The sequence below is a fragment of the Corvus cornix genome, chromosome 2 (genome assembly GCF_000738735.6).
Source record: "Corvus cornix cornix isolate S_Up_H32 chromosome 2, ASM73873v5, whole genome shotgun sequence".
Lineage (NCBI taxonomy): Eukaryota > Metazoa > Chordata > Aves > Passeriformes > Corvidae > Corvus > Corvus cornix.
In genome coordinates, this window is record NC_046333.1 from 122,577,982 (window position 1) to 122,638,929 (window position 60,948).

The window sequence follows — 60,948 nt, forward strand, 5'->3', positions numbered from 1 at the left end:
TTATCTCTTGCACTTTAACTGAATTGTTAATCAAAGCTAACAGAATCTTGTAATTGTTTTCAGAAGCATCTCTGTTCTGTATTTTCATATTTCTATGAAGGAAAACAAATTTTAAAAATTATTCCTTATACTACTTTTGATTTCCACATGTATTTGCTTTGCAAATGGTACCTTCAGTACATAACAATCTGTTCTTTTCTTTAGTGATAGTTTTGTTTCCACTTCTATGTGTAGATTCAATGGATTTTTAAAAATCTATCTGGAGATATGGATCCCTTCTGGATGGCAAACAACTCAGGATATTAGTGTAAAGTATTAAGATTTTAATTCTTTGCTTGATAATATTTGACTTGCTTGCTCTGAAATGACAGTAATTATTTAAAACATCTAGTATTTCACCATAATTGCAACATATAGTTGACCACCAGACTGATGAATTGACTTCCAATTCTACCTGAATTTTGTTCTATTTAAGTGAGCCAAAAGTAAGACACAACCATTTTTTTGGGGACAAAAGACCCACAGTATCTAAGAGATTAACTATCAGCATATTTCTGGGTTAATTAAAAACTTAACAAACCCTTCACATTTCCTGAACGAGAAACTTTGGAGTTAAATCTGACAGAAATAAAAATTTTCAGTTTGAGAGTTCATAAACTTTTGTAATTTACAACCATGAAAATGGACAGGGAGCATGAGGTAAGTGGTTACATCTGGATGGCAAAACTATTTGTGAATTCTGCACATTTCTTTGCTTCTAACAGTGCCATTCCAGTACCTTTTCAAGTCATACAGAGGGTAGCCAAACCAAAAGTTACTAGCGAGTTTTATTAGAAAATGTTTTCTCTTTATGTGCTGTTAAAAAGTTCATAACACTCTCAGTATTCTTGAAGAGCAGCTTTTTTTTATTTTTAGATTTTGTACCTCTTACTGATTACAAGACCAACTGCCTGCACTTGAGAATGTAATACTGACTTAATACCTTGTCTCTGATTTAGAATTCATTGCTATTAAAGATCAGAAAAGAACTTTCGTTGTCTACCTTTTTCTTTTTCTATTGTGCTCTTAGGTTTCTCATGGAATACCTGATAGGAGATCCATTGTGGAACTCCTATCCTTTCCCAGACCACCATGAAATATGAGTATGCAAAAAATTTTACTGGTAGGAACATTATAATTTCTGGGTAAGAAAAAACTCAACCCTCTACACTGAATTAATTTTATGAAGAAATCTATTTTGGAGAAGAACCTCCTTCTACACATGCCTGTTTTTGTCATTTTTTATAACAATTAAACATAAAAGGAATACTTACTGTTCAAAAGTAACAGGACTCAAGTAATACTAAATAAAAATCACTTAACTATTTATGTTAAACCCTAAGCTCTTTTTTTTCTATCCTGATCTTACCGTTTATATCTGGGAACAGTCATGTTAGGTAAGTCATGTTTTTTTTGTTGGTTTTATTTTACTTTAACTTTCTATGATTCCAGTTCTCTGGCTGGTCAGATCAAAGCATATTTTCTTGATTGATTATGGGAATTTAATGCCGCTCTAAGAACTCATATTTAATTAAAGAACAAGATCAAAGGCTTCCTTTTGATCAATGCAAATTTGGCATATGTATGAACTCTGGATACACAAGACTAAGCCTGGAAGAGGGACTGAGATCACCATAGTACTGGCAGTCTGTCTGACATCAAATGCTTTCTTTGAGGAAAGTCAAATTATAGACTCACAGAATTGCAGAGATGCTGGCTAAAGGTGATCTAGTCCAACCCTCTGCTTGAAACAGGGCTATTATCAAGAGCAGACCAGAGCCACCAGGGCATTCTTGCTTCAAAAATCTCCAAGTCCATAACCTTCCTGGGCAACTTGTTCCAGTGCTGCATTTGCCCCAGTGAATGTTTTTCACTTGATGTCTAATCTGACCACCTCATGCCACAGTTAGAGGGAAGTTTTGTTTCTTCATCTCTGTCACAGCATTTCACATAGTTGTAAAGAGTTGTATCACCCTGCAGCCTCCTTTTTAATAGGTTAAACAAGGTCAGCTCTCAGTCTTTCCTCATATGTCCTGTGTTCCAGGTTGCCAATGAATACCCCAGTGATATGGGTCCATGTATCAACTGTTGCAGTACTGTGCCTGCTGGCCAGTTGAATGTTGAGGCATCATCCACCTGGTAATTTTTCAGTCCATGTAAAAAATGTGCTCTTTCAGGCCACACATCCTTGGTTTCTAGACATGATGACAAATCATGTCAAAAGCCTTACTAGAGGCAAGTTTTTTACTACCCTACCTTTCCAGCTGATTAATAATCTACTCATTTTCCTATTAGAAGGACAATTAAAAGCCAAAGGTACATTTGGTCTTGAGGAACCAAAAAAATTTTTATTTTATTCCTTAGGTGGTGATGACAATGAGTATCTTTAAAATCTTTATACTATCTGCTTTCAATCCTGCAGTCCTTTTCTTTCAAATTGACACTCCCTTCAGCTTTATGCATGTTTTGTCAGAGAGAACCATATGCTAATATCTGATAATGGTTATGAAATAATAATATATTTTCAGTGCTGAATAGAAGCTTTCACATGAATTACAATTAAAAAGGCAAACAATTGAGTAGCAACTTCAACACTGTGAAAACTAAAAAACAATAAAGTGCCCAGCTTTATGCAGAACTATATTGGCACATAGCCCATTTATTTGCCAGAATTTTCTAGGTTGGAAAAAAAAAAGATTATCTGTGCCACTCCTTCATGCCATTCATGTGTCAAAACAGTCAAATCCTTTTATCAAGACACATCTGTTCTTTTGATCACTAATAGCTCCACCATTTAGATCCAGTAAGACATTTTGATAGTTTTTATAAACTACTTGTTGTTCCCCAGTTCCTTCAATAAATTATTGATCTCACCATTTCTCTTCTAGCCTTGAAATGCAGAAGTTTAAATACCACAGGTTGAATTAGAGGATAAAATCCTGCATTCACAGTTACTCTGAATGCTTTTATTTTGCCTTCTGAGAACTGCTTTCATAACTTTAAGCTGTATTTCTGTAATCTTCTGGAGTTAGTAAAAAGGATCTGGGAAAATGATAGTTTAGACTTTCCATGTGCATAGTCCATGTGGAGTAAGCAGTCAAGAGGCCGCTCTATAGCAGACAATAAATTGAGCTAAGGTGTATTTTCTGACCAAACAACAAAAAATCTCAAACTAAACCCAACTGAAAGCAAGAACAAGAAAAAAGCATCAAACCACAGAAACAAACAAGATTTTCGCTTTCTGGTCATAAAAGATGCAAAAATGCAAGTGTTTGGGTTATAGCTGTTCCCTGAAACAGTCAAGAACAGAACCACAATGTGATTAATTTAAGTTGAACATCATCATATCTTATGTTGCATTGTTCCAGTTTATTGTGATTTCTATCCTATTTTAATAAAATGCCATATAATCAACTCAGTCACACATAACCCCTCTCCCTCCACAGAAAACACACCCACATATTTAGAAGGTGTTTTATTAAAAAAAGTTGAGTATAATCAGCACTCTCTTTCCAATTCTACTGAACTTCTACATAGGATTTCCAGCAAGATTAACAGTAAAATGTAAGACATTTAAAGATTTCACTGAAGTAGTTTTCAGAGATGCATTACAGCTTTTTGAAAACACTTCCCTGAACAGAACAGCAGGATGCTTGATCCATAAAAATTCATTGTTGATGGATCATTGAGAGTTCATGATCAATAGTACACAGAATTTACTGCAGTGTGGTGGAAAACCTTGTTAACTGCAGTCAGTGGATGGAAGTCCAAAGTGGAATGAGAGCAAAAATGTGAAGCAATTATTAACAATCTTGTCTCTTAAAATTTATGACTGTGGGAGGTAAACTCATTTGCTTCCCCAAGAGAGACTGGAAGGGAATTATTCTAAGTGTGGACGTGGGGAGGAGCAAAAAGAGGATGGAAGGGAAAGAAAAATGGAAGAGCACTGGGCAATTTAACTTGCCTCTCTCTTTCATGGAATCACAAAGAGTAACTCCAAAATGGATCCTTTGATTATATAATGTCACCTTCTGTAAATTACAAATCACAGTCAACTATAGTCATCCTGTATTTTCCTGTAATCTGCATTTCTTTAAAACTTATATTTTAAACCAATATTTGAATATATCAAAGGCTGCACAATTATCCATATTCTTTGCTTGTTCATTGTAATTTTTTAAGAAAGGGCTTTATTGTTGATTCAATATCTCTTACAAAAGCTCTTTAATTACCTTATGCTGATAGAGCTATCCTGTCAGATTGCCAGGTAAAAGGTGGCTAAGAACCACTGCAACATTACAACTCATTTTACTTTTTCCTACGATCTTGGTGTTTTAAATGTATAAACAGAAAACTTTGTTCTGTCTCCTTCTACCCTAGAAAAGATTCAGCTCCAGATTCCCTCTACTACAGCCTTGGGGTGAAAGTCCAAGTAATTTGTTTTTTGTCTGAGTATGACTGACTGTCTCTAGTTAGCTGTCACAGAAGCTGCCAGCAAATTCTGCGTAGTGTAGGAAGCAAGAAAGAAAAAAATCTGTAAAACAAGTATGGAAGAATTTGAGAAGAACAAGTATCATTTATGATATAAAATAGATCCGAAGAAAAGCAGCCAGCTAAATCAGAAATCTTAATTTGAGGTCAGCCAGAAATGCTGGGGAAATGGAAAAAAAACCTGAAGTCTAATCAAGGTCCCCAACTTGGTACTGCTGCTCTCGATGCAAAGGATAATCACAGAAGACCTTGTGCAAAGAGGGCACCATTTTTATTTGTAAACTACATGATTACTAAAATTCTGGTCACAAGTAATTTGAATAGCATAGCACTTATAAATAATAGTGCTTTGTAATAGTTACTGGCAACATCCTTACACAAATGCAGTTACACTTGCTGTTATGCAGGAATAGGAGATTAAAGGAAATGCAGATGAGGCTTCAGAGAGTTTGTTTCTATTGCAGTTACATTGAGTTTCTCTTAGCAGCACCCATTTAGCTATGATAAACTCCTAATTCTACTGGTTATTAGCATGAATTTAAGGCATGATAGTGCAAGAGAAATCTCATCTTGCACCACTGTACTTTTTCAGAATTTTGTAGAAAGTAGTCATTAAGAAATAACAGAACTTGGGTCTTAGGTTTAAGACCCACTGAAATACAGATTTATAGTTTGATCCTTTGAGAGGTGGCTAAAAGTATTATAGTAATAACTAGATCTGGCCTGATTCCTTTACATATTTTTTCTGTCTTCTCACTGGAATAATTATCAGAAAAAACAACAAAAGTCTGTATATCTTATGTCAGAAAGGACAGATTGGAAGGGAATTCTCATCCTCTCATTTGCACATTCTTCATTGTTTCTGGCTTATGGTTATATGGTTTGTGTACTTCTTGCTACTCAGAGGACAGGTTGTACACATCTTTAACACCATGCTTATTTATAGAAAGCTTCTTTTGCTACCAGATGATTATCAGCACTTTGCAGACTCTATTTCTTCATTTTAACTTCTTTTAAGCTTTTTTTTTCAACACGTGGTCAAAATTACTGAGGCATAAGCATAAATTTCTATAAAATTCTTGTTAGAAGTCTTCAGAAAAGCTACAGACTCTACTGAAAAGCTTTTTTCCCCCTGCTTTATTTGGCTAGAAAGGAAGCTATGTGTAGTTTAGTGTCAGTCATTTTCACTCAACAGCTCAACACTTTAGGGTCAGAAGTTTGCAGATTTTGTGTATGGTGCCCTGAAAATGGTTTTTAATACCTGCTTATTTATTAAAAAAATTCAAACAAAAATCCCCCCAAAACAAAACAGAGAGGGTTATGGAATTTTGGAACCTGTAAATTGTGTTTGCAGCAAATGGTTTATCCAGAAACTTCTGTGAATAAATAGGGAGAGTTACAAAAGTATCCTGCATGTTGAATGCATCTAGTAGGGATTCTGCAAGTAGTTAGCATGTCTACTACTGTAAACATTAAAAAGACCAATGAAAGCTTTAATGTAAAGTTAATGTAAATGTACTGATTAAGAAAAAAAATGGATCTGCTTCATAATTATTTCTCTCTCTATCTCTTTTTTTTTTTTTTTTTTTGGTAAAGAAATTTCTTACAAAAACACAGCTTCTAAAAAAAATCCCCTGTGCCATATGATTTACAAGCAATCCATACTAATCCCATCTAGTTTTGGAAAGAGTGCATCTTCCCTACACTGTATTTGTATTGCTACAAAATATACCACAGTATTTATAGTACAAAACTTGATGCTGAAATGAGCAGTCCTTAGACAATGCCGGGAATTCTATTTCTGCCTAAGATTTTGGCTTTCCATGACAACAGCCACTCTCAAAAGGGATGAACCTTCAAACACAATAGTGAAATTAGACATTATAATAACAATGATCAGATTTCCAGAAGCATCACTTAAGAGCGAAATCTGATGGCTCAGTTACATTCCCATTTAGAAAATCCTACCCTAAAGCAAAAAGTAATGATACTTTAGAAAAAAGTGCCTTTTCTATGTGTTCAAATACAAGAGTGGGAGAGGCGAGAGAAAAGTAATCAGGTATTTCCTCTAATAAGTGTGCATGAGAATCAGATGACAGCCTGAAATACACTTCAAGTTATTGTATGCTTCCAGAACTCTGATCTTCTCTACATGAAGTCTCTGCCACCGATTTTGGTAAATGTAAACAGGTCAAATGATATCTTCACTCAGTATAGGTTTTCTCATCCATCAGCTTTTGCATGTCTTCTGATTTTAATTTTTGTGGATGCAGACAACTAGATTTTTTTTCAGCATTTCATAGAAGAGGATGATACGTAAAATTATTTCCCTGCTGTCTGTTGACTACTTTATTTCTTACACCTTTTTCATGGCCATGTCTGAAAGCACTTTGTCCTTGGCATTGTTTTCAGTAATTGTTACTGGACGATCTTCAATTTTCCTTGGCCTATTTAATTTTTTTTCTTTTCAATTTCTCCTACTCTCATAATCATCCAATTTTTCATCAGCAACAACATGGCATTAGCACACACTTCTTTTTTCCTGTCAAGAGCATAAATGAGTAAGTCTTGTACCAACAGTAAGCTTTGGGAAAGTCTATACTCAGTCTGAATTATCTGTTATCCATATTTTCAGTACTTGTAGATATTTTCACTATTTATTTTCTATGTTTGATCTTCCTTTTAGTCAAAAATTCTTGCCTTCTCCAGTTATTCAGCAAATTCATTTCTTCTCATAATTTCCAATAAGATATTATATCATATTCTTTACGCAAGCATAGTTATGCTTGAACTACAGTATGTGTTTCATTAAGAATACTTTCTATACCAGCAAAGAAGTTCCTAAACTACATGCTAATTATCTGAAAATGTCGAAATGGGTGATCATGCAATTATCTAATCTTGACTACATTAAGATGTCTGATTTCTAAGTCAAGTTCCATTCTGATTAATTTTTTGTCTTGATTTCTGTTATTCAGTTTGCCTCTTCCATTTCATACTGAAATAATTAATCTTATTGAAAGCTAAGGCAAGCTATTCATTTAGTATGGGGCCCATATCTAGATTATCTTAAATGTCAACCTTGGCCTTCTTGTTTCTTCTTTATTTCTTCTGTTTTTATTTATATTCCCAAAGTGCCTTTCTTTCCTATTTATTTTAATATCCTTTAAAGGTCTAACTCAGCTTGACTTTTTGCTATTCTCATTTTATCCTGACACTTCTTGACCTCAAAAGATGATTTCTTGGCTGCTCATTCCTTTTTTCCATTCCTTATATCTCTCTGCTTACTTCTAATATTTTTTTTGTTTATTCATTTAGCTAGGTCCGATGCTCTTCCTTGCACGTTTTTCTTTTCAAATGAAAGCATGTTCTAGATAGTTTATGAAACTTTGCCTAAAGCTTTCCTCTATATAAAAGTCTTGTGTTTAGGCCAGATGACTTAATTAACTAGAATTTCCCTTTTTATAGTAGAGGAATAGAGGTAGTGGGATTTTTCTGTTTTAAACTGAACCTGTCAATGAACACACCTTGTTAAGGTTATTTTCCGATTCCAAAGTATCTAAAATGTCTTCAGACTAGGTGTGTAATGTGATTCTTAGTTGACTCTGTAATTCTGTGGAAACTTTCACATTTTTAAGGCCTCATTATGAGTAATAGAATTTGTTTTCCAATCTATAACTATGAAAGCAAAGCCTCCCACACTGTCAGAGTTTAAAGAGCCATTGCTCTGAAATAATATTATAATGATTCATCTTCATAGCCTCCCTCAGTGTTGGCGTCTAAAATTCTATGAGCTTGAGATCGGCAAAATTCCTTTTTCTTTCTCTCTCTCTGTCTCTTTTTTTTTTTTTCTTCTTCAATCAGTAAATCCTAGTGATGGTTCACCTCTTTTGGTTTTATTCTTATCTTTTCTGGGTGACTTTGATATAATCCGTGTATGACTCTGTGTTTCTGTAAGTCTTTTTCCAATCCCATTCCATAACTCTGCTTCCTTCATTTTGTTTCCCAAATTGTTTGAATGTGTATGTAAAATGTTCATTTCTTTTTGTTCCTCCATACCACTAACCTGATCAAGTTTCCTACACAGACAACACACAGTCATTTCTTTACAAATTAGACAATTTCAACTATTGTTAGTGTTGATATCTTCTTTCTTTGGTTTGTCTATCTTAGAACCAGTGAAATTCTTTTTCTCTTTTGCTGTGTCTTTTAAAAAAATTGATTTTATTATCTCTCTTTAATAAAACAATATATAGGTTTCATAAATTTCTCAATACATCTCTCCTCATCATAAAGATCTTTTGGTTTCACCAACTTCAGTTTGAAAAAGTCTTTATCCATACAACCTCAGAAAAGGCCTTTTCCTGTCTACTATATATCCCTACTTACTGGTTTTCTGACCCGTATTTCTTACCCTGCAAATCCTTCACTCCCTTTCTCAGACATATGGGAATGATTATGTTTTGCAGTAGACTCATTCCAAGTTCACCCACCTAAAATTCCCAAGCTTTCCTTACTGTCTCTCTGAATAAAACTCGGGTTCTTTGGCTGAAGTGTGGCAGATAATGTCTTTTGGCAGAAACCCTGACTTTTCTTATGCTAATGTCCTTGTTGTAGGTCCTGGCATTAGTAACACAGATCTGGGCTTAGGACATCCTCCAAGGTGTTTAAGCAGGCAGATGTAATATAAAATTCATAGGCCAAATATAGTACACTTAGCTACTTATTTGGCTTTCCAGGGCTAAAAGGCAGGATGAACAGCTTTTTCCTAATGACTTTTTCCTTCCAAGGCAATGACTGAATAACCATAGAATAATAGAGGAGAGTTAGAAGAGGTGCTCAAGCCCTCTGATCATCTTTGTGGCCTCCTCTGGACTTGCTCCAATAGCCCCATGTCTTTCTTGTGCTGAGGATCCCAGAACTGGATGCAGTACTCCAGGTGGAGTCTCATGAGACACTTCTGAGGCAGTCAAAATGTTCAAACCTCTTGAGTAATCATGATCTACCAGAAGACATATGCTGACAGGTCAGAAAGTACTGGGTCCCTGTGCTACCTCACTGCAATGTTTTACCAAAAGATAAAAGGAAAAGCAATGAGGTAGGTAAAGTGTGCATATATGGTATTTATAGACACTGTCCACCTTCAGCTAAACAAGGATTAAAAGTTGCAGCACCTAGTAGCCTCACCAGCAGTCTGTGCAGTACCAGTAAAATCTCTCAAGTCACGTTTTGTGCCTTTGGCCTGACTTTGCAGGTGTTTTTCTAAAGAACCCATTTAACTCCCCATCACAAAAATTGGCATGTAGAATATACCCTGAGTTGCAGGAACTGTCTCATATAACCCTTGTTTGTTTAGGGAGGATTCCTTCTCAAAAAACATTTCTTCCACAAAGGGGGGTGATGTGTATTTTTCTAAACTTTAACCAAAAGATATGTTCTGAAAATACATTTTCAATAAAAATAGTTTATTTTGGACTGATACGGCAGTCATGTTTTTTAGCACATTAACAAAATGATCTAGTATTTATGAGTCCTTGAGCATCCATCTGTTGTTATGTTTTTTCCATTGCAGAGAACATACTCAGTCAAGACCACTGAAAAAGCATCTAAGTGACCTGAATGTGAGAAGAATTCAGCTTTGTGCCCTTATTCTCACTCCCAACTCCTATTTCTTTCTCCTCTCCAAAAGAGACAGGACTCTGACTCTATGTGATGGCCAATCCACTGGGCATCTGCATCTTGTTCCCTTACTCACCCCCCGGTGGTCCTCTTCAGTTCTCTTCGCTAGTCCTAAGCCAAAAGTCTAGGTCTGGCAATGGCCATCCTTCTTCAGGACCTGGAGAAAAGGAAGAGCTATTTCCACATACAGCACCAAATATAGAATCATAGAATGTTTTGGGTTGGCAAGGACCTTTAAAGATCATCTAGTGCAACCCCCCTGCAATGATCAGGGCCATCTTCAATCAGATCAAGTTGCTCAGAATCCCATCCAACCTGGCCACAAAAGTTTCCAGGGACGGGGCATCTACCACTTCCTTGGGAAACCAGTTCCACTGCTTTACCACTCTCACTTAACAAACATCTTTCTTACATCTAATCCATATTAACCCTCCTTCAATTACCCCTAGTTCTGTTGGAAAAGGTTCTGCTAAAATGTTTGTCCCTATTTTTCTTATAGGCCCCTTCAAGTACCTGAAAGGCTGCTATAAGGTCCTTCCAGAGCCTCTTCTTCTCCAGACTGAATAACCTCAGCTCTCTGAGCTTTTCCTCATAGGAGAGGTGCTTCATCCCTCTAATAATCTCCATGGTCCTCTTCCGGATCTGCTCTAACAGGTCAATGTCCTTCCTGTGCTGTATCAGCAATGTAGCACATTTGAGACCTTACCCAGCAATAAAGATGTTAGCAGCTGCTGCTCCAATGTACAGCCAGGGCTTGTAAATGTGTGGTCCTCTTGAGGCAAGTGTACCATAGCTAGAGAACCTCTGGTCTGGAACCTCAGCTACACTAAATGCTCTGGACACAGGAATACCAATTGAACTGTAAGGAAGTAAGAATGTGATTGGAATAGCAAATAAATATATACAGTAACCATGATTATTTAATGTTATATTTTAATGGAATTTATTTTCTTCCAAAGCATTTCCTGAAAATAAAATTAAGCTCTGTTGCAACCAGCATATTTCTATAATCTATTTTTATCGCTGTAGACGCTGGGGAAACAGTAAAACTGTTTAACATTCCCTGCTCTATTGATTTAGCCTGAGCCTTTTGGAACCACTTTATAGACTCATGCAATGGGTGATACTTGTTGCTGAACAGCAGGCCAGGTTGTTTTCTGTGTAACTGAGACATGAACAGTCTTTATGTGGAGGACATCACATATTTGGCATGTAGGTAGGAACTTACCTATAGTTTAGTCCCCCTTCCTGCAAGGTAAAAAGTGATTTGCTTGATTAATTCTTGGGACTGCTGTATGGCTTAATAAAAGCATTTCAAAATTGCCACATAAGAAGATTCATGCATATGCTATTTTTTTTTTTTTAAAGAGCAGCAACAATTAGTTACAAAATGGTATGCGTAACATTTCAGCACTGATTACTCCTGCAACTTTTTAGTTTTTCAACTGTGGATGTATCAGCAATAAACACTGAAGCCAATGTTTTTTAACATATATCCTATGTAGAATTTTGGCATACACAACCAGCACCTTCATCATATAAAAGTAGTTGTAAAGTATAAAAGTAGCTCATTAGAGTGTTTATTTTGCCACACATTTTTCCTGGGCTTTTTAATTTTGAGAAATAGCATATTAGATTCTCTTTCATTTGTTTTGCTTTCAAAAAGCACATGAACAAAATGGCAGAGCTGATTCAGCCAGGCTTTGTTTCATCAAACTAAGTCATACATGTGAACTCAAAGAAAGAAGGTGGCTTCTCCCTTTCCCAGTATTGTTGTATGCTTTCACAAGCAAAACTTTGGGAGATGTAATAAAATAAACAGATTGTTTTTAAACAGATGTTCTTGTGCTGGTCTGCATGGGAACAGTTGATATATGAGGGAATAGTCTAAGACCCATTACAAAAATAATATTTAAATTGGAACAAGTGCTCTTGTGATTTACACCTAATGTTGTTCTCACTCTGACGGACAGCCAAATGTTACAGACAAAACATCCAATGCCTGTTCTCATTTTGAAGCAGCATGGAAGATTTCTAGAGAGAAATGTATGAAGGGTGCATGAAACCTTCCAGAGCAAGTTTTAAGATGAAGTTCAGTGTTGCATTGTATGTAATGGACTTGATTACAGCTACTCTCAAACTTTTAAAAACCATATATATTTTTAGTAACTAGCTTGGCTTTAAGACTAAGTATTTCAGGGGTGTCTAGGAGAGCTAAATATTAAATTCCTTTTGAGTTTGACTCCTGAGCTACCATTCAAAAAACGTGATGCAACAGTGCCCCTGGGAGCTCAGAGCACAGAGCATATTGCTGTATCAAATTCTATGTCAGCTTCAAAACGTCTCCCATACTATGCTAACTGCTAAAGCTGCACTCCAATGAGAGATCACCCATCTATTGAAAGCACTCTTTGAGTGCTCAAGGAGGAAAATAAGAATGTACCAGACGGAAAATCAATGTGGGGAATATCCCATACAGTGGTGAACCTCTGATACGGAACACCACGAGCATGAGAAAAGCTTGTCTCACAGAGGATAGAAGTGCAGGTGAGTGCAGGATGTGTATGGACTTTTACAAGGAAATTAGGATAGCTGTTCCTGTGGATCTTCTGCTAAACTGGAGGAATAAAATGTGTCAGGGCTATGCTAAATGGAGGGACACACCAGTTCCCCACTGGCTCCAGTTCGTAGGGATGTGGGGCTGTTGGTCAGCATGCAGAAAACCTTATTCCTGGCAGAAAGTGTGACGCTCAGATTTAGGGTAGGCTATTTAGACTGATCCACAGTGCAGGGGAGTAGTAGAGAAGAGCTAAATTCCCCCAAAGAGTGTTTCAGTAAGGGGCAATTTATAAAATCCCACCTCACAGTTCATCATTAGAGTACTAGTAAATAAAGGTGTAAGCATATAAGTATCCGTAACTTTTTATTACATTTCAAAAAATCCATGCCATGTGGTACACATGCTCTGCTCATATATGGGCTCATAGTTTGATGGGATAGGTGATAGTATAAGAGCCTAGAATAAAAAATGTTGAATAAACTAGAAATGGCCTCCATTGAAAAAGCATTTCTCAGATTTATTTTATGAACTCAGACATTTCTTAGAGCTCTGCAAGGAGCTTTTGTAGAGGTTGACTTAGAGATCAGGTCTGGTGGCAGGTCCTAGATGCTGCCAAATACCTCAGTGGGTCATGTCATACAGTGATGGCTAACCTGGACTTTAATGAAGATTTTTGATAATGTGTCTGGGTGGCTAGGGCAGAGCACGAAGAAAATGCTTGTGCCTGTTCGAGTATGGAGCCAAACCAAACATACATAAGCCTGGGATAGCCTAACGTTGATCTTATGACCAAATTTCTAAATAAAACTCAAAATATAACAACTTCCTTTTCACTTACTTTTTAAAAAAACTCAACAGAACTTTTTAGAAAAGAGATAGGAAAATTGTTAAATGGAAAGAAAATGTTGCATGATCCCTTAGCTAGATGTCTGGAAATCAGTCAGCCCTTGAGCCAGTCCTGGGCTAGAGATCTGATTCCTTTATCTTCTTTATCCACAAGCTATATCTAGTTCATATAAATACAAATCAAAACTCAAACTCTACATTTGAAGACACAGAAGTATATTCCAAATATTTTCAATTGCCTTTCTTGTTTGGCAAGAGATGACAACCTTGGAGGAAATTATCTTTCCAGTCTGGGCCAGTCTGAAGTTTGCAACAAAACTGTTTTTTTCTGTTTCATTTTTATTTTTAAAGCAGGGATTTTTCAGGAACATAGGTGATTTAAATGGCAAAACACTTGGGCCCCTTTTGCTTCCTGCTTTTGCCTCCTAAACATATAATTCCATAAGATTGCCACCAGATGGCTCATGCAGGTGCTCTCCAGACACAGTTCTCCAAAGCCCAAAGCCCAACTCCCCCTCAAGAAAACAAGAAGGTAGAATTTGCCATTTGATCTCTGTGTCATTGGCTTTCTCATAACCTAGGATATGATACAGGACGTTTTTCATACTTTTAGCACTCTGGATTTAAATAATTATTCCATCTATGAACAGTGAGGGCAAAAATATTAATAAAGAACTCTATGTCTTTCACGTGTACATAATTTTTCCACATTATCCAGAGGACAAAAAGGTGCTACCAAATTCTTATACTTGTTCACAATTCTTTCTCTGGCCTAACCCAAGTGTTGATTGTCATCTCATGTCAATAAATTTTATGTTATTTAACAAGCTAGGTGCCAAAGAGATATTAAATAACAGCAATACTTTAATGTAAAAATACTTTTGCCTACATTCTCTAAAAAAAATTCAAGGTCCTTTTGATGTTTTTGTACATGCAAATACCTCATCTTTTAGTGCTGGCTAAAATAGACCCTTCAGTGAGAATACAGTAAGAACCTTTCTTTTAAAAGGCTCTTTTGGATTAACCTATAATAAAAAAAAGTAGAAGAAATATGCCAATGAAAGAGGTCTTGGCAGAAATCAGCTCTGCTGATATTCTGATTGTCTTCATTTGGTGCTGTGACCAGACAGAGTGTGAGTACATGACACAACTCACCGTGGGGTCCAGCTCCTGAATCACCCCCACTGGGGACTTGGACTCAAGTCACTTGCCTGGCGGTCTTGTGGAAACAGAAAAGCAAAGGATAGGGCTAGGGAGGGCTTCTGAGTGTCATCCTCCCCAGGGATCAGCAGAACAGAACAATATGACTGCTGGGTCACCTGTACTACCACTGGGAGAAAAGCCCATTACGTGAAGTTTGAAACATCTACGGTTCTCTATTGAAATCCCTGGGAGACTCAGAACACTGAGAAGAAGGTGAATTTTACATAGGTTCCCTGTCATTTCTCATAGGTTCCCTTTCCCTTTCTGAAAGGCTACTGTCCCTTCATTGACTAGGAAGGGAAGACAAGGCAAAGACCCTCACCTTATGTGAATCCTCTTCTAAGCTCCTACATAAAATAAACACTGAAATTGGGTCATGTAACCAGTCCATGTGGACATACTGATACGTTGATATATGATATCCTTTCCCATTCATCCCTCCCTCATGGTAAAATTATATCTAGACCTCTATGTTTTTAAGGTCAAAGAGATGTGTCTTGTTCTCCAGGCAGAATTTAGTGGGATGAGTAAAAGACAGCGATGATAAGGTTAGTTAGTTAGTTAGTTAATTAGTTCTCAGGGGTTTTCACGCCCATGGTTTTTTATTCGCCACAGAAATGCTGCATCTGGTGCAGACGAAAATAGCAATGAAGTTTCAATTGTAATAATATCTTTCTTTGAATTTAAAAATGGTACCTTAGTCATAGGTTTGATTCCTGTGTTTGCATCCTGAATCATTTCTACTTGGATTATTGACAACAATAACATTTTGTTACATTTTATTTTCTCAGAAAAATATGAAAGGTAGAACTGCATATTCAGTTCTATCTTTTCCTTTCCAAATTTGAGATTGTGAGGAATCTATCTTGTGTCATTACAGTAAGCAGCAGTAGTTTTGGCATTATTTAAAGAAAATAGAAGATTTTCCCTTGCTTTCCTAAAACAGCTACCAAATTTACCTGAGATGCAGACTTTGACAGTAACAGTATTATCCAGTAGTTTCTTCTGTATGAAGCTAACATTACTTTATGATAGGATGTGCAAATTTTGGGATGAACTCATGATAGTAAATGAAAAACCAAAAAAATGGACCAGTTAAATATACTCAGATATGGATAAGAGATGTTCTTCCACAATTCCCCAGGGTTCAGTAGCTAATTTTAAATAAGGAACTTCAGACTTCTTTTACCACTCAGTTTCTCAGTGGGCATGGAGTGTGAACAAATCAAATGTCCTTCTAGTTTTCACTTGGCAATGTTAGTATAGTACCATCATTTTCAAATGGTTTACTCTTCTTAATGCTGGTTTAGTTTACATCTGAATATGGCCCTTGGTATTAGTTTGGGATAATTGAGGTTTTTTTCATATTTTAACACATACATCTGCTAACTTCATTACAGAGTGTGTTTAAACTATCTTTTCAAATAATTTTCAGCTTTTGAAGCAGCGAAGTTGCAATTAAGTACAAAAACAAGAGCAAAAAGACCTCTTTTTTACTAATGCTACCACAGGTGTGAGAGCAACAGCACTGTTCTTCAAAATGGTAAACTGATGAGTTTAGTGAAAGACTCAGGTTTCCTCCAGTTCAAAGAGAGATGAAAGCATGAAAGAACAGAAGAAATAATACTGAGTGCGAAACTTGGTGTAACATAAATTACATTTTTTTTAATCTTGCTTATATCCTTTTATTATTTTAAATTATCTATTTAGAAACATTTTAGAATGAAATGACAGGGGTATTTCCAGTTATCTTAGTAAGAGGGTGTTTGTCCTTAAGACAATTCATGCGTCACACTGTTTTCATTTGTCCAACTGCTAATATAAATGATGATCTGTTGAAGTGATCTCTCTTGGCAAGATATAAAACTGGCAAGGATTTCTGGACAGTTGAGTACATTTACTTTATGAACAAGTACACTGTTCCGTGTACCAGCACTCACTGCATTGCATTAAATAGTCCTGTGAATGTAATGTGACTTTCTGAGAGTTTTAACTAACAAATCTTTTGCTGAAAGGATATAAGATTTACAGTGATTGGGGCTTCTGTTTTGTAAGGGTTGATAAGTTTCTTTAAAAATTCTGAGAGAGAGAAATCAAGCTAATTTGATCATGAAGAAGGGAATGAATATCCTCCATCTTCTTTGCTCTGTACCATATCTAAACTTACCATAATCATCTGGAATGAAATTATGGTTGCATTTAAAGAACAGACCTGTTTCAGCTTCAGTGTATCCCAGATGGCATCATTAACATATGGTCTCTGTTCTCAGGGAAAAATTCTGCTAGCTCTGGTTATGTTGAGTTCATAACTACTTTCAGTTTAATGTCTTGTAAATATGGGTGGGTGACAACAATAATATATTTTTGTGGGAAATCTTTTGGCATTGCTAATTTACCCAGGCTGATAATTTGCCCCACAAGGTAGAGGGGGGTGCAAGATCAGATCCTGACTGACAAGGACTGAGGCCTGTGTTAGGAAGAGACTATTTGTCTGTGGGTTGGTGTACCTTGTTTTAACACTGTCTTTTTAATCTTTGTGTTGATTGAAGACTATTCTGAGAAAATTGGACCTTTTTTATGTCTTGGAAAGTAAAACATTACAACATATAAGCAAGAAAATGCAAAAACTGACTATCTTTTTCTGCACCTGTATTATAGCATTTTTATTTTTATAGCTCTAAAAAATCATACTGAAAATCTAGGAATGCTTTTCTGAATCTGTACATAATTTCAAATGATGTTTTGGAATGGAAAAGCTTGTAAGAAAAATACTCACAAAATCTCATTTTGTATGTCACTATATTTATGACACCACCATTCACTGATGGCAGAGTGCAGTGATTATAAACACAACAGTCAGAGTTTAATCATTCCCATCAGCAGTGATTTCACTCATCCTCAGATGTCCTTAAATGTACCATCTTTAAGCTGACACAGCACAATCTACCAGTATTGTGCCTATTTGAGAAATGAGGCCTTGGACTCTAAATTGGGCTCCTCAGCAACTTGCAACCCTAAATTAAAAATAACGAAAAGAACCTGCATGGTCGCCATATAACTTCCAGTATAATGCTTTTCACTGCTAGACAAATGCAGAGGCATGAGAAAAGGCCCAAAGTAAGATTAAACGGAACATGAAACGGTGGTTTAATCAGTTGCATTTGCTCTTGCAAGTCATTAAGTATCACTGACCCAGCAGCATTTTGGAGGGTCAGATTTTCCTATAGAATTTGTAACTGAGTACCTGACTAAGTATAGTCAGTAAAGATCACACTGGACTCTGCAGGGGAGTGGAGTTATTTTCTTGAATGTTTTAGCTGTATCCTAACTTGGATGGTTGTATTCAGCCTTCTTACATTTCCACTGATAATTGACAGGAAATGCTCTAGTTTTTAATCTATTGGTTTAGGATTTTTCTGTTTTGTTTTGGTGTGTTTTAGGATTTTTGTGGTGCTACTTTACTTTTTTTCCTGCTGTGATCTGCTAGAAGTAGTTTGTACTGCTGGTACAGCTGGATTTGGCACATATTGATGAAAAATCAGTTCAAGATAATTGTGTTGGATTGTCAGATTTACATTTGAGTTTAGTAGACCTGAAAACTAGATGCTCATCTTCCTATTTGTATCTGGAATTTGCACCTGCAAGTAACTGTTGGCCAGTAGTTGACTTTCTGGCAGATCTGGTTGCTGTCATTTACTCCTGGGATCTGACTTAGGAATTTTAGTTTCCCTAATTTTTAGTGTGACTCAGGTGATGCGGACATCTGTGGTGGTCAGTTAACTGAAACTGCAAACAAAATTGCTGGTGAAATAACTTGCCTGAAGAGTTAAAACCTTTGGAACACATCCTTTGAGATGACTCTTAAAGACTGAGCAAGATCTCAGTGCTGAGAGATACAATTTGTGTATAAGGCTCATAAACCACTTGATAATCTTCCTAGTTTAGGGTCATTATGCAGTATAAAATAGTTATTAGCAAATTAATAAAGAGAAAACACACAGCAACAATGCAAGCACAGAGTCCAAATGAAACCCCAGTGTAATCAGTGAACCTTAATTGATTTCATATGAGCTGTTTCTACCTCCACTTAGTAATTTATGTGAGTGCTTAAAATAATTTCGTGAAATCACTCTGATTAGCACTATACCAAAATGTCTGATAAAACAATGACTTTGTTTTACTAAATTAAAAGGATTTTAACATCAGAATTGATTATATTTTATGAACTTGGACTTTGATGAAGAAAGGAATGTACTTTTCTTACCAAAATATCAGAATTGTTGTATACAGCTGGAAAAAAAACATTCATAAGGGCATTAAAGAATAATATTGTGCTCTGTCTTTTGTTAATACAGAATGTGGAATTCCAATTTGCATTTGCATCACTTGGCAAACCTGCTGTAAAAACAAACTCAACACCACCATTCCTCTTTTTTAAAATATTTTGTCTAGTTGTATTACCAGAGATCTTTGTCAGAGATCTTTGCTTGAGGTCAAAGGGGCCATTGTATTGCCTGTATTCATAAAAGTGTAAATAATCTAACAGGACACAGAAGATTGACATGAGTTGAAGGTGTCTCCTTCAGTCTTTGCCAGTTCTTCCCAAATTGAACGCAGATGTATTTAGGGGAAAACTACTGATGACTCTCAAAATGAAGGAGTACAAGAGTAGCCCTTCCAGTGACAGTAACTTTAATCCAGGTGATATAAATAATTGAAATGCATCTCTCTTAAACTCTTTCAGCCCCAAGGAGTAAGTGCCACAAAATGAGTTGAAACAAATTAACAATAAAACATTTTTGCCCAAGTCCAAGGTTTTAACTCAGCATCGAGATTGCTAAAACCATTGCCACCATTCTATTCAGCAGTAAGAAATGCCTTTTATCCATCCTGTTTGCCTCGTAAGATATGGTTTCCCCAGAATTCTTCCAGTCAGTGCTTCACTGAAAATAAAAAGTGCCATTTATCCTTCTTCCCTAATAAATGTTCACATTAAGATGTTACAAAGTTTTTAAAAGGCAGTGACTCTCACACACTTTGCCTAAAATGGAGGTAGTTCATTGGAGTTTTTAAAGTAGATCACAGGACTGAGCTACATTTCTTTTATCAATTTTAAAAAGAAACATAGAAACAGATATGAAAGTTCTTTAATATGAAAGAACTCTTACTTCAAGTGCAGCACTATGTGTTGTTTGATCTGGTCTATATTGTGTACTTTCCACCTCTGTGTTGAAAGTAAGGCTTTTCTATACTGTTTAAGAAACCATTTGTGAACCACATTTGGTCCAGGGGCTGCATATTTCAGTTTATATAGAAAATGCAAAACAAATGGAAAAAGTTGATCTACCCAAGATCCAATGTGATTGGGGGTATCTGCACCTAAACTGCCAACACTCAAGAACAAACTCATGTGAGGCAAAAATTCCAGAGGTAATCGATGTAAAAAATTTGTCTGATGCTAGTGGCTGTCTTTTTGTCTCCATGTCATTAGGGTTAGGCTTGCTAGAAATTTTTATAACAGCACTTCCCAACAGTAGACAATATTTAACCATAACCAGCAAAAGGAAAACATGAATCTCATTTCTTCTGATGTAAATTTGACACCTTGATGAATACTGTTATATTTTCATGTCACAGTGGATGTTGAACCATGTGAAGCAGATTAAATGAAGGGGGAAAAGTAAATGTAGCACAAGCTGCAGACAGCTATCCTTCACACATCTACATTCCTCATCTGAAAGGCCTGTGATTGCTTATCCTATCTTTATGTGAGAATGACTAAAGCATGGACAATCCCACCTCAGAACTGGACAAAAAATCGAAAGCTTTTGGATTCCTAATCTCTCCTTTGAATGAGAGAGAGTGAAGAAAAAAAATAGACAATTTACATGAATCTGCTCTTTATCATGGGGCATAAAGTATTCTGCAAAAGGTAAGTGTTCACATTTCTTACCATCTTTAAGCACACCAGGCTAAGCCAGAATCACAGGAGTCAAAGAAATGTGCAGAGTTGCTTTTTCCTCTATAAAAAAGTCCTTTAGATGGCAACTTCCCAGAATATAACTGTATCTGGATAAGTACTCTCTATTTTCTCACTGACAACTAGTAAATGGGAGTGGTGTTTTAAATTTAGAGTAGTTCAAATGAATGCTTTTTAATGACATTTGACTACTTTGCCTATGGACAAAACTAAACTATAACACATTGTGAGCAAATAATTTTACCATCTAAAGCATAGCCCTGAAAGCACAGCATAGCAGGCTCTTCAAAGGTTTTGCGAAACAAAACATGAAATCATGTCAGAAATCAGAGTAACTCGACCTAAGTACGAAGAGAGTTAATGAGTTCTTCCTAAAATGGGAAGAAGCCTTCTGTAGATAGAGGGTTCTTTCCCCTTCGTTCTAGTGTCATAGGGTTGAGATGAAGTTCAAAGTCAGACAAAGTCAATATCTTTGACCTTTTCTTAGCAAAACAAACACTAATATTCAGTAACAGTTCAATAGCAATGAATGTTTTTCTTAAAGGACAGGGCAGAGTCAGGGACTTTGCTCTCCCTTTCCAAGGGTAAACTTGTTCCACTGCTGGAACACTTTAAGTCAGCTCAGAAACTGAATGATGCCAATGTACTAGCGTGGCAAGAGTAGCTCCATGGACATGGAAAACGAAGAAGGAAGGATTTGGATCTTATCAGTCTTGTAGTTACTGAATACAAAAGCTAAGTTCTTGCCTTATGTCTGTACATCATGAAAGAACAAAAATCTTTTGAGACGTTATCATCCCATACTAATTCCACATCTACCTTTTCTTTATCATGTGCTTAAACAAGTATTTCTTCATGGTGAATTTTTCTGAGTTTGTACAAAGGCTTGACATTGACATTTTTGTAGAACTTCTATGCCATATGTCATTTTTGCTTTTCACTTTCTACCTTTGATTAGTTTTACTTGCCTTTAACCACATTTTTGTCCCTATCTCCTTGATTTTTTTATTATAAACCTTTCATGTAGATATTCTGAAACAATTATAAGCCTTGCCTTTTTAAGATTTTGATTTACCTTTACATTCAGTAAGCAGGAATCATCTTTCTCACAAATGACTAAATTTAAAGTGTGTTCTGCGATTTTGGCATGTTTTTAAGCTTTTTTTCCTGTGGTTCATCTATAGTGATGATCTGTGCCTGTGCATCTCACTTATAATGTATAAAGGCTTCATCAAATGGTTTTTCCAATCTCAGGAGGCAACTCTTTCTGCAGTAATTCTTGACAAATGAAGACCAAATGACATTGGTTGCTGCTGCATTCGGTTCTGTCTGGTAGAGCAAATGTTGTCTTCATGTTTAGAGTATTTCTAATCTTACTTCTTTACAGCTGCAGTCTAGACTTTTCTAAAATAAAATGTCTGTTCAACAGCAGGGCATAGTTTAGGGCTATACTTGCTTTCATACTACATGGTGCCTTTGTAATTTCTGGAAAACAAGAGATGTTTCCTGCTTCACTTTTCTTTTGTCCGACAGTCTCTTTGAAGTGGTGACTTTTTTGACCTCATGTTGGATATTCCGATGGGGTTATGCTTCACAAGTTCACTACTGTAGGGGTATTGTCTTGCTTTTCTTCCAAGAAATTGATCTGGCTTTGCTCTGCTATCATAGAATAATTCGGGCTGGAAGTCTCAAAGCAGGGTCAGCTCTAAGCTCAGATCACGCTGCTTGGGGATTTGGCCAGTTGGGTCTTATAAGCTTCCAAGAACACAGATCGTCCAAACTCCCTGGGCAACCTGTTTTGTTGCTGTTCTGTCCATGTGAAGGAAAAGCTTCTTAATATATTATGGCTGAACTTCTTGTTTCAATTTATGTCCATTTTCTTTGGTTCTTCTGTTGAGCACACTGAAGATACTGTCTCCATCTGCTCAGGTACTTCCAGATAGCTTCTTCTAGACTGGCCTCAGGTCTTCCTCAAACCCATCTCTCCTCCAGGCTGAATAAGGCCTATTCTTAACCTCTTCTCAGGACAAATGCTCCAGCCCCTGATCATCTTGATGGCCCTCTGCTGAAGTCACTCCATCTTACTGGTGTCTTCTTTTATTGCATAGGGTGTGTTGGAGGAAACTGGATGCTCTACAGTGTTCTAGATGTGGCCTAAAAACTGTCAAGTAAAAGTGAGTAATTGCTTCTGCTAATACATTCCAGGAAGCTGTCAACCTTTGATATGAGGACATGCTGCTAGTTTATATTCATTTGGTCTACCAAGGCCTCAGGTCCTTTTCCACAGAGCTGCTCCCTGCTAGTATCCTAGTAGGCCCAGGTTGTATCAAAGGTTTCTTCCCAGCTGAATGATTTGGCATCTGTCCTTGCTGAGATCCCATTGGCTCATTCCTCCACCTGTCTATAATTTTTTCCAACTTTTATCAGCTTCTTCACTTCCAATCAGTCAAACACCATGGAGCTTCTCCACCTTCTATGCAGTTGGGGTTCAGCCTCTGCTGAGTCTGTGTCATCTTCCCAGACACTATGTGTTCCTGATCTTTGTTCTGCATCTCCTTAATGCAGCAACCTGGCTCCTCAACAAACGCACAGCTGCTCCAAGTGAGGACGTGGTCTCCCACAATGTCAGCCTTTAGGCTCCCTCCCAGAGCCCTGTTGGGAACAAGGCCTCCTCCTTCCCAGATGCAGCTGCTTGTCATTCCCAAATCAGAAGGCAGCCAAGATAAAAGATGTATGCACTTTTTAGCATAAACAGCTGAAAAAGTATTTAGCAGCTGATAGATTTGGTAGAAGAAAAATTGTGGAATAGCTACCCTTTCCCAGCAACAGTCACTCCAAAGTTTCTAGAAGACTGTCTACAGGTCCCCAAAGATGTTAGAATAAGGTCTCAGAAGATACAGAAGAAGAGCCTGGAAAGTACTCTACAAACTATTGTGTCCGTTAGCTTCAGTTTTGCATATTTTAGCAGGTTTTGTTTATGTTAAAGTCACATTCTCCTACCAATCTCATTCTCCATTTTGGGTCTCCAATTCTTACTACAATTCAGTCTTGAATTAAGGATTCTATAAAACCTCGAAATTACATATTTAACTTGACAGTCTCAAATCTGTTGTAAATGCTTGAAAAGTTTCATCCTCTCATTTAAGTTTTCATAGGAAAGTGATATCTTTTAAAAGACTCTTTCTCTCTAGGAGTTCTGTTTTCCTAAAATATCTGTAGTACAGGCTGATAACTGCTTTATGCCATTTCACTTTTCCAGAATAATAAATGCTTCTCATACCTCTGGCCCAAGAGTACATATATAAAAAAGAAAATACCTTCTGCTTATCTTTTCTTAAAATTATATTTATTCATCCTTATCAAGAGATGAAATTCATGCTCAACTTTTCTGCTGTATTTCTGAGGAAATTTTACTGCATTTAATTATTTATCTTATTAGCTACTAGGCATTTAATAATTCATCACTTCAACTTTCATGTTTTAAGAAACTGTTCCTGCATTTCTTTAGACAGTGCTCTGTGGGAAACTTGTGTCAGATTATATGACAACATAATACTGAGCAGGTATGCAACATAAAAATAAAAATGTTGTGAAGATGAGAAACAGACATCCAAGCAGACATTGCACAACAAAAAATTTTTTAAAAGTTGCAATACTCAGGTATTATTTTATTCTACCACAGATCTAAAAAGGTTACCTCTTTAGTGCCAATAGATGATAGAAAAAGAGACAGAAGGGCATTTAAGGACACAGATTTAGACTCTTGCCTGAAGTTGTAAGCAATAAACTACATAGCCCAGAGTCACAAAGAACGTGAGCAACTGATCCAGAAACTGATGTGACATTTTCTGCTTTGAATACAGTGAACTGGTCACTAAACCCCATATTCTTTAAATATTTAGAAACTTTTCTCAGCTTTAAATTTAGTTTCCTTAAGCAACGTTCATGTTCAAACATAATTTAGAAGGTTGTTCTGCTCACAGAATTTGCATATGAAGGAAGAAGGTGAACAGCTTTCCAGATTCCTGGATTGTGAGTACATATATGTTCCTGACACAGCTGGTGAGGGAGTCAAGAAGGGAAGGTTTCCCAGTGGACCTGTTGTTTTTGAACAGAGAAGGACTGGTGGGTGATGTTGTGGTCAGAGGCCATCTTGGCACAGCAATCATGAAATTAGAGTGTTCAGTTCTCAGAGAAATAAGGAGGGGGATCAGCAGCCCTTCCATGTAGGACTTCCACAGGGCAGACTTTGGCCTGTTTAGGAGATTTGTTGACAGACTCCCCTGGGAGGCAGTCCTGAAGGGCTAAGGAGTCCAGGAAAACTGGACATTCTTCAAGAAGGAAATATTAAAATACAGAAGCAGGCCATCCTCATGTACTGAGTGATGAGATAGCAGGGAAGACGACTGGCCTGACTGAACAGAGAGCTCTGGCTGGAACTCAGGAAAATAAGGAGAGTTTGTGACCTTTGAAGGAAGGGGCTGGCAACTCAGGAGGACTACAAGGACATTGTGAGGTTAAGCAAACAGAAAATTAGAAGGGCCAGAGCTCAGCTAGAACTTAATCTGACTAGTGTCATAAAAGACAATAAAAAATGTTTCTATAAATACAAAGCAACAAAAGAAGGGCTAAGGCAAATCTCCTTGTAATACCTTCTTTGCCTTAGTCTTTAGTAGCAAGGCAGTTGTTTTCTGGGTACCCAGTCCCCTGAGCTGGAAGACAGAGATGAGGAGCAGAATGAAGCCCCCATAAACCAAGAGAAAATGGTCAGTGAACTGCCACAGCACCTTAGACACACACAGGTCTATGGGGCCAGATGGGATCCACCCAAAGATGCTGAGGGAGTTGGGGGAAGTGCTCTTTGAGCCACTTTCCATCATTTACCAGGAGTCCTGGCTAACTGGGAAGGTCCCAGCTAACTGGAATTTGGCAAATGGGACAGGATGCAGTTGTCTATCTAGATATCAGTAAAGGTTTGGACGCCATTTCACACAGCATTCTCCTGAAAAATTGGTAGCTCATGGCTTGGATGCGTAAAAAAACTGGCTTGATGGCTGAGCCCAGAAAGTACTGGTGAATGAAGTTAATATCCAGCTGGTGTGTGGTCACAACTGGTGTTCCCATGGCTCAGTGCTGGGGCCAGTTCTGTCTAATGTCTTTATTGATGGCTTGGATGAGGGAATCAAGAGCACCTTCCAACAGTTTGCAGATGACACTAGGCTGGGCAGGAGTGTTGATCTGCTGGAGGGCAAGAAGGCTCTGCAGAGGGATCTAGACAAGCTGAATTGTTGGGCTGAGGCAAATTATGAGGTTAAATATGTTAACAATAACCCCATGCAGTGCTGCAGGCTTGCAACAGAGAGGCCAGAAAGCTGCCCAGAGGAAAAGGACCTGGGGGTGCTGGTCAACATTGGCTGAACATGATCCAGCTATGCCCAGGTGGCCAAGAAGGCCAATGGCATCCTGGCCTGTATCAGCAATGCTGTGGCCTGCAGGACCAGGGCAGTGATCATACCCCTGTACTCACCACTGGTGAGGCTGCACCTCAAATCATGTGTTTAGTTATGGGGCCCTCACTGCACAAAGGATATCGAGGTGCTGGAGTGTGTCCAGAGAAGGGCAACAGAGCTGGGGAAGGGTTTGGAGCACAAGTCTTATGAGGAGCAGCTGAAGGAGCTGGGGTTTTTTAGCCTGGAGAAAAGGAGACTCAGGGGGAACAGCTACCTGAAATGAGGTTGTAAGAAGGTGGGGTTTGGTCTCCTCCTAAGTAATAAATGACAGGACAAGAGGAAATGGCCTCAAGTTGCACTGGAGGAGGTTTAGATATGATATTGCAAAAATTTTTTTCACTGAAGGGGCTATGAAGCTTTGGAACAGGCTGCTCAGGGAAGTGGTGGAGTTACCATCCCTGGAGATATTTAAAGGATGTGTAGATGTGGCACTTACAGACCTGGTTTAGTGGTGGACTTGCCAGCACTGGTTTAACAGTTGGATTTGATGATCTTAGAGGTTTCCAACCTAAATGATTCTATGATGCTATGTTCCTAGGATGAATACTCTAAAGGTCAGGAGAAATACTGAAGAATATACACACCCATTCTCCAAAATGAGTGCCAAGTTGCTACATATCTTTGCTTTATATAGAAAAAGAAATATTAGAAGTGTTTAAAATGACATAATGCTAGAGTAAGAACCTGATTGACAGATGACAAATGTTGAACACCCACTAAAATATTATTCTTTTTCATTTCAGTACTCTTCAAAGTTCTAAAAAGGGTGCCTCAATCCAGCAGAAATGAAACATGAACTTCTGCACTTGGGAGTGAGAAATGTTGTTTTTTTTAGTATTGGAATAAACTGGATTTTTCAACTCCATTTTCAATTACAGAGATGCTTAAAACACCATATAAAGAAAGACACTATATCATCAAGGAGCTATGAGAGAACAAAAAAATGCTTATGTTTGGTTATGATGATCCCACAAGACAAGCACTGAAGACACTACTTTGATGCTTAAGGAGACTTTGTTTTATAATTTATCTATCCAAAGAAATTAAGTGCTGATGCATTCATCTGTTTTCATTATACTGGTTATGATAAGATTCCTAAGCAATGCCCAGAGTAGTGAAATGTGACACAACAACCAAAGGAAAGTCTGGAAAATGTATGCTTAAAATGACAAGTACACTTAGCCTAGTAAATTCTTAACCCTTCTGTTTCCCTCCTCTGTGACCAGCAGTTTCTGCTGATGTGTCAGTGAGAAGAATACTGATTTTATCAGTGCCTCAAAGTGTGCTAATTACCTCATTTCTAAGAAATGCTATATTATGACTGGCAACAGCTCTTTAGCATCCACTCTACTCAGCAGGAACTCCTTGGCAGAGCAGAGTTCTTGATACATGTAATTAGCATTTCCTCTCATTATAAATAATTGTTCCTCATTTTCTACTAATTCTTTTCTAGGTTATTGATATACTTGCAGTAACAATAGACAAACCTGAGCAAACTGGGATTTGGAGCATCTTTCTTATGAGGAGAGACTGTGGGAGCTGGGCCTGTTTAGTCTAGAAGACTGGGAGGAGATCTCATCAATACATATAAATATCTCAAAGGTGGGTGTCAAGAGGATGGTGCCAGACTCTTTTCAGAGGTGGCCAGTGACAGGATGAGGAGTAATGGCCATAAACTAAAACATAAGAGTTCCACCTCAACATGAGGAAGAACTTTGAGGGAGGCAGAGCACTGGAGCAGGCTCCCCAGGTAGGGTGTGGAGTCTCTTTCTCTGCAGACATTCAAAGCCCATGTGGACTGTTCCTGTGCTACCTGCTCCACGTGACCCTTCCTTGTCAGGGGAGTTGGACCAGATGATCTCTAGAGGTTCCTTCCAACCCCAACAATTCTGTGAAATTGTTTCATGAATCTTCCATATGCTGATTTTGTTACTGTGTAGCCAATGGCACAGCAATTGGCTACACAGTATATTAATGATATTAATGTTTGTGTTTGATGGAAGTTATATTTTAAACCTGTTTGGAAAAAATGTATAATGCTGAGAATATGATTGTCCACATAGTACGTGTTCTATCTTCTTTGTTTGAAGCTTTTATCTTTGGTACAATTTGATATACTAGGTAGGATTCAGTTCAAGATGAAGACACCAAAAGTACTGTCTATGTATAATCTGAGTGCTTAAACCTCCAGTGTAATTAACAAGGACACAGTCAATACAGTCAGTGATGTGGAGAGTTATTCAAGCAACCTTCCAGGGTGTGTGTCTGATGTGATTTGAGATTTCATCATTTCATCATTTCACCTTCAAAAAGGCACAAATATTCTTAAGTTCCTTGGCTTCTTAAGCCCTTCATATCTGTGAAGCAGACATTTCAAGTGTCTGGGCATCTTAAATGAAACTAGAAGTTGATGTTTAGGGAATGGAAAATCTGCCTCGGTAAGCTGAAAGGAGTAGGCTCCACTGCTCCTCAGCTGCCATTATTTTTTCAGGAGCTTGGATAGCTCTTTGGCAATTATAGTTAGTTGTTATAATATTAAACTTACAACTACCATTATAGGCCTGGGTGACTCGTGATTTCAAACTCCACCTACAACACTGCTGTAGTTGATGACATTTCTGTCACCATGCTGCCAGAAGGATGTAGATACTCCCAGCACATTCTTGAATGAATAATTTGTTTCCTATTCTCACTTCATTCTGTGCTAAAAAGGCCTTTTTTAGTTCATGAAATGCAAAATACAGCAGAAAACTTGCATTCTTTCCCAGGATGATCCAGAGGTAGGAATAGATTTGTAGTCTGGGACCTGGCAGAGCTCAGGTTAAGGTACTGCTCTCCACATTATTCTTGTCTCTGTATGATGGCTATCAGTATGATGAGTATCAAAAAAACAAGGGAGAAATATGGATGTGTCAGGTTTTTTGAACTTTACTGTGCTTGGAGATACAGGACAGGAAAAAAATACGCATTTTAGACTTCAACTGTATGAATTATTGTCTGCCACTATAGATACAATATCAAAAGTATCTCAAATCCCAGGCAGGTATTTTCAAGTTAGTCAGAAGTAAAATAAATTGCAATAAATATTTCAAGCTTAACTGCCTAATATTAGGAATCAGCATAAAATTAGTTTGCTGTAAATACACTACTCTTAAATTACAACAATTCAGCTTTTATACATTCATAATTCATTTACTAAAATAAATGTCACTCAATATGATGAAGTTCATCCTACTTTGTTGAGCAATGGGTAATCACCCATTACTCAGAAGTTCAGAATTTATAGTCTTAATGAAAGGAATACACTGCACAAGAGCCATGCCTACTTTGAATCATCACTTTTATTGTGCAGTGAACATAAAGATGCTGGATTTCATAAACTTATATCCTGTTCTTTTTGACCCATGCCTTCATACAGCCTATTGCCCAGACAAAATTTAGATCTTATGCTAATATGTTATATTGTCATTTCTCCTTTTTTTTTCCCTATGCATGAACACTGGTTCTGTGGAAATGTAGATATTTTCTACTGAAACCTTGAAATCTACTCCATTTCCTAGAACTGAATCATTCAGAAGATAAACTGAGTTATTTTTCTTTCTTAGTTTCTTCTGCAATCCTTCTCATTCTTGATTATATAACTTTTCTCACTGGTAACATTTGCCGACATTAAGTACAAGAATTATTGCCCTTTATTTTTTTCCAGGCTGCTCAGTAACCATGTTGTGGCCATCTCGGCTGGCTCATTCTGTCTTAATTAGGTTTACAGATATTTTGACTCATTCAAAGTCTCACTAATGCTTTGTCTCTGGCCCATAATGGTCTTTTATCACAGGTCTAATTGTTTTCTTTGTCTTTTCTGAGATGGCTGAAGAGTCAGGAAATAGTTCTTTTTGTGTATGTTGCAGATGGTTCCATCCACTTCTTATTTTTCTCCCTGCTGATGTCTTTGATGTGTTTTTTCTTCATTCTCTTCATTTTAGACATTCCTCTCCTTGGCACAGACCTTCATGAGAACTTTAGTGTGGCTTCACTGGTCTTGCTTGCTAAATTTCATTGCATTATCTGGTGATTGACTCTTTCAGAAGAAAACTGAATGCACACGCGCATGTGATTTTCTTTGTTAGCTTACTTGTCAAGCCTGAAAGTAACTATCACTCTCACTATTTGCAACTCCTTGACAACTGACCAGTACAACACACTTGGGTTGAGACACTCTCATGCTCTAAGGCCTTTCACATTCACAATATACTTTTTCCAATAAAGCTTATTAGCATTGCTCATAACCTTTTTTTTTTTACATTTAGGTGAGTAGTTGCACTGACTGCCTGTTGACATGGAATCAAATAATTATAGATGGTAAGGGAAATAAAAGAATTTTCTCATAACTGGTCTGTTTGTAGGAAAGTACAGCTCAGTTTTACAGATGTGAAAGCTATGACTATTTCACATTTGCTTGTATATCCTTGCTGTTCTGTATAGTGCCCTGTATCACAAGAGACTCCAAGTACTGCCGTGAGTATGAGGAAATAATTATAGCAATCGAAAATGTGACTAACTAGTAAAATCTGCCCTCTGAACTTCCTGACATGTTAAGTTGGTGTGTTCCCTTTGATGACTTACTGCAGCTTAGATGAAATCAAAGGACCTGCGGCAATTCAAAGGAGCTGAGAATTCTTATTGTATTCAAACAATGGGAAGACAGTTCCTGAAATTAACACGAACAAATAAGAACTTCATTTCAGAAGAAAGAAAATTGAATGAAACGAATCATCCAACATCTAGTCTTGCAAGGACAAATTATGTGTTCAACTTTCTTGTATAATCATGCAAAGGAATACCTGCAGCTTAAGTAGCAGTTTTGGACAGGCTGGGTATACATATAGTAATATAACTAATTACGACAACTTATACTTAACACCTTTCATCACAAAGTACACTATCAAGCACTAGTCATTTGATTCTTACGACATGCCTGTAGAAGACTATTATACTGTTGTAGAGATTGCACACAGAGATTAAATGGTTTGGGTTAGGCCACACATCAAGTGAGTAGCAGAGCCAAAAGGAGAGCGTGAGTGTTGGCTTCCAGCCCTGCGCTCCAACTACTGGACTGCACCTCCTTAATACTTAAATCCCATATTGCTCCTCTAACAGAGCTACTGAAACTTTTGAGCACTCCTAAGTTTTGGTGTAATATTAAACCTGTTGTATTTCTGTCTCCTAGCTCCTTTAAGATGTCACAAAATACTGTAATTACACTTTTAAGGGTCTCATTTTACAGGCTGCCCCAGGTCGCCCAGCCCTGCTGGGGGTCAGCGTGACATTGTGTAGCTCCCATACGCTGTCCCCAGTATACAATTGCTGGCTGCTGCTGCTTCTCTGCTCGCTTTCGTCATGGCCTCAGTGTTATGCCCTTAGCACTGCTGTGTGAGTGGCTGGACCATTCTGTGCTTAAATAATTCCAGCTATAGGCTAGCTAATGGGAAGCAGATGTCTCCCTGGCACTGGCGGGAGCTTTCGGTCCTGCCGCTCCCGTACCACTGGCAGACGTTCAGGTAACTGCTCTGGGACAGCCACGACCGCCCGGAGCTCTGCCCGTGCCTCGGAGGGCAGAGGGCGAGGGAGGAGGAGAAGGGGGCGAGCGGAGGGCGGAGCAGCCCTCGGGCAGCTGCCGTGCCGGCGATGGATGGAGCGGGGCCGCTCGCCCGCCCGCTGCCCTGCGGGGCCCGGGGACACCGCGCTGCTGGGACGGGCCGGCACGGCAGTGCACGGGTTCCGTTTCCTGTGGCCGCCACAACAAACTCAGGTTTGCAAACTCTGCGCTTCACGCTGCGCCGTGGGGGCTCGTGGAGCTGCGTGAAACAGCGCTTCCCGGGCCAGCATGATGCTCGGGAAATAAGGAAAAAAATACCCAGCCACGGACAGAAAAAAAAAAAAGGTAGGAAATGCCGAAGAGAGAGTCTTGCACGCTGCCTCTTTGTGCTGCAGCAGCCGGGGGTGTAACTGAGTCCCCAAAGCACCCACCCTCCAGGGTGCCACCCAATGGCTGCCGTGGGCTCGGCGCAGCCCCTCCCGCCCGCCTCGGCTGAGAGGGACCCGCCGGGACACTGCCCGGGCTGGCTCGCACAGGCTGTGACATATAAAGGCTGCGAGCAGCTCCTGCTGGCTTCACAACCAGCACAGTTTTGTTCTTTGGGGGGTTGTAATAAGAGACACTTCTTCACAAAGGTTCATATCATCACATAGGAGAGTGCTATATATACTGGGAGAACAATAGACTGTGTTCTTTTTTTCTTGGTATTATCCAGAGGTAAGCCATTCAGCTCCATAAGTTTGCTTTGCATGCAGTTTTATCAGTGCTCATCACATTTTGCTGACCTTAAGATTTGAATGCTATTTCTAAGATGTCCTGCTTTCATGCTGTATATGTTTTCTTTTGCCTACTAGTTTTATCTTTGCCACACTGTGTCAAAACAGTCCACGCCTACGGGATAGGCATAGCCTAGGATGTATTTTTAATTTTCAGTGGAAAACATGATTGAGGTTTCTTGCAGTCTCCCCATATAAGATTTATGGTGTGGTTTATGGACCGATCTGGTGTGATAGCACTGTCACTATTTGAGGAATACTACTAGCTCTGACCATGTAATTAGTGGTATAATGATACTTCATTTTGTGTGTTGTAGTAGTAGGACCATCATCACTTAATACAGTTACTAAAAATTGCTCAGCAACACATGTTCTGTGTGGATTGCTTTTATGATTGAGCTGACAGACAGAATGATTTTTCTGGTCACAGCCTGCCAGTTCACTTTGTCTTGCTGCCCAGATATACAGAATCACATCTTTGATATCTTCTCTTCTACAGATTTGCTTTCTGCTGCCCTGACTTAAAGCAGAGTACCTCTGTGGCCTATCTGTCTCCTTTGGCCCCAGAATGACAGTAATTGCTGCAATCAGTTGTACTCTCTTATTTTCCGTTCTCTGTGAAACAAGTGCATTAGTGTTACCCAACTCCACTGACCTATTCCTGTCAGACAATAATTTCACTGACATCGAGACAGCTCTGGCAGCTCATCTGGACTCTGCAAAAATTCCCAAAGCCAGGCGGAAGCGCTACATTTCGCAGAATGACATGATTGCCATTCTTGATTATCATAATCAAGTCAGAGGCAAAGTCTTCCCACCTGCTTCCAACATGGAATATATGGTAAGTGAACTGTGTTTATTTCAGAGCAAAACAAACTATAAATCAGTGATCTGATTTTCTTAAACAAATTGTCATGATTTAGTTAACTAAATAAATGTTTTTTATCTATTACTGCTCACTAAAATGTTCTGTCCTTACATTTTTCAAGCTGCATTAACTTCAGCAAGCAAAAGCTAAATATTGAACTCTGAACCTCTTACTTACCCTGTTCAATTTTCATTTCCATGTGTAGTCCCAATGAAGTAAATGAAGTGGTGAGTTAACTGCTTGTTGGCCTGAGGAATAGTATGTGATCACATGTGAACCAAAGAGTTTGAAGTGCTAATCATTAGCCCCTTTGTTTTTGTGGAGTACACTGTAAGTCATTGCCCTGATGTGGGCAAAAAGGTACCCAATGACCATTTCTACTTTCTTTCACACATAATATCTATGGAAGCAATATGGTAAGACTGTGTTTGCAAAGTAATTAATCTGATGCACTGTTTGTCTCCTGTTCATGTGTTTTACTTACTGGATATTTTTTGTGTACATCTAATACCATCAAATACAATGCTGCTTTTAATTGTTTCTTTAGTATGCAGGATTTCAATGTGCTCAAAAAAAGTATGTGGCAGGCATGTTTTCTTCTTATTGGAAAATACTTATAGGAAATATCTGTTCCTGCAGGTATGATAGAAGTTACACATTCACTGTGATCTCATACTGAGCACTACTGGCTAAAGCAGTGTTTGCTACTTTGTGTTCCAGCTTTGCATGCATGCATAATGTGGGCCTCTAATATTAAACATAGGTTGTCCAACAATTTTTTTTTTTATGTTGTAATTAATGTATTCACACTGTTTTGAAAGTACAGACAAGTTGTGTCAGCACCATATTAAATGCTTAAAATCAGAGAGTTTCTCATATGACAATGGATGGTTAATAGGTTTGAGAAACAGGACACCATCAGCTTGACAGAAAGGGGATATCAGTAATAACAGCTCCTTCTTTGTAGCAGCTAATGACTAAAAATTTGGACATGTTTCTATCACAGATGATACCTAAATCTGGATTTGATCATACAATCTGTTCAGCACATCCCGGCAGCACCTCAGAATGCTGAGTGCACTCAAAATATTGCAGGATGAAGACCATAGGCTGAGTTTGGAGTCTGGTTGAGTGGAAAGGTCAGAGACAGAAAAACCAGAGAGGTCAGAAGTCAAGCTCAGTCATCATTTTCATTGCTGTGCTCTCCACGGATGTTTCCTTTGATTCTGCATAAATAAACTTTGTTGTAATGTCTGAGGGAATGGCAGCCTACCATGCCCTTCCTTGGCTTGTGTGTTTTAGAAATGTGCTCCTGCAGTTTGCTTAACTGAAGCCAGCACCCTGTCATATTCCAAGGGTTTTGGAAGTGCAGTGTTCTTAGCCTGTTCAGTAAAAAACCATTGAAAATAGAAAGCAAGCTTCCTGGATTAAATCTATTTTAATGAACTCATGTACGTAAAGTGCCTAGATTTTATCTATATTGGTGGGTGTGCTGCTGCAGCTTTGCTGCAACATAGATACAAAATCAATATTGAAGTCAAGCTCTTTACAGCTGGCATGCTGTTCTTTTCCTTGCATTTCTCACTATTGCTTTTGCCAGTAACAACCAGCCATAGGATGTCCCTGTGTTCCTGGCAGCATCGGCCCCATCAGTAGTCTCAAGGGCAAGGACCAAAGGCTTTCTTTTACATTTGGTTTTCCAGTCTGAAAGTACTTTTTGACTTCATGCTGCAGAATTTGGATCAGCAACTCAAGCTATGTAGGTAATGATCCAAAATGCAACTTGAGCTTGAATCCCCAAGTAGCAGCCACCGCTCTGCCACCAATTCTCTTTCAAAATTGTGTAAGTCTGTGTGTATCCCATCTAACTACAGAGCAAAAAATGTTCAGTGAGCAGCATCACAGATGGTGTGCTCTGCCATCTGCGCTGTGGTCATGGCACCATCTATTGAACTTCTTACCTCTGTGACTACAGAAGGGTTTTGGTAGGGAGGCCTTGAAGATGACCCGGTGCTGTAAGCCATACCAAGACTGGAAAAACCATTATCAGTAACTGAGTTTGCTTTGTCCATTCTTTGGTCTCTGAATAATTTCAGTGTGTGGCACAGAATCTGTTGTATCTTACAGGGACATGAGGTTGCTGCTGCTATATAAAAAAGATGTTATGTTTCTCAATACTTATTTTCATAAATAAGACAACAAACACATTGTAATTACCAGCAGACAATGTGCATTTGTACTTGAAAGGACCTTACAGAGTGTGTGTTCCTTTCCTGAATGGAAAAGTGCTGGGGTAGTGAAGAAAATGGCCTATCCCATTTTCCCTAACAACGACTAAAACGGATGTCACATGTTAGAGAGCTGGAGTTGCTTACAGATGCAGTGAATTGTGGAAATCTTTTGTAAGTGTGTTGAAGTAGAGAAAAACTAAGCAGTTTTGAAGCACAAGAAAAAGATATTTTTTCTTCTTTTCTCTGTTCACAGTTATAGTAAATTGTGTTTTGTTGTTTTTTCCTAATTCTGTTAGGAGCCGTTCTTCTCATTAATTACTGTATCCCATTCTCACTTCTGTACAGTTCCATTTGCTTTTATTTCCACTTCCCTGGTAAGAACTCAGTGTTTGGCTGCATGGTTTGGTTCTTGTGATTCCAGTTCTCCACACCCAACCTTTTTTGGGGTTTTCTATTTGACACATTCTGTTCCTCTCCCTGATACAGTCTGCTTCTCACATGTTCAATGCTGTTATAGATACTTCACACTCCTTGGGCATTATTCTCTCTGACCTTACTGTGTGGAAGATTTATGTGCTGTAGGACTTCAGATGAGAGGTCTTGAAGAACAGCTTTGAATGCACATGGGTTAGGCAGGGGAAGTTCATATAAGCTGGGTAGTGTTTTAGTTCCCTTTGGTCCAGGTGGGTCTGGGTGCTGCTCCAGCCTGTTGTATGCAGCTCCCCATGAAAGAAGACAGCTGGGGAGTCAAACATGGTGGGAGGCATTGTATCAGTCCCCAGTGAAAGAAACTGGTGTGTCTTATGCCAGTTACACTTTAGTAAATCTTTCTGTTGCGACATTGGCACACCCAATGTGTTAGGCTTTAAAGTAGTTCTCCTTTTGGTTCTGGTTCTGGAGTTGCTGATGCCTTCAGTTGGAAGTTTTTCTGCAGATACATATCTAGTCAGTGTATATGTGAACCAAAATGAAAGAGAAAGAAGACAAGAACTTCCACGCCTATAATGCAGAATTAATGTGTCCTTATTTTGATTTGGACCTTTTTTTTTTATCCTAAGACAATCTTTGCTTGTGCTCTAAAAGCTGAGGGCATACCTGCAGAAAGAAAGATGACACCATACTTTTGGCCTCACAAAGGGTGAAAATAATCTACTTGTCTTTGCATATTTTTTGTGGAGAAAGCAGAAAGATTCCATAAAATTCATGATTCAGAAAAAGTGAGACATAGAGTTGCCAGCAGCTCTCTAGTGTGAAAAGCATGTACATCTGTAGATCCAGTGGAAGCATGTGAACAAAGAAATCCCTTTTTCTGAATGCTAATTCTGTACTATAGAGACCTGTGTTGCCTTTCTGGAACATCTCAGCTACTTGGTAGGCCAATAAATATTTGCAGTATGTTGCCAGCTGAAATTTGAGTCTCATGAAACCTCTTTTAGTGTGCATTGGTACTATCCTTAGACTTCCAAAAGACTTCCAAAACATTCATTCATGAAATATCTGTTCCTATGAGAATCAGAAGTTATTTTTACCTTCCCTACCGTCATCCCCACTTGAGGCCAGTTTCTTCAAAGTCTGTATGGCCTTTTTTGTATCCCACATCACTGTGTTTTTGCAAAAGCTGGTAGAGCAGGTGCTTACATACAGACATGCCCTTTACAGCTTTGTACGCAGAAGCAGTAACTGATAAAAGTGGGCCTTGATGAGCACTGAACACCATCCTCTGTGGCATTCCCATGCAAAATGGGAAAATCTGTTTTATTTAAGAGTACTCTGAGGTGATCTGAATAACTTGTTGAAGAGCCATAGCAAAAGACAAGTTGTAGTAGTTTCACTGCTGGCTCTGCAAGGATGAGTCCAGAGCCCAGTATGAATCAACATAGTTATTAGTGGACTGGCAGTAGCATGTCTGAAGTATAATAGTGGGGGCAGGATTGCACACTCAAAACGTGTTTGTGGAATGCAGTCTGAAGATTTTAAGTGCAAAAAGTGCTCCAAATAAACTTGAGCCTGCTAATGTACCAAAGATGTTCAGACACAGTTTCAGTTCTTTTTTGTTCAGTGATATGTAACTGCACTTTTATATTTGGGAAAATCTGCCCCTTGTTGAACTTTGTCACTTTGAGTCACTTTGAGTCTCTTTGTAGGACTCAAAGTAGTAAAAGATTTCCAGACTAGCCTGAAATGAGTTAGTTTAGCTACCCAGGAGTTATTTCATATTTCTCATGAGCTGATGGCACAGGAACTGGAAGAGAATGGAGAATCTCCGCGTATTAATTTCTAGTAAATCCACATAAAAGACCATGATAGACTGAACAAAGGCCCTACAACAACCTATTGTTGTAGAATAAAAGTAATTGTGTTCTAAAAGAAGCTGCTGTGGTCCTGTGAAGGAGTCCAGGTATGTCATGCTGGAAATCTGTGCACTCTGTGTGGCCCAGGAATGACTCTCTTTGCTGAGGTGATGTATTTGGATACTTCCAGTCCCAGAAAATTTGCAGGTAACTTCCAAAGTCAGGTCAGAGAAGCAAGGTATAACCCAGTTAGTGCTCACAAATGCAAATAACTGCCTTACTATTTCACTTCTAAATTTGAAAGTCTTGATAAAATTCTTTTGCTGTGAAGGTGGTCTTAAAAATGTTCTGTGAATATGCAGTAAGTGACAGGTAAGACAAAGTCCCAAAAAACCCCAACAAACCTACTTCAAGTTTTCCAAAGTCTTGCTTAATACCTAAAGCCTTTTGTATGGACATGGAAAGAGTGAGTTAGGTTTTCTCTCCAATTCAATAGCATTTCTGATAAATAAACTTCTCAACCTGTTTACCTATTTTTTTTTTTTTCCTGTTTTCAGTGTGGTTTCTTACAGACCATTCTAAATCTTTAAGGACATTTTGTTCTTGAGTCATTTGCCCTGGCTTATTTACATGGTCCCACTGAACTCATACATGTCTGTGAGTAAGGATTGCAGGGCTAGTTCCTTCAAGATTTATGTCTAATGAGTTGGATAGAGTCTCTTAATTCATGTACTTTATCCCTGGCCTGTTGCAGGACTTCCTTCTGCATTAGATACATATGGTTTTCATCTTGTCTGCTCCTGAACACATATAGTGATGCTGTCTCAGTCACATCTCTTGGCAAATATTTTACCTTAGGAATAGAAATTACTTCCAAATGTCTAACCTAAATATTTCCCACTAAACCTCAGATAATTAATCTTTATATGCATTTTTTAACTGCAAATAGAATTTCTATCCTTTTTCATTTCAAAAATTACCCTTGTCATATTTACTGACAATTTTCTTGGCATTAAGATGCATATTATCTTTCCTAAATTTGCATGTGCATATCATTACAATACTTCTGCATATTGGATCAAATTACAGTTGCACTCCATTTACAGTTCCTTTGTTAAATTAGTGAGCAAGACCCTTAGATGTCAAAGAAGATTAGGCCCATCATTTTAACTATGCATGTCTAAAGACCCAACTGCCATAATGCAATGAAGAATTTACTGTAGAAGTTACTGGCAGCCTACTTTTTCCATTGAGCAGCCCTGTTCCCTTAAATCCTGTATACATGGTGAAGTTTGAAATAAAGTAATCAGATGACGAGTCAGGGTACAAAGTTCTTAATATGCTTTTCATCATGCCAGAGCACAAAATAAATGTAAGTATAGTCTTCTGGCAGATGAGAGCTCAAGGTGCTTGGAGGTTCCCCAGTGTGGGCCTCCTATCCTAGTCTGCCATAGCTTTTAGCTTGCTCTATGCTGGTAATTCACAAGTGAGGTAAGAACAAATGAGAAGGGTTATAATGGTGGAATGTGTTCACTGGTTCCAGTTTCTGCCTCCTACCACTTGTTTTTCTGTTTAGCCAGTTGAGTATGTCCCTTCTGCCTAGTACCATAACCCAGCACTAGGAGTGTCTGAAGATCATGGGCAAATGAATTCTGGAATATTGATCCTCTCAGAAAATTGGAATAATATGGGAGGAACTGATGTGGTTCACATGGTTACAGTTAATTGTGTCAGTCTGCATCACAGTCTGGAAAGGAAGCAGTTGTTTCACAGCATACTCAACCTTTTTCTGCAGTGGAGGCACAACATGGCAACTGACAGTGAAGTGAGAAAGCAGGAGTAAATGTAGCTTACTTTCTGCTGATTTTGGCAAAATAGAGTTACCTAGCCCTCTTTTGCCTCACAGGTGAATTTAGCCACTTACATGTTTCCTAGTGCACCACTGTCAATAGTGCAGCACTGTACTCCTTGGCTATCACTGAGATGTCGGATGTTGCCCATTTTTCCAGCAGTTTCATTGATAGAATGCAAGGAGAGCCTGTTCAGTCTCAGTAAATGGTGTTCATTTAGGGTCAAATCCAGGTGGATGCTACTGATAAGAAGTACAAAGGCCATCTGTTATGTGCAGAGTGAATGATAGATCTGTTCAAGAGTTGAACGTAAAAGACCCTTCCTGGAAAGCGCTCCTTGAAAAATCTGAAAAACTTCCCCAAAAATGCTGCAGTTGATAAATTTTGTGGAAGAGAATGACTGTGTTAAACTTGCTTTGGTACTAGAGCTCTGTTCCAATGTTTTATGCATAACAATTTTAAAACATCCATCTTGATGGTGTTTTAGAAAAGAATATTTACATTATTTAAATTTAGTATTAGCAGAAAGCCTTCTAGGAGTTTAAACAAACAAAAAACAACTTAGTAAAGTCTCAGATAGAAAAGCAGCCTGCCCAGAGCACTCAGAATTAGACATTCCTTTATTATTAAATGTAGCACCTCTTGAACTTCGTGGCTAAAAACACAGACAGGGCATTTTTCATGAGAATCTTGATCCAAAGTACACAGTACTTTGCTTCATACATGAATGGAGATGGTAGTAACCTTAAACCTCACAACATTTTTATCCTCTTTCTATACCTGAAACAATAAATACTCTATCATAGGTCTGTTAAAATGTGTATCCTAAAGGCAGAAAAAGATGGAAGCCCCAGGATAGCCCCTTGCTTGCGTTTTGTACACAGAATCCTGCCTTCAGCTCAGGCCCCTCCATGTATGAATGCATCTGAATGTGCCCTGGGATGGGGTTTGAGGTCTGTTTATGAACTGGTTTTGCACATCTATCTATCTGTCAGTGGTATCTGTTAATCTGTATCAAGAGAAAGAATCTTAAATTGAGCTTTCTTCGTCTGAGAATAAAGAACTATTGTTCTTATTCTTTATTCTGTGGAAAGAAGAAGCTGCTATGTGTTTTCTTTTATGTCATGCTGCCATATCTTTCAGCTAGAGCTACTTAGAAAATAGTAAGTATTTTCTTTGAAAACTTTTAAAGAAATAAGAACATTTTTTTCTTTTAATGAAAAACTTCAGTGGTTAGTAACAAAGAAAAGTAAAAGGTAGATTTTTTTCTGTACATAAGAGAAATGAAACACCAAAAAACAAATACATTTTTGTTCACATTTTGTGTTTCTAAGAAAATACAATTTTTTCTGATCATATTTAAAATGAGGTCAGACATGCTCCTTTTCAGACTTCTGACCAATTGTCAGGGTGACATGGAACTAGACAGAGTTTGGTCCTTTTTGTTACCACTTCTAAGATAAGCTCTTGCCAATTAAAATAAGTCTTGCAGTAGGTTAGAAAAGCACTGAATATTTTAAGATATATAGCTGTGATGTTTAGCTTTTCCAAAAGCTAAACAAATAATAGCATGTCAGAGAAGCTTATTGTTATTAAATCTGACAGTGTACCAATTTTCTTTATTTCTTGTTGTTTAAAAGCCTGATGCCAAACTTGAAAGGAAATGCAGACAACCTTTAGAAGAAAAAAATTGACTACTAACAGTGGTAAAGCTTCAAGTGATAGCACTTTGTGTTTGCACCGCATAGACACCCAGGAATAGAAACTCCTATGTAAAACACAGACTTGAATTTTCATAAGAAAAGTATTTCTGGCAATGAGGTTTCTTCGGAATATGTCTGGTGATGCCCTGATTAAGCCAGGCCTTCTATTACTGAGCTTTTCAGAAGTGTGACTCAGATGTTTGGAGGTTTGGATATATGAGAGTAAATTTACTATAAAACATTGCACAGTTTTACTTTGAGTTGCAGTGGATTGTTGGACAAGCAGCTTGATGTATTAACCCTCTATTTATTTGCAAAAGAATGACGTACAGAACTGCAATTCCCGTCAAGATGTTTTTCTCTACAGGGTAGACTGGGAATTTTCTGTGTAAACTTTTTAGTTATTACCTAATGGATATGAGAAAGTACCTGCATGCGTGGTAGGCACTAATTACAATATGCACAGAAAAATTTCTAAGAAGTGGCTGTTGCGATCAAAACAAAAAAATTCATATTCTTAGAGAGAGGGAGAGTGAGTCTAGAGTCCAAATGATCTCAGAGCCCAAGTAAATATATAAAGTTTGCCACATCTCTCTGTAAGTTCCAATGAGCTCATATGTTTTCATCACACAGTATGCATTGAAAGAAGTGAGGGCAAAAAGATGAGGCTCTTTGAGTCATTCTGCTGTAAAAGCATGCAGGCAGAAGGGCTGTTAGGTTGTTTTATTAAGCTTTCTGCCAGATTTGGGGTAGTGGACATGGTGGGGGGTCCTACACAAAGTTTCTAAACCTGAAAATGCTACAGGTCTGACTATATGAAAGAGAAGGGGAGCAAAGGACTCCTGTGTGCCCTGCACACTGCTGAGGGATTTGAGAGAGCCACCGTGCACGCAAGTGGTGTGAGCGGTGCAAGGGTGAGTGACCGGGAGGACAAGACCTGTGTGTTGGAGGGTAGCAGCCTCCATCTGCTAATCCGCTCTGGGACTTGCACGAGCAGCTGTGGAATGCAGCTGCACAGATGGACTGGACATGTTGGATTTCATCCCTTGGCTTCACAGTGTTTTTCTCAGAGGAAGAAATTGCTCGAGTCAAGGTTTTTTTCTTTCTCGCTTGCTGCTTGGAAGTAAGAGCTTTTGATCTTCAACTAGGCAAACAAGGAGAAACAGGGGGCTACTGGAGACAAAAATAATATGTTTGAGGTGGAAGGGCTAATTTTTTAACGAATCATTGCTAAAAGAAGGTTGTACAGGCCATCTTTTGAGATGCCTAAGAATCACTGTAGATTTGTTTGTGTGAAATAACAATCTGAATATCACTGAGTCCAGAGTAAACATATATAAATGACAAGATGCCAAGACTGGCAAACAAATTGCCACTTTTTCTTCAAAATGTAGCAGTGCTGCCATGCAGCTCTCCTCAAATTGCATATCCCAGTGTTTCATTTGCCATCTCTTCATGTAACTGCGCTTGTGTGAAGACGCTGTTTCAGAAGGGAGTGGTTAAAACAATGAACTTCACCTATTTGCTCTGGATTTGTGTTCACACCTCACCCGGTGTTTGTCAGCTGTACAGTTGGTGGCAGCCAGCTGAGGGTCTGGTCACACCACAGCTGTCCTGGCATGATGGGCAGCAGACCTGACTCAGGGAATTCCTAGGAAGGTAGTGAGTGACCAGGGTGTGTATGCTTTGCTTAAAGTACTCGTTTTACCATTGAAAAATATGTATAATATTATCTTAGCTGATATGTCACATCAAAAAAAACCACAACAAACAAACCAAATGCAAGCAGTGAGGTACTGAGGGCTGCTGCTGGTATTTAATGTCCAGAGCAATGGTCTGCTGAGGTTCTCTTGTGCTCTTTTGCAAGTGAGGACAGCTTCCCTATTACTGGCAATAAAAATGAGCTGGGAAAAATTAAAGATCATGATGACAAAAGAAGAGTGAAAGCACAGGTTTGGATTCCTTGAGTGTTTTACAATGATCATTAGCACAATCCTTAGGCTACCAGGTAAAAAACATATCTTTATGGACTCCACAATTAGCCCACATCTTCTATCTCACAATCTCTCTGCTGGTGCTGTCATGGAAGGAGCACTCCTACTTACCACATTTCCTTCGTATTTTCTTTTTGTCAATGAGGGCTATAAATTTAAGTGCTTCTCAAAACATCCAGTTTACACACAGATATCCACACAGAATGAGAAAATAATTAATACAGTGTATGACTGTGTATTCTGTTCCCTTTGTATTTAGATCACAAATTCTTGCTATCTGTTGCCATTAATAATAATTTCAGAGTACTTGCAGAGTAGAGGAGAGGTCATTTGAGTGATTAGGTTTGCCTCCTAAGACCTGTGTTGAGCAGAGTGTCAAGAAAAAGCTACTCCATTTAAATGATTGATATGAGGACTGCAATTCTGTCTGCAATGAAAATGAGCAGAACCATGTTTCTAAGCCCAAGTTATAGTTAAAAATTGTTATGTATGCAGTTCCTCAAATTAAAACATAGGTATCAAAGTAGAAAGGGAACAGCCAATTATTTTTCAACAAATATCATGGACAGATCTTTGCAATATTGTAGTTGTTTCTTTTCTTTTTCATCATCAGAATGTTTATTTAGCTTCACCCTTGTTTTAATACCTGAGAGCATAGTTGTGACCAGGACCTTCTGTTCCTCCCAAGCACAAAAGGACAACTTCATCCTTTCTACATGAAAATTATCTAAGAACAACTGAGAGACAGCTATAAAAAGGGAATGTATGAAAGAACTGTGTCCCACAACATTAAAAGGCTTTCCTTGGTGAAGGAAGACCACTTTTTGGACTTCAAGAAATTTCATTGAACATGAAAGAGATTTTGTTTTACACTCTACTGCTTATTACATATTTTGGAGATTAAATATTTTACTATTTGTTTACAGAGGGAAACAAACAAAATCTAGGATGAAATTCTGTCTCACTGGCAAAATTCCTGCTGACTTTATTAATGCTAAGATTTTACTCCTAACTCTCAATAAACATGTGCTGTGTGAGTGCAGAGAACACCCCAGAGCTGCTTCATAAAGTGGTCTCTGGTGTTGAAACTCCCCATGTAGAAGCACTGTCCTGTTCCTTGTGTTCAGTCCTCTTGACAATTTTCAAGTGAGATGTAGTTTGGAAGTGTTGTTTTTCAGGGAGCAGTACAGAGAGCACAGTCAGACAGCTTTCTAGGAAAATAATGTTTGGCTCAAGAAAGAAAAATAAATTGGCCAAAGAATGTTCATTTCAAGTTGTCGGTGGAAGCGTGGTGACACGCTTTAACTCTGTTGTGGCTCAGTTAGACCTAGTTGAGAAGTAGGAAGGTTTCCATGCTGGACCAAACCAGTGATCTGGAGTTTGGGGGGGGATCTTTATACTGGATAGAAGGTGACTTCTTCCTCAACTACTTGCAACCTAGCAAATGAAGATTAGCTGTCCCCAGGGAGTGGATGATCATAGTTTGGCACTGGGAATTTGCACAATCAGCATTTCAGGATGAGTCACCTTCTTAGATCTTAACCCACTGAGTATGGACATCTTTCTCCTTTTTTCCTTTTACAATTTTGCATTCATGTCAGGCAGCTTTCTCAGATGTTTAATAGGAGCACTGGATTGCCCATCATTTCAGAGTTTATCACTCTGGTTTTTTTCAATTCTTTGCTAATTAGCTTGAGCTTTTTCATTTCTCCTCATACAGAAACTGTCCCTTTTACTTTCAAGTTACTTCAGTTTCTCTTTTTAGGATATATTTGTATTTCTTGATATGGTGTTTATCTATGTACAACAATGAATCCACATGGCTTCAAAAGTCAAAATGTCTTTGCTCTGTTCTCTTATATGCCCAAAACAGGGGACTGAACTGAGATAAAAATTAGTACAAGTGTGGACTCAGGATCAGACTTTTTTTGAAAGAGTGAACTAATGGCACAGTTTCTTACAATATTTTGGGTCATTATGAGATAATATTTTTCACCTTCAGCCTATATTAGTCATTTGCCTTTTTATAGAATCATAGAATGTTTTGTGTTGAAGGTATCTTAAAGATCATCCAGTTCCAACCCTCCTGCCGTGGGCGGGGACATCTTCTGCTCATAGCTCATAGCTCCATCCAGCCTGGCCTTGAACACTTCCAGGGATGGGGCATCCACAACTTCTCTGGACAACCTATTCCAGTGCCTCACCACTCTTCAAACTAAAGAATTTCTTCCTAATATCTAATCTAAACCTACCCTCCTTCAGCTTTGAGCCTTGTCCTATCACTTGATCCCAGTGCAAAAAGTCCCTTTCCATCTATCTTGTAGGCTCACTTCAGGTACTGAAAGACTCTGTAAGGTCTCTCTTATGCACTCTCTTCTTCTGGTGATCATCTGCTCATCCTATAAGGACTGAGACCACCTTTTCTTCTGAGAATATGAAGTAAATAAAATAAAGAAGGTGAGGCAATCAACTTCTCCCCTGAAATACAAATTATTTACATAGCAGTAGGGGACTCTGTATAGAGGCTTTTCACCAGCCTGCTAATGGATGAAGGGAGGAAATTTAAAGATGCTGCATATGCTCCCCCCTCCCCCTTATTCATTAGTCAGTAGTTATTTTCCTTCTCTTTGGTTTTTTTTTTTATGTTTGCCAAAAATTTAATCTGTCCAGAGAGGGATCAAGAGTGAATAGATAATGGAAAGCAGAGTGTACGATACATGACAAACTCACAACATTTTAACTGAGTTTGAAACAACTTGCCAAAACTTTACCAATCCAACGCTGCAGATGATTCCTGATAAGCAGAAATGAAGCTGGGAAGTGAAAGTGAACTAGAAATGCCCTCACTGTCGAAGGCAGGGGCTGTGCCTTGTTAGAGAGTGTTAACAGTGAAAACCTAATCCATTCTTCACATTTCTTTCAAACACCTAACATGCTGTTTTGAGAGGCAGTTTAGTACACAAAAATGTGCAGTGTGGAAATCAGGATCTCGGTGCTATTTGTGTGAATACAGTACACATTTAGATTACTGTGGGAGTGCAGCCAGGTCACTTGGGAGCAAGCACGCAAAACTCATGTTCAGCCTCCTGGCAGGAGCACTCGTGCCAGAAGCATGATTAATCCCAGCAAAGGAGGGTGTTTATGGGGTGTCACAGTCCTGGCAGAGCAGCCCCTTATGGATGCACACCAGGCATCTGTGTTTGGACCCACATGCTGGATCCATGAGCTCCTCTGCTGCCCTGGGCCTGGGCAGGCTCCAAACACCGGCTGTGGCCCCAGCCTCTCAGGCACACTCCCCAGGCACACTTTTGTGTTTGTACCTACTCTTTAAGCCCTCTTTTTGGGACCACTTCAGTACCACAGGGATTATAAAGGGGTTTTTATACACAGGCCACATGCAGCTAGTAAACTTAATGGCAGAGATACAAAGCGGAAGAAATGTCTGTGCACAGTTTTCTTCGCCTTGGGCCCTAGAGCATATCCTGGATTTTGGATTTTTTATCTCTAACTCCTCCAAGAAACTCCCGTGATTTTTCAGAGCTGAGGTCTAAGTGTTCCCTGGCTTGAAGACTATTCCTTTGTAGCATGCTTCTTTTTAAGACGTCTGTCTTTTGTCCTTGTACTAGCAATTTGCTTTGACTTTGTTCTGGAAGATTTGCTGAACAGGCGTAAAATAAATCTTCTCTGCTTTGAGCACCACCCATTTTACCATCCCTAAGGTGGTTCCTCTTGAATGGAAGATGATTTGTGTTAAGGAGTCTTACTGGTCTCTGTTGTGCTTCTTCACCTTTAATCTAGGGTGTACCTTACCCACTCCATATTCTCAAAAGCTTGGTTCAGTGGCTTAGCAACTTCATAAAATTTACTAAATTTTGTCCTTCTCACTAAGAGAAATTGCACAAAGTACTAGTCAGGGCATGAATTACCGTCCTAGTCAAAGATCAGTCTTTTGACTCTGCAGGGTTGTGAAATTAAAACTGAATTCTGAACTCATCACGCATATTTTCTGTACTATGAGCTACTAATAATTTCTGAACTAGAAATTATTAGTAGCTCATAGTACAGAAAATATGTGTGATGAGGGCCACTTCATTCTTTGATAAGTTAATTTCTGACTTTGCCTCTTATTTCATGCCTCAGAGAGCATGCTCTTTATTTCATAGCCACTCAAGATTTATGAGTTTGTGTTTGTGTTTAAAAAGCACTAATGGTCTGCATAGGCAATTTTACCACATTCTGTTCCTGCCTTTCTACTTGCAGTTCATTACAACTGTTCTGCACCGGAGCACTCCACTCAGGGAATTCCAAATATACATGTAATTCCAGAACCTACAGCCTACTTGGGTATCCCTTAAACACTAAGATATACTAGGATTTGTGTGCACTTGGAATGTAACAGTGAGATATTCTTTATCAGGAGCTCCAGTGGTGCAGTAGGTTCTGTTGCCAATATCTCTGTTATTCGTGAGACAAACCTGTTTCGCTGTGGAGGAAACAGTAGAGTTACAAATCAGGAATGTAATTGAGCAGGCAAAGCATATAAAGGAGACAGTGTTTACGTTCACTTGTCATGTTCCAAACATTGGAGAACTTAAGAAGTCAAATTGTCTGTCCTTACAGAGCTGTTATCTTTTTATATCAGGCAGTGAGCAATGCCAGTTCCTGTGCAGAATAAAGTAGTGAAATCCATACTGCACCTGGAAACTATCCAAAGTCTTTGCCTTTGTGGAATCCCTTTTCTTGACCTTGTGACCTCAAATATGAAGAGCTGCCACACACACATTGTCTCTGGCTATAGATATTCCTGAGGTCCTATTTCAAATGTGTTGGGGTTTTGTGGGGTATGTAATACCTATGCTGAATTGTTCTTCCCTGTGTTCCTCTCCTTCAATTTCTATCTGAGTCCCAGCCAAAATTTCACTCCTGTCCACACATGGATCTCATCAACACAGAAGGGAAAATGGTAGGAGAATGCCTGTTTGGTGAAGGGCTTTTCCAGAAAAAAGGGAGAGTTTGGAATACATGGCTTCCTCTAATGATGTGGGCAGGAATTCTGTCCAGCAATAGGGCAAATCCCACTGGATTCTGTGCATGCTGCCCCACAGTTCTCTTCTTAGTTCTAGATCTGACATGTTACAATAGTATATTTGTGGGTTAAGATACTTGCTTCTTTTGTTCTAGCACTATGATCATTATCTGCTTTTTTCTGTTCTGCTGCTAAGGATACTTTATTTTGTCAGGTTTGGGATGAAACTCTTGCCAAGTCTGCTGAAGCTTGGGCTGCTACATGCATTTGGGACCATGGACCTTCCTATCTTCTGAGATTTTTGGGCCAGAACTTGTCTGTAAGAACTGGAAGGTAAGAGGATACCCTACAAAACAATTTTTTTGTCAGCCTTTGAACAACCTTTGAGATTCAGATCTTGGACTGATGCAAGTGTCATCCAGTAGTCTATGTTCTATATCTGTCAGTGTTCATTTGGCTTAAGAATATTATAATACTGTGCCCCAGTGATGTGAGGAGAGATCTAAAATGACATATTTGTCTTACTGTATTTTTAAAAACCCCAGGTATCGGTCTATTCTGCAGCTGGTAAAGCCATGGTATGATGAAGTGAAGGATTATGCTTTCCCTTATCCTCAAGACTGCAACCCTAGGTGCCCAATGCGATGTTATGGACCCATGTGCACCCATTACACACAGGTTATATAAATTACTTTCCTCTATTCAAAATCTCATGTCCAGAGCTGGACTTTCCTATGATGTGTCTATACCCCTCTCTCTCAAATAAATGTATGTGTATATGTATAAATATATGTATATGTATATTCCTTTTCAATTTGGACTTCACCAATAATAAATATTTATTCAGATGGTTTGGGCCACTTCCAATCGCATCGGCTGTGCAATCCACACGTGCCACAATATGAACGTCTGGGGATCTGTTTGGCGGCGAGCTGTTTACTTGGTATGCAACTATGCCCCAAAGTGAGTTGCTCTCTTTTATTTTTGTTTATTTTTATACTTTGTGCATGTTTTGGTCCTCTCATAGGACTGCTTACTCCTTTTTCTGCAGCATGAGCTCTATTTGTGCTTTTTCTGTGGGCTGCTCCTTTGTTCAAGCTTTCCATCTGAACATGCAGAAATGTATGACTTCAGTACACAAGGAAGAAAAGGAATGAACTTGACGTGTGTGAAACAAAACAAAAAACTTGTTTTCTGTTATTGCTGTTATTATTATTATTAATTTTTTTCTTCCTTCTTTGTGCTCACTTCACTTTACTTGGAATTCCTTATTTCTTCACTCTTTTATACATAGGCATGGTGAACTAGACTTCCTCAGGTAAGCAATCCCACTGTAGATCAGGCTCTTGATTTACTGAGAGGTGGGCCTGTGCAAACCTTATAAAGTTCAGTAAGGCTAAACACACCTGGATTGGGTTAATCCAAGCACAGGTACTGGGTGGGTACAGAATGTATTGATAGCAGCCCTGAGGAGAAGGACTTGTGGGTGTTTGTAGATGAAAAGCTCAATATGACTTACCACGGCACGCTTGCAGCCCAGAAAGCTAACCCCGTATCCTGGGCTGCATCAAAAGAAATGTGCCCAGCAGGTGATTTTCCTCCTCTACTTTGCTCTCCACCTGGAGAGCTGCATCCAGTTCTGGGGTCCTTAGCACAAGAAAGACATGGACCTGTTAGAGCGGGTCCAGAGGAGAGCCACTAAGCTGATCAGGGCTGGAATACCTCTCCTGGGAAGACAGGCTGAGAGAGTTGGAGCTGTTTGGCCTGGAAAAGAGAAGGCGCCAGGGAGACCTTTTATCAACCTTCCAGTACCTAAAGGGGTCTTACAAAAAGCTGGAGAGGGACTTTTCACAAGGACATGTAGTGATAGGACAAGAGGGAATGGCCTTAGCTTAAGGCAGGTAGGTTTAGATTAGACATTAGGAAGAAATTCTTTACTGTGAGGGTGGTGAGGCACTAGAACAGTTTACCCAGAGAGGTTGTGGACTCCCCATCCCTAGGGGTATTTGAGACCAGACAGGAAGGGGTTCTGAGCATTGCCTGTGGCAAAGGGGTTGGAACTAGTTTATCTTTAAGGTTCCTTCCAATCCCAATCATTCTGTGATTCATTCTATGATACATGTTGTTGCCCACAGGATACCTTTGCTTATGACCATGGTACATAAATTGCTTTCATATACAGTCCATCAGCCTAAGCTCCGTGTCTGCAAATCTACCTCATCTTGCCTGCCATGTTAGGGTCTGTTAAAATACAGGTCATAGACACCCATAGGTGGCCCTATATCCCATAACTTGCAGAGGTCTGTGTTGGGTTGAAATGCAGAAACTAGTTTTCTGCCAGCATTTCCTAGACATCATCCCAAGCTTACATTTGGGTGCAGAATGAGTCAGTGAAGTGTGGCTCTGGGAGAGCTTCAGTTTGCGGTCTGGTTTGGACCATTGTTGCAAAAGCCGCAGGGACAGTGTGAGTGGCTGGTTTCTCTGACTGTACATTCGGCAAAGACGTAGCTCTGTATAGGAATCTAAGTGTAATCAATTGAGCATGTTTTCCATAAACTCTTGGTGGCACAGGTCCATTTGTGGTAAAGAATATGCAAGAATATGTCATTACTCTAGCTGTTACATGAGTAAAAGAATTTTTAAAGGTTTTGCAACTTAAAAAAAGATAGGATTTCTTAAGAAAATTTACTTGGGGGAAAAAAACATCTTTGGAAATCAAGGAGATTTCTCTGTCCTTTTGTCTTTAATATTTACTGGAAAAGGATGGTAAGAAATGAATGTGAGGGAACAAAGATAAGGCAGCAAAAACTGTATCTGACTTAAAGCTCAACAACATGGAGAAGATGAAATCAAAGTTTCTAAGAGAATTTTTTTATGTATCTTTATTTGAAAACAAATATTAAAAATTACAAAATTTCCAGAATACTTCTCTCATTTTCATATGTAGGAAGAAAATAGATTTATAAATCAGGCATTTTTGGAAACTGACTTAGTGTTTGTGTATCAGTTACACAAACAATTGAAGTTACAATTGTATTATTGACATTTTATATTTTCTGAGCCTAAAAGTCCCACTGCTTCTCAAACAGCAAACCAAAGCCTGAAGTTACAAGCTCTTTCTCTGTGTGAGATTTTGTGTAGACCTTTCAGTCATAGGAAGTGGAATCATGATTTTTGCATTTACTTCTTGCAGGGTCACAAAAATTATATTGAGTGGTCTTCCCTGGATTAAGTTTGTATTTCTAAGATTTAATTGAGTCATGGACATTGGGCGTAGAGTCCTTGGGCACACACACAGAAATCTCTTTGCCACTCAGTAAAGTCTGTGCCTTTCTGAGTAACCAGCACATCAGAAACTCCTCTAAAGAGGAAGGGAGTTAAAAAAACCCCCAGTCTGAGTTATTAAGATTGGAACTTGGCAAAGACTTAGGATTTAGAACTCCAGTAATTTTCACTCATGCCATGCTGTAACACTGAAAAATATTTATGCTTCTGAACTGAGGGAAAAAACCCTGAAGTTAAGGAGGATAATTGCAAAGTTTAGAAAGGCCCCAGATTATCTAGGAGTCTTACACAAATCTGCCATGTGCTGCGTAGAAAATGAAGCAGAAATCAGTTTTCAGCAAACTCTGAATTTCCATATCAGTTATCAGACTAAATATGTTTCCTGAGCACTTAGTCTGCTGTACCCATTTGGAAGAGAAGTAGGAATGAGCAAATTACTTGAGATTTCTACTTTCTTCCAAGGCACAACTGAGACCAGGGCTTTTGATCCAGCGTTACTGGCTGGGAGGTGGGGGATGACAAAATGTTTCATAAATAATTGCATTACTCACTGCTATTCCACGTCACATGCAAACTAAAGGAAAGTTCTCTGCTCTGTGAGACATAACATTTAAATAAAAATCTAATTTTAACTTTCTGCCTACATCATGAGTGTTACATGATTCTCTAAAAGCCTGTGGTTTATATAAACTCCTAAAAATCAGGATGCATTTTTCAGATGTTCCTAGATGTTTCGGAGGTACCTCTTTTCATATGATCACTCCCCAGACTTTGTACCCCTTTCCCCCTAGGGTCTATTGCACACCTCTATTCACCAGACAGGAGCCCATCTTCTCCTCTCATTCACATCTATGAGACCTCTGGAAATGCCCCAATCCAGTTCCATTTAATACATTACTGGTGGAAATAGTTTTTATCTTCCCTTTTCTCAAATAATGAATTCAGCCTCAGAGCTTCACAATGCGAACCTAGGGTAGTGCAACCTAAGAATAAGGTTTCACTCAGTTTGTTTTTCCGTCTTCCAAGTACAAGCTTTTAAGATAACTGCCAGACAAAAGGGTGCTCAAGGAAAACCTTGCACCAATGCTTATTTTGCTATTTTTCATAAATATAGACCTCCAGTAAAAAATAGTCTGTCACAGGATCAGAGCATCAAAAATCACTTGGTTGTAGCAAAAGCAAGAAGGCTGGGACATCACCACTGAGACTGAAGGATGTGGAATGGATATTACTGGCCTGGATTGATATAGTCATTCTCCTGCTCATTTTTGGGAATTGCTAGATCAGTGTTTATCAGTAAACTACAGAAATATACTAATGTCATGTTTTTAGTAACAGCATTTATGGGATATCAGTGGAGACGTTAACTTTAATCACTAAGAACAAGTATGGTTAATGATTTTTTTTCTTCCATTCTGAAATTATTAAGCATTCTTTTTCATTTTTTATTTTCAGGGGCAATTGGATTGGAGAAGCACCATATAAAGTAGGAGTCCCATGTTCAGCTTGTCCTCCAAGCTATGGAGGTTCTTGTACTGACAATCTTTGTTTCCCAGGAGTAACATCAAACTACTTATACTGGTTTAAATAAGTTAAGGTTTACATTATTTTGAAGAAAACCCACAGATGAGTAACAAGAAGCTTGTGTATTGAATTTTGCACATATTATATATAGAGAGATATTGTAATAATACTCTGATGTTTTCTTTTTGTATGCTTTTGTATAATTAGCTTTCAAAGTACAGTATAATTTGGTTTTAACACTTTGGGATTTAAGACTCACATTATCCCTTTTAGATTAACATTTTGTTAATGAGTTAAAACTCATTTTAATCTTATCAAGTGTAGCTTCCTGAAGATTAGATTATATTAAAAGCACATCAAAAGATAAAATATTTCTTCCTTTTAAAAATAATAGCTCCAGAAAGAGAAGGGTCATTGTTTAATACTGTGCTTTAAAAATGGAGTGTGACATGCAAAGCAACAAGTTGTCCTCACACTCCCAATGGTTCCTCCCGTTTACACCTGTGCTTTCACCTGCAATGTCAATGGGACACTGAGCAGAGGAAGACATATGTGCAAGAGAAACTGCAGGATATTACCTACCTCATGCGCAGCGTCAATTCGTGTATGGTGTTCCAAGAGTTCAGCACACGGCTGCTGCTATCACATGTCTGTGTGCAGACAGGAATATTAGAGAGAATGAGGAACCACACTGGCCAAGCTGCAGTGGCTGTTAACTCACATGCCTAAAGTCTTATCTAGATAGAAAGCTACACCACTTTAAAAATACTGGTAAAACAGCATAGCTTGACTGTACCTTCCTGTATTTCTGAACACAGTCATAGTTCTATAATGGGGCTTTGCAGGAGTATATTTATTCTTTTACAGGAAGAAATATATTGCTGCAAAGCAATATACATCAATACATGACATCCATAGTGTTTTTTGCACTATAAGTTTACCAGTATATATGTTATCCCTCTGACTGAAACTCAGTTGAGGATCAGGTGAGGTCAGACCTAAAAGTAGGTAAGAATTCCAAATAAAAGACATTAGGAAGCTTTAAAAGTTCATATAGATTTGTTGCAAAAATTCCAAATTTCTAAAGCAATATATATCCTATAATATAAATTGTGCTGTTTCCTGAAAATACCTGTGTGCATTATTAAAAACCAAATCTTCCAAAAACCTTCCTGCCAAAACCTGAATGCCTTATGGGTGCTTAATAGAGATATTAAAACTAAAATATTATACAGGTACTTTTCTTGAAAAACAGATTATGAAAAGGAAGAAATCAGCTGTCTGTTTCAACTACTAGATCATTGAAAGAGCCTTGAGTTTTGGCTTTATGTTACAGGGCAGAATGTAGTCCACTTTAAATATAAGTGTTTAGTCTGCTTGCACTGCTACATTTAGACCTCTGAAATTTATGAACTTTGAAAAGCAATACTGAGTAGAGCAAGTGGAACAACAGAGGATAATTTCACTAGAGCTACATATGTAGAGCTGCATATGTATCTTTAAGTCACTAATTCAGTCTTTTGAGGGTATTTAGAACAGTCTGTCACCAGAATATGAAGTAACATATTGGTGATATAAAAAGAAAGATGAGAGTTTGAATTCTTCACATTAGTTACTCTTTTTCTCCAGCAAGATATCTGGAACAGGATCTGTAATGTGTGAAATGTAGCAGCTCCTCTCTATCTACCCATAACCTGATCCCTCAGAGAACATCAGCAGCTGATCTATGGCTCTTCAGATATTTCTGGTTAGTGACACTTCTGTATCTGACAGGACAAGACCTAGACAGGCACATTACCTTTAGATGTGTCCATGTTGTAAAAGGATAATACTTTGCAGTATTCTACTAACTTTTATTTTAACAGGTACAATATAAACATTTTTCCTTTTGTTTTCAAAGGAGTTTGGACTTGAGCAGTACTCAATCAGTCAAATACTTTGGCGGAGTAAAATCCAGTCCTGTTTTGGGAGTGAAAGACAACCTCTTTGCATTATCTATGTACACACTGAAACAAATGAGTGAGACAATACTACTTGGTGGGTCACTAGCCCCTCAGCCAGCACAGTTTTTGACAAAGATGCAGGTGAAAAATGCATTTTCATTCTGCATAAGAAATCTTCTATAGAGGTAAAGACAGCACAGTTATAGCAGTGCATCTAGCCATTTTGAGTATTTTTATTTTTAAAATATAAGATAGGAAGCAGAGCATAAGAAAAAATTCAGGTTAAGCCATGGAGCCTACAACAGTAGGTCTAACAATAAATGACTATGCACTTTGAAACTTGCAACTTGTATGTTGTATGGTACACTTTCCAAACAGGACTAGACATTGTAAATTAATTTATAATTCTGTCATTCAGCTGAAATTGTTATCACGGGTATATATGTTATCATATCTGTTACTTTTTAAGTTGCTACAAATACCTTGATTTTGTGGAATATTTTGTTTTCTGTGAATATAGAAAACTTTGCTTTGAACAAACAGGTATGCAGGTTTTTTCACAACATCCCATAATGGTGCTAGGTATTAACTATTGTAATCACACTGTAATTGACAGCAGCAAAAAATGATCTGGATATAAGCTATTTCATACAAGCAGCTCCTGATAAAAGCAGCCACAAGCACTCAAGCATTAGCTGAATATTTTTCATTTAACAGAGAGGATTACAGATCATCTGATATGTGATTGCCACATGAAATTTCCCCTTCCACTTTAAAGTAGAAGGCCTTTCTGTATTGCCTATTTGAATTGCCCCCATTTCTATTATCATTTTTTCTCTTGGGCCAGGCAATAACAATGCCAGTAAAGCTCTACTTTGATTGCCAGTGCCAGTGCTTCCTGATTGACTACCTGACACCAAGTGCTGCTACAAAAAAAAGCACTGAAATGTGCAGAAGATTTCAGATGTCTTTGGCAGCTCTGATACATGCTGAGGAAAGTTCTTGATGAGTTCAAGGCCATGCTGAGGCAAACTACCTCCAGTTGTTATTCTGATGGCCTTGAAGTACTAATTTCTTCTCAGCAGAGGGGTGTGCCTTTAAAGACGGAGAAATTAGCTCAGACTTCTGCTCTAAATATAAAATTGTAAAAGTATGCACAAGCTAAATTAAGGCAAAAAATATTTTTGGTCAAAATACTGTGAGAGGCATAAAAGTAAAAAAATAAATAACAAAATTGATATAATTAATTATTGAGTGCAGCTGTTTATAATATCTTCTTGTGACTTTTTGCCTCATTAAACATCTAACATGATAGGTAGCAATTGATACCTTTTGGTGCTAACCTCTATGTTCTGGTGCTGAAGTTACAGATGATTTTTTGTGGAAATATTACCATATACACTCCAGTGTTTGTGAGATCTTTTTCAGCTAAGCATATAACTTACCACTAGGTCAGATTTGCTTTCAAGGTTCCTTTTTATAGTTATTTCAGGCTCTAATAAGAGTTTTACGTGTATCAGAGAGGCAAATGTATTCCAAAACCAAAACAAACAGCACCCTCCCCTCATCACAGCAGGCAAGTGCCTGTGGAACAAGCTATGGGGGGAGTAAGACCTCTGAGATTCATGACTTCAGATTAATGCTGAGCAAGTTTTAGTGATTCCAGATCCTTTCTCTGAAAAATAAATGACTTCAGAAAATCTGGGCTTGACCTTGCAGACGTATCTTTGGGATCTACTCTTTGAGATCAGTTTGTTTCCCTCTGAATTTGAGGTGAGTTGGATCAGGTCTCAGTGAAAACCATAGGAGGTTTAATATAACTTCTGCAGGAATGAAAGAATTGGATTCCATGGGGGCTTTATGAACAGCAAAATTAGACTTAATGTGCCATCCCTTATCAGCACTGGGAAATACCATGGGGCTCTGAAAGAGGAAACCTCCCAGAGCAAAAGTACTGTGACTGCACGGAAAGAAATATATCTGTGTCTATATCCATATCTATATCTGTAGGCAGATGGATTGGTAGGTGGATATACGTGTTCAAGTATTCTCTCCGAGGATCAGGTTGCAAGCATGGATGCCCTCTCGTGGTTGAGAATGCTGCTACTCATTACATAGGAATCCAAGAGGTTTTAGGATTTTTTGAAAACAAATGCAAATCTAAAGTTTTTGGCCTTGATTTTAAAGACACATGACTTTGTTTCCTTTGAGAAAAGAGGTGCAGTGCACAACTCTTCCGTTTCTTAGTTTTACATGATTTGTAAGTACAGAACTCAATTGAAGTTTTATTAGCTGATGGCTACCTAACATACAAAGTTTTATGAGTATGCGGTAAAACAGAGTTATTCAGATGTCAGAAGAATTTTTAGAAGTGTTAAGTCAGATATAGTTCTTAAAAACCAGGGTGTGGGAAGCCTCATTACTCAGATACTAAATTTTGATGATCGCTAATAAAGTTTTAAAGGCCCAAATTACTGTTGCAATCTGCCCATTATTGCTAAGTTTTCAAGACAAAACTCTTGCTTTCCTATTCTAGAATGAGACGGTCTTGGAATCCAAGCACACAAAATTTTTGTGGTGCTTTTTTAAACTGCAGAATTGAAAATTTGTATACTCTAGTTCTCAGATCATACATAATTGGTCTGACTGTCTCAATGTGCACATACCTTCTTGTTTAAATTTACAAGAAGAATGTTGAAATTCTGTCAATAGAAGCCTGAAATAGCAATAACCTTCTCAAACTGCTTTCTTTCAATAGAAAATAATTTTAAAAATCAAGAAAAAATAGCAATTACCCATCTGATTGGTTCAACAGATAGGCAACAGCCTATCTGGTTAATTCAAGAAATGATAAATAAAATTTATTACTATTGGTAATTTCAATACTTTCTTTCTGCTTAACCTTCATTTACCAACTTGCCCTCAGGATAGAGTTATTTTATGTTAGAAAATAATTACAAGGTGATGCATTTTTAAATTCACACAATTCAGTGGAACACGTAGAAGGTTTTGATTGTTATCCACATTCTGCAGAGTTCCCCTGAATGTGATCTGTGAGAAATCCAGACTGAAATGGTTGCAATTCATTATCTCTTTGTCTTCTGCCAAAAGACAAAATTCAGAGTGGAAGAAGATTTTGGCATGTTATCTTTGGGTAATCAGGTTGTAAATTCTTTAAAATTCCTCATACTGAAAATGCATATGAATTATACTTAGGGTTATTTTGGCCAGCAGGAAAGAGGGGGAATATCTCTCAGGTTATATGTTTAGCTTACAACAGCAATTGTCATTCAAATCACTGGCTGTTCATCATGCTGCTAACTCACTACAGCTTCAATAGATCATCATAAGTCAGGAAGTATGTTAGATGTGACGTTTAAAGTAACAAAATTCTTCCTTAAGAGTGAATGGTAATATTGGAATCAATAGCTCTTAGGAGTTAAACAGCTTTGTTTCATGTAGGGTGCTCTAATGTAATTGAAACGGTGCTTAAAGGCGGGGTTCATTTAAGAAGCAAGCCATCTACAGATGCTTTTTTCCATATGCAACAAGGAAAGATTTTTCTGAGGCTTAAAAATCCTGGGGGTTGGAAAATAAGTGTATTTCTGTGCTTCTTTATCTGAACCCATGTCAAAAAAAATGTTCCGTGTTTATAGAGTGAAATCCTCTTTCCCCCCCTCTCATTATATATTTTCATTTTTCTTGTTTAGAATTTTTGATAATTGTGTGGGTGGGGTTGTATCTGGTTTTTTGGAGAAGAAAGCTTGTTGTCTAACACGTGTTGCAGTGAACTTACCAATGTATCATTTCTTTCATGTTGTCATACGACGCTATATATATGTTATACCTGAGATATAAATTTGTATCCCTGTTTTAACTTCTAATGCTATGAAACTGTGCATCATTTTGATCTATTTTGCAACATCTATGCATTTAAATAAAAAAGTAAAATTATCAATATTTACAATTTATGTTCTTTTGAGAATTTTTTGTTGTTTCTTTTCTCTATTTGTACCCTGAAGAAGACAAGTTTTCAAGGAGATGGTAAAAAACAGATCTAAACTGAATTTTCGTTCAGTTTGAATATATTTGTATAAGTGCATATGCTTTACACCTGAGCTCCATTATGTACTTGAAATCTGTCTTCATGTATCCAGCTATGTGGATAGGAGCCTGTTTTTTGGTGTTGAGAGATGGAACTCTTCATCAGAATTTGTGTTCAGGTTATGTTTTCTTACTTGCATCTGGCCAAGAAGAAAAATCAGAATTGTGACCAAAGGAGATAGCCACAGAAAATCACAGAGGAATGATGGTCAATTGGCCACGTATTTTCCACAGAAAGAATCATGCTACAGTCAGACAAAGAGTAGGTCTTCGTTCCTGAATAATTATTCTTCCTCCCAAGGTGGTACCAAAGCTGTAAAAGCTGCATTTGAAAGCAAAAACCAGAAATTTGTAAAAGAAAAAGGAACCTATATTGTGAGGACAAGGGAGAACAGAGGGAGGAAGAAAAGGCATTTTTAAAATGTTAAGACTTAGCATCACAAAAGCTATTCAAAACTCATTGTGTAAATCCTTGGCTCTCTTTGATTCATCCATCACAAGCCGGACACAAAAGAACTACTTTTCTTAAAATTCACTGTGACACAGTTATTTTATATATCATTTAGGGTTTCAGCAAGGAGGACACACTCTTACAGAATATAGGAAAGAATAGAAGGAAGAGCAGATTCTTTCAGAATGCCTCCATGCATTTTCCCTAGTATATTATTTTTTTGTGTAATGACATTGTATGATTTTCATCACACCTGTTTCTGATGTAGAAGTTTAAGGAAATTTAGGATTAATATTATGAACAAATGAATAAACACAGCACAATCTGTTGGCAGTCTCTGGCAATTGTAATAGGATTATGTCAAATGTTAGTATCTGAACAACAATATTCAGCATTGTTGCTAGTCTCTTCCTGATCTGAGCCTAGTTTTTTTGGACCATGACGAAAAGAATGTGATTTTGCCTAATTTCTTATTTCTCAATGGACTTGTTTCTTTTTCTCTCTATGTTGCTCCTCTCCCACTTTTCTCATGATCTATGAATTGGTCTGCAGTTTTTGGAAAGACACATCAGTCCTCTACACTATTTTTCATTTTCTCTGTATTTTATCCTTTTATTTATTTATTCCTCTGTGTTTGTGTCCTTTTATCTGGATCTGAGAATGAAACAGAACTGATAACTGAAGATCTCCAGTTAGTGCCATGTCTCAGTCTTCCAGTTTCCTAATCATGCTTTCCATCAGGCCTTTGCACTTTGATTTTTCACCAACAGGAACTGGAACATGGAGAAGCTGATGTGTATGTAGCTTTCACACCGATATGGAGAGTAGATGTAGTTGGGGTGTGGGAGCTTGAAAGCAGTTGTTGAGTCCACAGTTCAGATGTAACATGAGCTGCTCTAAACTGTGATTACAGCAGGAGGAATGACATCACTCTTGTCAGGAGGCATCAAGTCCACATGTTATTGTGGTGCCATGGTTTGGTGTACCTTTATGTCATT

The 60,948-nt window shown here is 38.2% G+C and overlaps 1 protein-coding gene across 1 annotated transcript; it reads left to right on the forward strand.

Moving 5' to 3' along the window:
* The first annotated feature begins 32,428 nt into the window (after positions 1-32,428).
* Positions 32,429-59,364, forward strand: PI15 (peptidase inhibitor 15). Its single transcript, XM_010405074.4, has 6 exons — positions 32,429-32,621; positions 33,180-33,521; positions 48,858-48,976; positions 49,189-49,321; positions 49,491-49,606; positions 53,384-59,364. The coding sequence occupies exons 2-6, from the start codon at positions 33,249-33,251 to the stop codon at positions 53,517-53,519; spliced, it is 777 nt and encodes a 258-aa protein (XP_010403376.2). The 5' UTR covers positions 32,429-32,621; positions 33,180-33,248; the 3' UTR covers positions 53,520-59,364.
* The last annotated feature ends 1,584 nt before the right edge of the window (positions 59,365-60,948 follow it).

Bases quoted from the DNA above. Each gene is read 5' to 3' on its own strand.
- PI15 (XM_010405074.4), top strand. From the start codon at position 33,249: ATGACAGTAATTGCTGCAATCAGTTGTACTCTCTTATTTTCCGTTCTC. The intron at 33,522-48,857 runs GTAAGTGAACTG...TTATTTTGTCAG, and splicing joins CTTCCAACATGGAATATATG to GTTTGGGATGAAACTCTTGC. The intron at 48,977-49,188 runs GTAAGAGGATAC...TAAAAACCCCAG, and splicing joins TTGTCTGTAAGAACTGGAAG to GTATCGGTCTATTCTGCAGC.